Below are 71,832 nucleotides of genomic sequence, written 5' to 3' on the forward strand. Positions count from 1 at the left end.
GGTTAATTGGTAGTTCTAAGACAAAACTACTAAGTTTTGGTAGTTTTGTAATTTTAATCATTCTCCCATATCTTCACAAACAGGGCCCAAAAATATGAATTAAATTCAATAATTCCTGACACATATTAAAAACTATAATCGTATTCTTTTTTCAATAAAGTAAATGTTAGGGTAAAGATTCAAAACAAGGGTTAGAATAGTCATCAATGATGACTCAGACCTCACAGGGTTAACCTTTGATAATAAAACACGTATCTGGTTTTTGGAAGTGTATTATGTCACAAACAAAGCAGATTTCCAGGGATCTCAGCTAAAGAGTTGCTCATGCTTAAGCTGGATTTTTTTTTTTAAAAAACATCTCTAACAAGTTGTGACATAATAAATCTATATTCAGACAGCCTGTATACAAACGGAGGAATTTTAATGCTGTTGTTATCCTTTCAAGGAGTGGCTGAAAAAGGTCACTCAGGAAAGAGACTCTTATCACTCACAACTTAAGGCAGGTTACCTGCTAATGCTCTTACAGTGGCTAATGTTAATAGTCATGAGTTAACCATTAAACAAATAAGGGTGTAGTGCCTTTCAGTTTGTTTTTACACCACAACGTTTTTGTTGTGCTTTGGTCGCATATCAGAACTGTAGGTTGATGTTTTTCTGATGTTTCCATACAGCAAAAATTCTCAAGAGCATGTAAATGATCTATATATTTACTTGAATCATATGTAAAAACATTCGTAAATAATGTCGCTTAATTCAGGAAATAGTGGCACAGGTTTGGGATAAAGTTGCGCTGCTACTTTTCCAGGAAAAAGTAAAGTTCTTTTGAAAAGTTGGAAAAGTTATTTTTATCTTGTAATCTAGCCAATCCTTTTATGGCTCTAATAGAGTTTATATTATACAGATAAACTTAGAGTTTTATTATGATGTGAAATATGACATTAAAGTAGAAACTTGAGCCTTGAGCTATCAGTTTTTATTTGCTTTCCAATTTAAACATACATGCTTTCTTTAATCTTGTCGCCATCACCACCAGAGAATTACCACTCAGACAAGACCAGAGAGAATAAAGGCCCAATGAAAACTTTAACCTTATAACTGTGAGCTAACTTCTTTACTGAGGCACAGGCAGATAAGAAATAAAAACCTATCATTATGTAACAATTATTTTTCTTTTAATTTAACTAATCCCACCTTAAAATCTAATGAAATTAATTATCAAGTGTTGGGTCAAAAATGTATCACACATCTATGTCTGAGAGTGGACCCAGTTCTATTTGTTCACCAGGCAGGTTTAAAGCATTCTGTAGATTCACAAACATACACAAATTTATGACGTTAATTAAAATATCTCTTAATTTTATTAAATTAAAATATGTATAAATGTCCAAGGTAAATCCAGAATAATTGAAAACGGGCAAAACGCAGAGAATTCCCTTCACACCACATGATGAGTAGAGATCAAAACGTGCTTTATGAGATGCCATGTGCCAGTAAAAACTAATGAATGCTCCATTAGGGGTAAACCTATTTTCCCTATAGCATCAAACAACCATGAGGTCTGCTTTGGCCTCTTGCAGCTACAGTTTCACTCCAGTGCTCAGTAGCTGATGCTGGAGGCTGATCTGGGCAAACCCGCCAAAGCCTTTGAAGAAGGAAGACTGCTGCTTCTGGTCCCATCTCCAGGAGTATAGTATTTGTGGCTTGGACCAGGATTCCCACCCAATTACTCAAAACACCTAGAGTTTGATATTATTATAACCACCTGTGGGGTGGTTGCATCCTGGTTTTTAGGGCTTTCTATCACATTAAAGCCCTATTCAGATGGGATTAACTTTATAGTGGCAGATGGAGCAACGTGATCATCATGATGATGACTGGATGTGTAAAGCACTTTGGGGTCCTTAGGGACTAGTAAAGTGCTATACAAATACAGGCCATTTAACATTTACCATAACTGATTGTAATTCAAGAGCTGTCTTGAAAAGGCAGCTCCTTTATTTGGTACATAATAATGTGCATGATAGCACTCACATAACGCATTGCATTTCAGAATTCCTGTTTTTCTTATTGTCCTAATTCTGTTTAAATACAGCCTATCACAAATAGCTTTGCGTAGTTTCTTATTGAAAGTGTTTGTACAGTAGGAGAAAAGAAAATTCCCCAAAGGTGTATAAGACTGGCTGTCATTCATCCAATAGGGGGAAGCTTTGACAATAGTGTCAAAAGTGCTTCATTCAAATATTGGTAGATATTTATAACAGGTAGATTTTATCTTTTATCCTGTCTTCCTTCTCTCTCCCCCACTAGTCGCAGCAGATGGCCCCGCCCCTCCCTGAGCCTGGTCCTGCCAGAGGTTTCTTCCTGTTAGAAAGGGAGTTTTTCCTTCCCACTGTCGCCAAAGTGCTTGCTCATAGGGGGTCATATGATTGTTGGGTTTTTCTCTGTATCTATTATTATAGGGTCTACCTTACAATATAAACACCTTGAGGTGACTGTTTGTTGTGATTTGGCGCTGCATAAATAAAACTGAATTGAATTAAATAGATTTAACCCAAAGAGCTTGAAAACAAAAATTACGTGGAGCTTGACAGCAAGCTTTATTAGACAGTTAGCTTGCAAGAGAAGATAATTCAACAAATCACAAAAATACAAGCTTGCCATTCACTGTCTTCTGTGTCAGATTGCTTTTAAAAAGTAAGTAATTTTTTGTTTGTTATGAGTTAGCTGAACCAGTTCATATTTCACATACAAATTTGCTCAGTACATACAGAGAAAATACAACAATCAAATGTGAGCAAGCACGTTGGCGACAGTGGGAAGGAAAAACTCCCTTTTAACAGGAAGAAACCTCCGACAGAACCAGGCTCAGGGAGGGGCGGGGCCGTCTGCTGCGACCGGCTGGGGAGAGAGAAGGAAGACGCAAAAGAAGATGTCACACACAACGCGCTCTGTTTAGACCCAGAGCAAACAATATTGTTTGACTGATGGCCCTTAATATAAAGACTTCGGACTTCACGTTTCCCAATTTTTGCTTTAAGTTATTTTGTTATTTACGTAATAATTTAAATATCCTAATAATTATACTTATTGCTGTTTTAGAGAGGAGCGGTGCTTCAAAGGATAGTTGCAGATTTCTGTCAGAATCTGCAGATTATACAGTACAAATAAAATGTTCACGTTTCCCAGCAGTTTCACCGGATGGCCAGGAAGCGTTCGCGATGTCTTCTCCGGCGCTGATAATTGGCGTCTGTCTTGTGTCAGTGACATAAAAGACGGATTTAATGCGACTTGACCATTCACACAGCAGTCGCTTTCTAAAACATCGGATATGTATCGGATTCAGTACCACATACGAAAGTGACCCAGATCGGATTTGAAAATATCGGATTTGTGCCGTTCACACTGTCATACCATGATCGGATATGGGTCGCATAGGGTCAAAAAAATCAGATTTGATGCGCTTTCGCCTGCAGTGTGAACGTAGCCTAAGAGTACTGGTAATTATGGTGACTGATAAATCAAAACCTAAAACGGGAAGAAGAAGAAACCTTCAAATATGTTTTCAGATGCGTTTTAATGATTTGAGCAGAGTGTAAACAAATAAAGAAATAAATATATGAAGCATAATTGCTGATGTGTCAAATGATGTGATTTTGAAATCATTGAATTTTGGTATCTTTTTTAAGTCAAATATTGGTCAGCCTCTAGATAAAACTATACATACACTTTCACAGTGTATTAGTTAAAAGCAACTCTTTGTAAGAAAACGCCAAGCATCCTTTTAGATGTCCTCTTGCTTTATTTTTAATATATGCACTTTTCTAAATGAATATGAAGGTCTTGCTATGTTAAGTCCCTTCTGTCCGCAATTGAAAAAAGACAGCCTTTCAATGTTTCTCGGAGCCATAGGCCATAAGTGGTTCTTTTTATAAGGACACAGTGCCAATTCAGAGTCCTGGCTGTTGGTCAGCATATAGAACCGCTGACCGACAGCCACCCAAGTGCCGATTTCCCTTTAGTGAAAAGGTGATCCAGAGCATCTCAGTTTTATTTATGCAGCTGCAATTGAAGACTGCACTTGCATATGAAATTATATGTGGTCTGGACAAAATAGCAGAGGTACCACATGAAAAGGATTCTAAAACTACTAAAGTCACAATAAAAGGAGCAATCTGACAAATTAAGATCCAGTGGATGTTAGTGGTAAAAAATGAGGGTACACCTCAGTGAATCAGTGAATCTTAACACACTTTGACAAATTCTCATTTTTGCTGGTATTTTCAGCAGCCAGTAACAAAATCCCCAAACCATCCCCCTAAAACTCAATAATTTCCACATTTAGTGCGTTTCATATATCCCCGAAAAAGTTGTTGTATCTGTCAAAAGGTTTCTCCCACTAGATTTCACATGCACGAGTTTTACTCTTTTTGGAATTGATTTTGATTTGCACATGAAAGTCGCTCTCTCAGCTTTCATGTGCAAGCTTTCTGTAACTGAGGCTTAGAGGCAGCACAGTGGTGCAGAGGTTAGTATTGTCAGCTCACAGCAAGATGCTTTTTGAATTGAACATGCTGAGTGGCATCGATTTTATATAGTCCCACCGTGCGTTTTGATTTCCTAGCACAGTTCAAACTGACAGAATCACACGTGCATTAGATGTAAATGTGAGTGTGGATGGTTTCTTTCCTGTCTTTGATAGACTGGCACCTCAATGCCAGCTGGGATCAGTGGCTTGCAAACAAAAGTTCTCATCAGCAGGTGGGAGAAATCTGAAACAGCGTATTGGTATTTGGGTATCTGTTGTATTTCAGACATTCTGATTCATAGCTATTTATTTTAAAAAATAATAATATTTTCCATTTTTAAAGGGTGACAAACCTGAATTTAGAGATTGGAGAAGTTAATGATGGAGCAAATTACTTCACAGCTCATATTTATCTTTTTTTAAAAAAAAAAAAAAAAAACACTGAAAATGTTACTTAAGCATTAAAACTACTGCATTAAGTTTAGAAAAAGATAAAAGTTTGAGTTATAATATAATGCTTACATTTTTTAAGAGCTGTTTTCTTAGTTACCATGGTAACTATTGGCATCCCCACTTTGTTTCGAGAAAATCTGTAGATGTAAAATATACTATCTCCGGTCCATAAAAACATACAGAGCGTTTTCTGTGACCATTTCATATTTGGCTTTTAGACCGGGCTCATGTATGTGAGAGAAAATTGGACAGAGCATAAAGGAAGGCTTTTTATAAAAGTTTTATGAGGAAAAATAAACACTCTTGACATTTCGTTAGCTCCTACTTTGGCTCAGTCCTGTTCACAAGGTGTAATAATTGAGTTTGACCTACTGACCTTAAACTTGTAGCACATTACAGTTTTAGCTGCTAGCAGGTCAAACTTTCAATATATCTGTGAAAGTCACATCTTGTTTTTATATGTGGTTTGTGCCCAAACCTTCCTTCAGAACCAAGTCCTGATGATTTAGCCACATGGCTTTAAAGGCCTCTGGTAAGGTCCCCGGTTCAGGCGCAAAGCCTCGATTCTCCACACCCCTTAACTAATGTTTTCCATTAGCTTTGAGGCACATATGCAGGCTTACCTGAGCTTCAGCCCCCCAACCTGGCTCCCTTTCTCCTCTAGAAGAGAACAAAGGCACCGTGATCCTCATTACATGCCACAGTGAAGATTGAACACAGATGTCAGGCCGTTTACATTCAACCCAAAAACCTCTTTTACAGGCACATAAATTCATTGGAGTCCGTTCGTTTGATGTTGGACTTGGCTTGCAGGCGAGCCATATACGTCACAGGATTGACAAACTGTGGATCTTTGAAGTCTTGCACTGGTAATCCAGATATTTCGAAGGGTTACTGGATGAAATCAGAGCTACAAAGCTTAGATAGTGACGGTCAGTTAAAATCAGAAGTTTCTCATTCTTAACAAACTTTTTTGAATTATCTTTCCAAATAGGAAATGATGAAACTTTACAATTGCATACTACAGTTATTTCCTTCAACAACACTAAAATGTACCCCTGTGTGCACTTTAACGAGCAATTAATGTAACCAACCTTGGAGATTTTATAAGCCAAGGAAACACTGTAAATGTAATAAGAGTGTTTAATTTGAAAGAGAATTTATTAAATGTTCCTTACAACAATATACCTTTATGCTGTTTTGCATATGGAACATGACTTAATGGCACAGCAGCATCTTTCAGGGGTGGTCCTCTATCATTAGGGCTCCATAGTTATGCTCCATAGGTACACTCTTGTGGGCAGAACACATGGCACCCAACTGTGTGAACAGTAACGTGGAGAATAATGTATGAGAATAAAGGCCTCCCCAAGTAGCAGTAACTCAGAGGACCATCATATGGAGCTTAGAAAAGTTCTGTGTGTGCAAATTCTTTCTTTTATATTATGTCATATGTGAAGGGTAAATTAATGTTCTTGAATAAAGTGAATATTGCATAAACTTTGTGTGTAAAAGAAAGACTAGCCTGAAAAGTGAAGCCTATGTGTGTATTGTCTTAAACCTCTATTCTTTGTTTGTTTGCTTAACGAAGCGTGATTCCTTTGGTTGCAAAAGGACTTCCGGGTGTACACAAACTTGATCCTTAGGTCCTGGTGTGGCTTAATGGTAAGAATATTGCAATAGCTAAAATTCCCATAAGAGTAAGGTGAGATCACAGTGGCAGAGAGTTCAGTACATGTCTTTGTTACAGTTGAGAACAATGCACTGCTCCACTGTAGATCGAAATTTAATTTAAAAGTGGAGTGATTGCCAACACTATTGCATTTAGTTGTGACATTTTACTGGTTAGATAGTGCTTGCCAATGTGTACCTTGAGAGTAGTCAGTAATCTGCCTCAAAGCTTAGGTCTAATTCATGTGAACAGATTTATCTCCATGACATTTGCTGTTTGATGACTGCAAGCAAGTACAATGCTAGTTTGAGTAAAACACATCAGTCTTGGAGTTAAGTTGAGCAACTAAAGCAACAAAATTTGCAGCTTGGGCGAGGTTAGGGTTATGCTTAGACAACTAAAACAATGTTGGGTAGGGTTAGGGAGAGGCTTTGGTTATGGTGAAACAACAAAACCTTTTACTCAAATTAAAATGTGACTCACAGCATGTAATGAATCATTTAAAGCCCATTGCCTTTGCCCATTTGCCACCTTCACCACAACACATGGTGTACTTTCCAACCTGCTATTTCCATGGCAGATGGCCAACAGTGACTCATAGACGTTGTCCTTAATTTAGATTTTTCTCACTTTATTAAACGTAAGGTAACATTTTTAGACTGGAGTCAGTCTAACAGAAAGATTAGATTTCTATTAGATTGTACGTTTGTTAGCAACTTTGGCCATTTTAATAAAGTTAAATAAAGAGTAAGTGTTAATTTGGTCACTTCAATAACTGGTCATTATTATGTCCCTCTACCTTTTCTAAGTTTCCAGCTTGGCTTCAACAAGCTCTTCTTTCAGCAAGTCAGCTGTGTGTTTAGAGACTCAGTCTCCTAATAGCACTGTGAACACTGTGAGAAATCCAACAATTCACTCTCAATGTTGCTTTATTTTGACTTGCATGGAGTCAAAAATGAATAAAGAGTGGTGAGCCCTTTGATCATATTTTCCCACTGATTTATTTTTACTTACACAACACGGCCCATTGACAGAATTGCAGTGCTTTCTCTATTTTAAGGCTCTTATTTTCTGCTTCTTGGCTGAGCTTGCACGAAAGGCCTGACCCAAGCTCAGGTCCATTTAGAGCTTCCATTGCAGAAACCATCCCAACAACCTTCCGAGTTCAGAAACAAGCTCAGCAGAATGATTTCTTTCATTATTGTGCACGCAAAAAACATACCTTTAATTTTTTTCACAGTTGATATGACATGATGATGATTATATAGAGGGGTACTGCACTGTCATAATTGCTGCATTACTAGTTAGATTAATGATTTTATTTTTTATATAAAATGTTAATTTAACTTTAAATATTTCTCTCTACAGATTTAATTTGTGTATATACATATATTTGTTTGCATCTATGTATGTATAAGCTGAAACCTTACAGCAGAGAAGAAGGAACCTTTCCCTGAAAAAATACACACACACACACAGTCCAACCCTTTCACCAGGATTTCACGCTGGTGGACCCCACACAGTGTTAGAGGCTGAAAGGTTGGTGGTGAGGTGGGTGAGGCAATGCCAGCCCATGCTGTAAAAATGCCCACACTTTATACTAATTGCATCACGAAAAAACCTGACACAGTAATTCTGTTTCAGTGAGGGGGAAACTTGAGAGAGAGAGAAATGTTTGGGGGTGGGGGTTATTCAGAGGGAAGTAAACCATGAGTTTGAATTGAGAAATAAAACACATGGCTCCTGTTCTCTTCTACATGGTCACAAATGCTTCAAGTTTTTTTTAGTTTTTATTTATCAGAATCAGAATACTTTATTGATCCCTGGGGGAAATTATTTATTTAACACGTATTCTCAAGGTTCACAGTTTCCATTTGCCTGCTGTCAGTCTGACAATCAATGAAGAAACACTAATTGAGAGATTCAGTCAGTCTGTCTACAATGGGATTAAATGAACAGTGGATTTCTCAGATGAAGTTCCAAACTTAATGTTTTCTAAAGTTATCTTTCTGTGCTGTATTTATTATAGGAAAGTCAATATTTATCACCTCCTAATCCAAAATGATGAGCCTACCCATATGGAAAAGATATATATAAATCTCATAAAGTTGGTATCTGTCTTGTGTGAAACTTGTATGAAAAGAGTGAAAACAGATATAAGATCCCTTACTTATTTTATTTAAAATTTATATAAATGAAACTTGTATGTTTTGGATGCTTACTAAAACAATATATGAAAGTAATGAGAAAGTGGCCACTTTCATGAGTAAATCATATAAGCCTTATATGATTCACTATATCAGCGGTCCCCAACCCCCGGGCCTCGGACCGGTACCGGTCCGTGAGTCGTTTGGTACCGGGCCGCGAGAGTTTAGGCTCAGGTGTGAAATGTATAGTTTTCAGGGTTTTTATCGGTTTTCAGCGTTATTTTGTTATCATTTTTATTGTTTACTCGGTTTTCCTTGGTCTTTTCACGTGTGTTATGAATAAATCTTCTTTTTTCGGTACAGGTACTAGTTTTATTTTGTTGTATTTATCCGCAACACCTTAAAGGCCGGTCCGTGAAAATAATGTCGGGCATAAACCGTGGCGCAAAAAAGGTTGGGGACCGCTGACCTATATGAAGTAGGCCACATCTTATGCAAGTCTTTTATAAGTTTGTTCTATTTCTTTTCCATATGGGTAACTTTACTCGTAATGGCACTGCAGCGTAGGCACATCAGTGCAACAGTATGAATGCAAACAAGACTTCCCTGACACAGGTTATAGCTATATGGGACTCAATACAGGCCTACAGATGAACCTTAACCTGAAATCTCAAACTCGTGTTTCTGAGAACTTGGTGAATATGCATTACCAGTTATTTTACTCTTTTGAGGCTACGGATGGGAATCAAGAACTGGTTCTTGCAGATAACCAGTTCCCAGTAGCTCAGTTCCTTGGAATTGTTTGTCGATTCGGTTCATCTGTTCCACTTGAACTTCCATTACAGACAGCTGTTTTCAGTTCATGTACCAGATAGTGGTGCAGTCTACAGTGTGTATTAAACATTACTTTATTTTTATTGCACAAAAGGACAAGAGTGCAATGGTAAAGTGCAAGCTTCATTATGCTGCTAACGCAGCATCACATGCTAACGTTAAGCTAGCCAAGAACCCTGAGTGATGTTAAAAGCGAGCGAATGCTGACGCCAGCCCAGCAGTCAGACCCTGAACTGCTTACAAACGGATGAGCAGTCAGGCTGCACCCTCGATTTCTCCTGTTCTCCTGTTAATGTTTCTTAAGTAGAATCACCGTGCCGATCGCTGTGATGTCTCTTTGTTCTGGTTTTCTTCTTTACTTTTTGCTGTCACATTTATACTCATACCTAAATATTAATAGAGAAATATCCAGTGTACATACATATACCGCCGTTACGTATTTAAAATACAAAATATGAGTAACTGTATTCCGTTACGGTTACCGTTTAAAAAGGTGGTATTTAGAATACAGTTACTTTGTTGAAATAAATGGATTACACGGCAGTACTTCCCTGTTTCATATTGTGGCGGGTCAGGCCTGTTTGGGTTTTGTTTGACAGCTACGTTCTGTTGTTCCAGGCAGCAGCGTTACGGTTGCCATGGTTACGGGGTGCTGCTCTCTCTCTGCGTGTTTCCTGGGTGAGAGAGCGCTTTTTTGTTGTTGTTATGCTAAGCTAATAGGCAGAATGCTACCGGTATAGCTCTAAAGAATGTAGCATCATAGGCAGTGTAGTCCGTGCTGCAGGGAGAATGGACTGCCATACCCGTTATGTGTCTGTGAGCGAGGGAGGGAGAAAAAGGAAAAGTACGAGCTGTCATCGAGCAAAAACTGGAGCTGGAAGCATGTAAATATAATAATAACCACTGCAGCCAAGAAGAGTGCCTGACGAGCCCAGTTGTAAGTAAGCTATTAAGACTCGACTGTACGCTGTGTTCGTGTTTTCCTCCGAAAACAATAAGTTTTGTTGGAGCAGCCTTTCAATGCCTCTCTCTGTCTCTCGCTAGCAAAGTTGACCCAGACAACAAAGTAAAGCTATTTTTCGGCTACGAGCCGACACAGAACCCGACGTATTAGCCAGAGGTCCCTTTACTACGGTTCGGAGCCGCGGACCTTCAGTAACAGTAATAAATCACAGCAATAGTACATGCATGTAGTTGTAAACAGCATGATAATATATTAAGTAATCCAAAGTATTCAGAATACGTTACTCTCATTGAGTAACGTAACGGAATACGTTACAGAATACATTTTGGGGCATGTAATCTGTATTCTGTAATGGAATACATTTTAAAAGTAACCTTCCCAACACTGGAAATATCATATGTGTTTCCTCATTAGGATTTGTGTTGTTGTGTGTAACTACAACATATGTTTATATTGTTGTTGTGTGTTTCAGATCATTTTACGGAGAAATGAGAAGGTAATGTATGTATAACTTTTTTCTGGAAATAATTAAGTAATGTCGTGCAATACTTTTAAGAAAAGTAGGTGGGTGTTGTTTCGTTTTTTTATAACAATCCCAACACTGATCACAACATAGAAAGGACATACCTCAAACAAGCATAAATATTTGACCACACAGCATACAATTAATTAAGTCAGCCAAAGAGGGTGATTAGATGTTATCAGAGCCAAGAAGTGAATTCATAGAAAAGGGTGATGAAAAGTTTTAACCTGCAACACACAAAGGCCACACTCATTAGGAAAAGTGATGGGATCTCCTTGGCAACAGTTCAGTGTTTTCATGATGTTAACCATACACGACACAGATTCTCCATAAACATTTATTTGTTCTTCCGAGAAACTCATTAAACAAGGCAGCTTCTTTTATCCGAGGGTAACCTAATTTGTCTTGACATTCTTCAGAGGACAGCATGAGAGGGGAGCCCTGCTTCCCTCATAAGTTGAACACATGTAGGACGAACAGGTTACCTATGAGTTGGAGTGCAGAGACATTATCATGTAGATATTGAACAGCTGATGTCCACTATTTTCATCTTTTACATCAGTATTTATGTTTTCACCAACATTTTACTTTTACTCCTTACATTTGTACACAGATATCTTCTTTTTAAGAACAGCCTCATTACTTTGGTTTCAAGACATTTAAGTGGAGTTATTATTTACTGCCTTGCATGCATTGAGAACAGTGAACACTTACCTGTCATACCACCCTGGTGTAGCTGGACTTGAACCTGTGAAAGGTTGGTTGGCCCCCAGTAGCTTTAATGTCATGTGAAAGTTCTGAATATCAATCAGCCAGAATTGGGATTGCCAGAAGTAGGATTTAAAAATAGGCCCGCACAGGGCTCTACTATAGATTTCACCACTGTCCCTGAAGATCATGACTTAACAGAAGTTTTCCTTAAATACCATGCTTTCCCTCCTGGCAGGCATGCGACTGTGCCATAGACCTCCTATCTCGTGTCATTCTCCGCTAGTTGCCTTTACAGGCTGTGACATCCTGAAAGAGAGGCTATGGAGAAATGCATCCCTGAATCGTTAGCTCAGCCTCTAGTTCATTCACACTTGTTCCTGTGCTCACACTGCCTTGATCACTGTTAGGATTGGATTTTGACTAGCCTTCTAAAGTGCAGCTAACTTATTGTCACTCCCCAAACTTCCAACAGCACTCCAGACTGCAGCAATCCTAGTTAAACATGTATTCTAACTTCATGGTATACCCTGTGACATAGTCTCTGTTCGGGGCCATCAATTCACTTGCAAGGTGCTCTGTACAGCTTTGGGGGCACAAATAAGTGTATCTTCTGGTTTCCAACTTCAGACCAATGGCCAGACAGAACACCTGAATCAGGACGTGGAAGCTGCCCTTCAGCGCGTTGTCTCATCCAACCCTTCCTCCTGGAGCACCCAGTTGTTTTGGCTGGAGTATGGGCATAACATGGATATTCTCTACAACAAGTTTTTCTCCTTTGGAAGTATCTCAAGGCTACCAACCTCCACTGTTTCGTGCCTTGGAGAGTGAAATAACAGTCCACTCTGTTCAACATAACGTTAACAAAAGCCAATCAGAATAAATGGCTAACAGACCCAAGACGCACTCCAACTTAAGTTTTCCACCCAGGCCAATCTGTTTTGCTCTCTTCTAAAGACATTCCTTTGACAAAACTTACTCAAAGAAACTGTCACCTAGAAATACTCGAAATCAAACCTCTTGTTAACCCAGTGTCTGTTCACCTAAGACCATACGGGTCTATAATGTATTCCATGTCTTTCAGTTGAAGTCTGTTTCCACCAGCCTGTGGTACCAGTACCAGCCTATTTACCATTAACATTCGAGTCTGGAACTTTTGGATTTTTTGCCTTTCCTAAATTTAGGAGTTACCGTTTCCATTAAATCAACGTACATCAAATTCTTGAATTTCCGATTTATAGTTTTCATCAACAATATCCTTAGATGAACTCTGGCCTGGCACGATTGCTCATTGTGGCCCTCACAGTTTTGCATCTGTTACTGAATGAATTTAGGGATTTTTTTTTTCAGGTTAAAGTCTATTTTTAAAACTGGCCTAGGGCTTAAAGAGATGATAGTGTTTGTCTGGTCATGTCTGCAAAATTCAGAAACAATAATCAGTCTTTTGTTAGCATTTTCGTTCAAGCTGAAATCACAGTGATTGGGAGCTCTTACAAAGATCAGGGACAATGATTTCACAGTTCAGCACTGTTCATCTCATAAAGCACCAATGACCTTTTTCAGTGTGGCTGTTATTCATTCATTTATTTTTAGATCGTTCTGAAAGTCCTGTCATGTCCATTTGTACTTTTCTGTCAGCTGACTGCTTATGTTTGAAAGAGATGCTGCTTTCAAACATAAGAGCTATAGTCCTGTCTCACCTGACCCAAAGGTGTGCTTCCAGTTTGCATAATCTTTCTCCAGGTTGTCTTTAGCATTTTTCAGGTGGGCTTAAAGGTGGTTCATCTGCAGAAGTTTTTCTTGTTCTGCAACCTTATAGTCCAATTTTGTGCAGGGTTCTTTTGATTGTCATCTTTGAGATGAACTTGGCTCAGTCGTTATCTTGTGTCTCAGCAGTTGTTCACATCTATAACTAAGTTTCTTTCCAGATTTTTTCTAGTAGTTTGCTTCCTACCTCTGCCAGGCTTGTTGTGTATTGTTTGGCTCTCTTTGAATTTCTTGATGATACTTCTCACTCCAGTTCTTGACATTTTGAAATATTTGTGAGAACTTTGTATATCCATCTTTCCTTTGTTTTTGTTTTTGTTTTAAAAAGCCCTTTGGAAATTTTTGACAAAAACATGTCAAGTTTCCAAAAAGTCTGCAAAAACAGCTTTTAATTTTGACCTCTATAAACACTTGCCTGCTAAGGTTATGGGCTCAGTCACTGGTTTTGGAGGTATGTAATTGCACACTCTTTGACTTGTCAGTCAAACGTCGTTAGCTGATAACCTGCAGTTACATAGTCAGAATCACTCCTTCTCATCAAATGTGGCTTTTAGCAACCAAGGTGGTGATGGCCGCGATGCTTATCTTAAGGCTTCAAAACAGGACTTGACAGCTCCATTAGGTGACATCACATCTTTTATACTCTCTGTGTTTTAAAGTAATTGGTGAAAAATAACTTGGAATACAAATGGGCTATAAATGGTAAATAGAAATAATCTGTTTCCAAAACTCTCCATGCTTACAGATTTTGTATGTTCATTCAGACATAATATATAAATTAATTTGACCATAAATCAGCACAACAGTGTGAGCGATTTCTAGCAATAGTAAATGGCCAGATGCAAAGGGAGAAAGACCTGAAGGTGACTGGAATATAATATAAACTTAATGCTTCTTTACAATAAATCTTATTCTGTTAGAAAGGCTGTTTATTTCACCATAAATGGTGCCACATTTGAAAGGAAAATAGATTTTTGGGTTGAACAGCAAAGTTGAGTTTGTGGGTTTTGCCCATGAACAGCTCATCCTCCTATTGACCTTCTGGTACTCCAGGTGCTGACAGTCAGGTATCTGCAAGCATGGCCCTGTCTAAAGTGGTCAGTTGTTATCTGCTCCAAGCATGTCACATTTGACTAATCTGGATTGGGTTCCTTTCAAAGCACAGCTTCAACCTGCTGTTCTTCTATTAAATATTTTCTGTCATTTATAATTAGTGTGGCATTCCTTTATAATTAATCATTGTCTTAGTGATCAGTGATTAAAATCTCCTATATAACCTTACATTACAATGTGCTTATTCAATTAACTGCTGAAGATAATAGAAAAATATAACTACAGGTTAGCCAGGGCTGATCAGAGGAAGCTGGTGACAAAGAGGAAGACACAGCAACAATCGCATTCATCTCTCTCCCTGTCTCTGTCTCTAGACTCAACTCCAGTCCTCTTCTGACACAACTGGATAATCTGGCTTTTAAGCATTGTTTCACTGTATTTTGCTCAGAGGTGTGTCCAGCCTTCCCTGGTGTCCCAACACTAATGTCTCACAGTGTTAATCTTACAATGCTTAACACCATAACATGAGAGCAAATTAGAGAACTGCAATATAAATTTAACCTCTTAAGCCCCAAGCCTACCTGATCTCCTGCTTTTTGCCCCCGTATCAGGGGGCGTTGGGGCTTAAGAGGTTAATATGCCTTTACTTCTTCACTTGATTTCTTAATTAGTTAGTTAATCTCAGGTTTGTTTCCTTAGTCAGTTACCGCTTACAATAAGCATGGACTCACAAACTGAACAATTAATTTTAATAGAGACTAATTCATTTAAACAGAATAATGGCCATTAGACACAAAACCCTAGCCTTCTAGAGACTATCTGCTCCCAGACCACCTAAAAAATTAACTAATATAAAAAAAATTATTTGTTATAGATATTCACAAAGAATATCTATAACAACAGTGATCAACAACAACATTACATTTTACAATAATGGATTACACTGTTGTTGTGTACAACAACAACAGTGTAACCTATCCCCACAGCTTGTGGGCATAGGTTAATTGGAAAATCCAAATTGTCACTAGGTGTGAATGTGCGATTGAATGTGAGCGCAAATGGTTGTCTGTCCCTGTGTGTTGGCCCTGCGACAGACTGGCGACCTGTCCAGGGTGTACCCCGCCTTTCGCCCTATGACAGCTGGGATAGGCTCCAGCGCCCCCCGCGACCCTGAAAAGGAGAAGCGGAAGCGAATGGATGGATGGATGGATGGATGGATGGATTACACTGTACTGGAAAACCAAAATCAGTCTTAATGTTTAAAGTGGTATTACTGTTATTTTCAGCAATACCATTTGCCAACATGATGCAGATTCAATTCATTTCTATTCAATTAAATTAAATTATGTTTTATTTATACAGCACCAAATCACAACAACAGTCACCTCGAGGCACTTTATATTGTAAGGTAGACCCTACAGTAAAACATACAGAGAAGAACCCAACAATCATATGATCCCCTATGAGCAAGCACTTTGGCGACAGTGGGAAGGAAAAACTCCCTTTTAACAGGAAGGTACAGGCTCAGGATTATATATATATATATATATATATATATATATATATATATATATATATATATAGATAGATAGATAGATAGATAGATAGATAGATAGATAGATAGATAGATAGATATATCATTACAATCCTTTCCAACTGACACATTAAAGTAATACTTGGATGAATCAGTTATGATCCAATAAAATAAATAAACTGAAAATGAGTATTTTACTTTTGGCCCTTTAAGCATATTTTAAAATATTCGTAGTGTTCCTTCTGTAGAATTGTGACTTAAATAAAAGAAGCTTGTTTGCTTCTGATGCTTGTTTCACGATTCTGCAAAACAGAACTTAATCATTCAATACAAAAAAGTTTCATACTTTGTATTGAATAAACTTTTATGTAGCACATGAACCTGAAAATCAGACTTAATGTTTTCTACACCAAATTCTCTACAGTAGCTATATTTATTTTTTACTAATTGCACAGATGTGGTACTGTGATCTTTTTTTTTCCATTGCAAAGAGGACAAAAGAAAAATCTTTTGATTATTTTCCGTTTTAAACATCTGAGAAGAGGAAACAAAACACCAAATTGTCCAAACAGTGGCTCACTGACTGATTTACTGACTCTAGTCCACGCTCACGGACCACCAGTGCCACCTTGTGGTCAGCTTAAAAAATACACAGATTGTTCAGTGAGTTGTATTTTTCTTTCCTTTATTTTGACAGGAGCATTGGCTTAATTTACCTTACAGTTGGTACAAATACAGTACAGTATGTTTCTCCTAATAAATGCATCACTCGCATTCACTTAGTGATGTCACTGAGGGTGTTAGGGTGACTTTTGACACAGCAGATGCTGCACAGACACTCTTTAGGTGAACTATAGACGGACAGTGTGTACATGATAGTTGGGGTCTTTGCACTCTTGTGCAGCTATTGCCATCGGGTCACAATGTGTGTGAACACATGTCACATTGAACTTGCATATTGAATACCTAACCTAAAGCTTTCACCTGAGAACAAACCAGTACATCCTCCATTCACACAAGTCTCAGATTTGTCAAAGTGCACAAAGAAAAACAATTTTAGGGAAAGGAGAAGACAGAAGGTATTGCTATTACTGACACAAGGTGTGTGTGCAGGAGGTGGACATGTGAAAAGGAGCTTTAAATCATTGTGTGATGGTGACAAGAATACAAGCGGGAATCAGTAATGCTGTTTCAGTTTTGAAACACAACACTGGTTTCCTACAAAAAGGTGTGTTGAGATGGTGTAATGTTTGAATGTATTTAAAGAAACATATCATAAAATACACCTTTTAGTCATGACCATGCAGTTGCACTCAATTCCATTTTACAGCACGAAGATCTGAACAACAGTACACACCACTAAACCGATTTACATCTTATCCACTGTGCTGTTTGTGCAAGGTCATCGGAAAAATCCACACAACAACATTCACATTTTGCTTATTTTAGAACACAAAGTCATCACCTTCAGTGAAAAATTAGGTGTTTTACATATAGATTTGAATCATTAATCCAATATTTAACGTCACTAAGGTCAGTGGACCAAATCTTTGCCTTCGATATTATAGATGTGGGGGAGGAAACAAGTGCATAGTTCAGTTATATCCCTATCTCTGCATTTGGTACCCTCAGGTTTTGTTAGACTGAAACCCAGTGGAAGCAGCCACAGAGCCAGATAGTTTTTAAAGAGGTGGGCAGGTTGAGCTCAGAACTTATTTCTAGTTCTTGTTTCCCCATTTTACAGATTGTTGTAGTACCAAATGATTGCTTACCAGATGTACCAAATCATTCCCAATCATTTAGGCATGACTGTCATAGAAAGGTATGCCATGAGGACTCATGCATAACAAGCATTTTTATGTAAAACTTTAAAAAAAATAGTTTTTAAAAGTGTCAAGTAACAGAAGAATAAATTCCCTATAGTAAAACTGAAACAAAAGCTTATTAAGAGTATCAATAATTAATTAAAAGTGTTCCAAAAAGAATCACCTCCTCAAACACAGCCCAGAGATCCAGTTCAGAGATTTAAATTAGCAGAACAGACAATGACAGGTGGTGGTACCAATCAGAGCAGACATACCCCTAAAGCCCTAGAACAATCCAAATGAATAAATTACAAGATATTTCAACCACTGTACAGTAAAGGCTCTTTTGCAGACATTGCCGTTTCACACTTACTGGGCAGAAGGGGTGGCCAAACCTTACCTACCTGTGGTGGCTGTGGTGACTAAATATTTACTCCATATAAATTCTGTACCATTTTATATGGACTATATTGCAATAGGAGAGCAAAGAGAAGACAGGAAGCCTGGGAGAAAACCAGGGGGAAGACATGTCTTGAGGCAAATGGGTTGCCTGATTAACCCAGTGAGCTAAACAGGTGATTCCACAAGAAAGTGTTTTGAGGACAGTGCTTTTGTCTACGAGTCCTGCGACTTGTTCCATTAATCACTGCCTGTACAGCTTGAGATGTGAACATTTTTGGGTGGATTTTCCCTTCAAGGATCCTCTCATTATAGATATACACAATTCAGAGCTTCCATCCACCTGATACATTAAAGCCGCTGTTTCACAAATTTGGTGAAATCTGACATGCTGGTAAATTTGTTTTTTTACACAAGAATCTACGGCTCACAGCCCTTCTTAGAACTTTTCTCTACACCAACGCTATGTTGCCTCTAGAATCCTCTTCATCCAATCTGTCCTATTTCCACTGTGATTGTCTTACTCAGTGACCAAACATCTTCAACGCTCCTGGAGTTTCAGAGAACCAACAGGAATAACCAAACTAAAAAAATCATATAACTTGGATCTGACTGTGTTACAGCATGCAAGCCTCAAACAGTGTTTGACTTGTGAAAAACATCATTCAAGACAGTCAGTGCAACGGGGTGAGGCTGCCTCCTTTGTGGCTCCTTGCTTTAGAGTCAGGGGCAGCGTCCGGAGAGGTAGGGGAAACTGGGACATCAAATGCAGGGTTGGGAATATGCAGAGCCTCTCGTCTGCATTTCTTTGAGCGAGCTTTGGTGTGACGTGGACGAGAAGTATCGCCGTGGGAGCTGGACGTATGGTTACCCCTGCAGCCTTTAGAGAACTCCGATGTGGGGTCAGAGTTCAACGCTGGGCTGGTTTCTGGGCAGGAATGAGCATTCTGAGGTTTCCCCTGAGGACACGAGGTGGACAGGAGCGGAGAAAGCGCAGCCGATTCTAGCAGACCTTTAGTTCCCTGTGTGCACTGCAAGGGCAGTGCAAGAAAGAGGAAGTAAAAAAAGTAATAAAACAAGTGACAAAACAAGCTAGTGATATTAGCAGGGAAAACATCAGTCTCTGAAATTACTTCAGTAAATATAACATGAGTCAAAGGCCAACTAGGAGTGCAAGCAGGATCCACACGTGATCTCAAGCAGGATATCCAAAATATTTCATGCCACAGACATGCATAGGCATGCACATTGAACCTGGCCAGTCACATTTCAAATTTGATTTAGCCCAAGAAGCCGGTTTATTTATTACACCAAACTTTTAGAATGGCACTAAAACAAAGCGTGAGAGCTTGCAAGAGCTGGTTTTAAAAAAGGATTGATGAAGTTTGAGTAGCAGCTGCCAGAATATTCAGACTTTAACAGGGCGTCCACACAAGAAGCAGTTTGCTTGGTGCCTGTGGCTTCATCACTGACGACTGGTCACTAGTGAACATTAAAAGCATTCCATCATATGTCAGTCAACCGTATCCTTCACTCTCGTTGGTAGTCGTTTCCGCCATTCAAGTAGAATGTGAGAAGTCTAACTCAGAACCTGCCCACTTTATGTCATCAGCAGTTATTTTGCCTGTCGCTGTTAAAGTTGCTGAATGTCATTGATATTCTGTTACCTCTGGTTCCCACATTACTGTCATAAATATCATAAAAGATGAACATAGTGACTATGACATCACTGACTGTTTTGTGAGATTCTTTTATGAAGCCTTGAGGAGAACATGTTCAAACAGCACGTCCTTAGCCAATGAGCGCACTCTGGATAATCCTGCTTTTTGACCCTTATTATGACCAAAATTTACAAGTTCCCAAACTGAGTGACTGAGCCCATAGAATCGATAACTCAGAGAAAAATAACAACATCATCCATCCATTTGCTTCCGCTTATCCTTTTCAGGGTCACGGGGGCGCTGGAGCCTATCCCAGCCTGTCACAGGGCTAACACACAAAGACAGACAACCATTTGCGCTCACATTCACACCTATGGGCAATTTGGATTAATCAATTAACCTATCCCCACAAACTGTATGTTTTTAGGCGGTGGGAGGAAGCGGGAGTATCCTGAGGAAACCCATGCAAACACAGGGAGAACATGCAAACTCCACACACAAAGACCCCGACCTGATGGTGGAATTGAACTCAGGACCTTCTTGCTGTGCGGCAACAGTGCTAACCACCGTGCTGCCAAAAAATAACAACACCAAAACTAAAAATGAGTTTAAGGCTATGTCCACACGTACACGGGTATTTTTGAAAACGGAGATTTTCCGTTTTCGTTTTAAAAAATAATCCCGTCCACACGTAAAGGCAGAAATGAAGGAAAACGCTGCTAGGAACATGCCAAAGCAGCAGGTGGCGATATATTCCTAACCGTGTAGAAATGTTGGCCAATCAGAAGTCTAGAAGCCTCGGTGGGAAAAAGTAAACAAAGCTGGGGCATAGAAGCAGAACTGAGTCGTATGTGTGGAGGGACAGTAACTGTGTGTGTATATGTAAGCATTTAAACACTGCAGAGAGTACAGTTAACAGTAACACTATTGTAGAAATTCATTTCACTGAAACAATAACGTGGCGCACAGTGTGACGTCAAAAAATGCGCACACCTTTGACGCTGCGTTTTCTCCGTTTTTCTCATCCACACCTAAATGCAAAAACGGAGTTTTCAAAAATACCCACCCTGGCCGGAGTTTTTAAAAATCTCCATTTTCAGTGACCAAAAACGCCGTTTACGTGTAGACAAAAGGTGCAAACACAGAAAAATCTGCGTTTTCAAAAATAGTAGCCTAAGGCAGGTGTCAAACTCCAGTACTCGAGGGCTGGTGTCCCGAAACTTTTAAATATGTCCCTGCTGCAACACAACTGAATAACATTAGGTCATTAGCAAGACTCTATAGAACTTGAGTGCATGCTGAGGTGGCAAACCCTAACCCTACTCAAGCAATTTTAAATAAGTGTATGTGTTTGAAAGATGCTGCTGTAACATGAATCTAAAGGCTGAATTGCCACCTCAGCGTGCAGTCAAGTTCTATAGTCTTGCTAATGACCTAATGTTATTCAGGTGTGTTGCAGCAGGTACACAGAAAGGTTTCAGGACAGCTGTGGTTTAAGGGGATCACTTTTGTGCTGTCCCTGGCTGCAACAATGAGTTTTACGTTAAGAAACCGAGGATATACTGCCCACTTTCACTGTCTGTCTCTTTCGCAGTAATTGGCCCTTCATTATTTGGCTACCTGCACTGAAATGGGAAAATTCGGCTGTTAGCTGTAAAGAATTTAACAAACATGACTAGACTCGCAGACCGTGTTAAATCTATATCAGTTTTTGAGAGCAGGGCTCCGTGATGTAAATTAGCCTTTTTACGTGTAGTTTTTCACGTCCTCTTAAAGGCTTCATTTCTCAGATCAGGAAGATAAGTCCATCTTTTACGGTATCATCACTGCTAGTTCTTCCAGTGTGGATGCTTCTTACGTGTCATGCTGGATCCATTAAAGAGAACTCCATATCACTATCCCTGCAGGCTTGCCCAAAGGATCAGACTCAGGTCAGGCTTTACACTGAGATCACAAACTGTAAGATTCTTCTGGGAGATGTTGAAGTTTAACAAACATCTTCTATGCTTTTTAAACCATCTGCAGACGAAGAAGTGCCGACCAAAACGATAAAACCTAGCATTGTTAAGAGTCAGTGGTCTTCAGTAAATGCTTTATAAACTTTTCTAATTGTGGTTTATGTGAAAAACTCTTGTCTGTAATACAATGAGTGACCACTGGGACAAGCTGGCTAAAAGGAAGTGATTGGATGCATTGGCTCTGTTAATGCATCCATTATCAAGCGTGCATTTGTGTGGTGGGTTCTTTGCAATTTAACAGTTTACATTTTCAAGCTGACACATCCAAGTTGATCTGAACTGAGATTAAAGGTTCAGTAGCTCAAAACAGTAAATGTTTACAAGTACAGCAGCAGACCCTGAACCTGACTTCTTTCTGCTTGTTGGCAGATGTTTTTATCCCACTCTGTAACGTTACACAGCCTTTACCTTATAAACATACCTGCCTTGAGATGCTTTGCTTTAAACTGACGCCAAATAAAAAACACAGAATTAAACAGAGATTGGCTGGGATCTTTATAAGCATACAAATGTACTTTTAAAAAGTACATTTTATTACTAAAGCAATTTAACACACAATGAAAATAGAAAGTAGCAGTTAGCTCGGCCAAACGAAGACCAGTAAAACCAAAAGAGTGAGCTGAAAGGAGCCGTTAAACTGCACAGAACTGACTGGAAGTTCAGTTTGGTGATAATATTTGATACTATGAGCAACCTGTTTTACATGAACTGATCATTTCTTAGTATAAAATGTTGCTTTGGGCACTTTTTAAATGCAACTATTCACCCGAATTCGCTTCAAAATGTCTTTAGCCTTGAATCTAAATTAGTCTGACAAATGAATGAATTTTAACAGCATAAGCTCTGGAAAATTTTTAATTTAAATGCTAAACCATTTTCTTTCTCCATATGCTAGTTTGTATTCAAAGTTTATACGCTACGTATAATTTAGGGTCGAGAAAATGTGCTGTCACCATGTGGGTATATTTCAACAGTGTTTCCACCCCTAAACCTAAAAATTATACATACGTGGGAAGTCTCTAAGCACTGTTAAAGCCCTGCAGTTCATTCCTTAAGAAGCTGGTTTAATGGCTATCATTATGTTTCACTGACCTCTGAATGATCTTCCTACAGTTGTTTTTATCAGTCTTTGAACGGTCTGATGGCTAGCACAAGAGAGTTGTTTGATCCGTAACTATGCACCCTTTACTGTGATCAATTATACACTTCAATGCATTTAACATTGGCCATGGTTAAAGCCATGCGGGAGTAAAGCAGCCAAGCAAAGGGGCATGCAAAGACAACGGCGGCCACAGGCTGTCTGCACTCACTCTCCCTTTCTCTATACAGGCTTACCAAGCTCAAGGCTCGCTTTTCTTTGCTCTAACAGCGGCTAATCAGCCAGTGCAGGACAGAGCAAAGTCCAGACACTTCTCCTCCTAGTGTTGGTGGAGGGACGCAGGCACAGAGACACACCACACAGAGAACAGTGAGTCAGCACTGGGTGAGCAGACACACAGGGAGGGACTGATTCTGGGTTTGTCTCGTAGGAAAAATATAGAAACGTATGTCTCCTTGTACTGTGATATGAAAACGGTGATGATGGATGGAAACAAAATGAAAAATTACAACACACATGATGAACTGCACGGACAAAAATTTAATGTTATACATTACAGATACTAAAAACAGAAACGTCGTAAAAAAAAAACAACAACAAACAAACACGTAAAAATTAAACAAAGGCATGACGGGAAGCAAGAGATGGAGGATATGAGGAGCTTCCCTCGTCACAAATCTTTTGGCATTTTAACTTTTTATATGCAGACAGACATGACAGGACAAAACAAACAGCACACACTCAAATTTACAAACCGCTGTTACAGAAAAAGCTTTCTTTACAGCGTCACCAGCTTATCAACTGACTTCAAAAGGCTAATTTATACACACTCAAAAACACAAGACTCCAGCTTCAACTGACTCTCACTGTACTACGCGATATGTGAATATATTGAGGCTCAGATTGCAACTCTATCTGAACTCTGGGCAAGTCTTGTAAACAAAACTGGCTTTAAAAACACTTTGAGTATCTTTTTATATCCCTTACTGTCAGAGAGAACAGCAAGAGAGATGCTCTGTGAGGAGGAGCTGGAAACACTTCTTACATCTCCTGCTCTCTAAACACCCGGAGCTGGCACACGATACTGCATAGAATTAAACACTGAGGAAAAATGTGCATACAGAGAGTAGTACTCTCTATTAATAATAGCACAAGAAGAATTTTATGTGTGCATTTCCATGAGGTAGACATGGCTGAACAACAGCTAAAGACACCATATTAAATTACACTTTAACAAAGTAGTTCAAGTTAAAAAAAATTTTTAAAAAACAGCAGTTCAATTTAGCACTCAGAGTCAGATGAGAAGATTAATGTCAGTTTCTCACCTTAGCTTAATGCAGTAAGAAGTCGTGAAACAGGACCTCAGTTGACTATTTCCTGAATTAAAATACGCACCTGCCAAAGCATCATTAGTTCTCTTATTTAAACCTGGACATTAGAGCTACTTTTTCATGTTTGTCATCTATATTTCTAAGATATGCCTTCAACAAAAATTATAAATCAATACGTTAACATTTTGGTTTTTTAAGAAACAGAAACAAGATTAAGAGGTGTTACTGGGTGACTGGCTACTGTTGGTCTTTATGAGTTTTTTTCTTTTTTCTAATTTAATTGTCTGCGTCTTTGACAATTCAACTTAATAATTATTCAGTAATGCGCGATTCAAAGAGTGCTGCTAGCAGCAGACCTCAATACCCTCAGGGCAGGGACTTCGTGACAATTAACATACCTCTATTGGTCACTCTACAAAGTCATAAATCATGTATGAGCAGCACGGTGGCACAGCGGTTAGCACTGTTGCCTCACAGCAAGAAGATTGTGGCCAGGGTCTTTCTGAGTGGAGTTTGCATGTTCTCCCTGTGTTTCCGTGGGTTTTCTCCGGGTACTCCGGCTTCCTCCCACAGTCCAAAGACATGCACTTAGTAGGGATAGGTTAACTGGAAACTCTAAATTTCCCATAGGTGTGAATGGTTGTCCATGTGTTAGAATGGCGACCTGTCCAGGGTGTACCCTGCCTCTCGCCCTAACACAGCTGGGATAGGCTCCACCCACCCCCCACCCCTGCGACCCTGAAAAAGGATAAGTGGATGGACTATGTGTGTGGTTGTGCCCCTCGATCATTTATAAAAATATTATATCCCTCCCCCAACTCTTCCTTTAACTCTTGCATCTGATGACATCCCCCTCTAGCCTTAATGATGAGTTTTGACACCTCAGTATATATCAATAAAAACATGGTTTGGCAACCATTAGAATTAGTAGAATATAACAAATAGAATAGTTTGTCCTTTGTAGAGTCTAACCAGTATAGGAACACCAATACTGACAGTTAGCAATTTAAAAATCCAAAATACTTGTCTACCACTCCTGCTCTCATCTTTCAAACACACAGACCATAAACAGACTTCTCTGAATTTTTTTTATATTTAGTTAATGAGGAGTTCTTAAAGATAGGACAACTCAGTTTCAAAATAATGTTGTCATAAAATATTAAAAATGTAAAAAGTAACCCAGTTTAAGCAGTCTTCAAACTGTGATTGTACTGCTTCAAAAGCCCCCAAATACATTCTCTTCATTTGATGTTCTTCTAGGTCCTTCAGCTTTCGGTTTAAAACCAAAACAGGTGTTGAGTGGCAAGTACTATCTGGCTTTCATAATCATAATAAATTAATAAGTAAAGCGAGCTAAAACATTGCGGCTCTTTACTAAAATAAGAAATAGAATAATAGAAATAAGCTTCTTTTTTTTTAAACTCCACCAACAAAACCAAACAAATGCGCCATAACGTTCAACTATCCCTTTAACTTCCAATAAGAGGCATAATACTGTGCGATAAACCTCTGACTAGAGTGTTAATACACCAAACCTTTACATGACAGTCAACAACAGGCAGCAGACAGATGCTGGGTTGGGGCTACAGCAGGCAACGAGGTTTCTCTCAGGCACAGAAAGAGTTTTAGTGGCAGTCAGAGGGTGCAGGCACGGGAGAGGGGGATTTCTGCAAAGCAAAAGCGGCTCCTACCACATTTATCTCGCTTTTAGCGGCCAGGGTGGGCAGCTCGATGTCAGCACTGCCAGTCTGGGCAGACTCATCTGCCGGCAGGAAACCCCGTCTGTCAATCATGCTGAAATGGCACAGAAAGATACGAATGTTCAGGTTATGAGGCGAGGATGTTCCTCCATTAATACCAATATCTTGTCATCTTTGTCATGAATGCAGAACGCACATCACAGATTAAGAATTAGGAATTCTTCCTCCCCGCCATCTCCAACTACTTACTCTCTTGGCTGTCTGGTTTTCCATCTGAGAGTCTTTATCTTGTAATAGTAAGTGGTTGAGACAACTAAACTGGTGCTACTTACACACATAAAACTAAATTGCAATTAAACAATGAACTGAAGCTCTGTAATTCAAAAATAGCCACAATCCAGCTGATGTATTGCTACAGGTTTATTAGTACTGCGCTCTCTTTATCAACTCATACAAGCTTATTTAAAATCATCAGTGATTGCTTCTTTTATAAAGTATGCATGCTTGCAAATGAAATATGCACCATCTTAAACAGCCCATTAGTAATAAAATAGCTAAAACTAATATACAAGGATCCTCACAGGCATCTCTCTTTGTTACTTGGACTCGATATTAAAGATTTAATGATGGAAGGAGTCATTCATAAAGAGGACCAACCTTGGCGGCATGGGCGCACAAAGCACCGAACAACAGTTGATAAAGATGTTTTTATGACTGTATGGGTTTGTAACATCTTCTCCACTCTTCCCTGACCAGGAGCCTTTAATCTAAAAAAATATAAATATAAAAAATAAAAACAAATCACATATAATTGCCCCTTGGGGATAAATAAAGTCTTTCTGATTCTGATCTGATTCTGATATAAAACATATGACGTGTTTTTCCCCAAACATTATTTTGGAAGTAGAGTTTGTTCACTTTGTGAATACAAAAGTATCTGCAAGATTTCCCTTACTATTAACAAAATATTAGTATTAATATTTGTGTTGTTGTTACTATTGTTATTGTTAATTAAAAGTATTCTAATGTTAAATATAGTTCCACACTAACAGAAAATTAATATTAATTACATTTACACACATTTCTTTGAACTCTCAAATTACATACAGAGTATATTTTCTTTGATTTAACAAGCATCACAAAATGAACAAAATAACAAACTGAGTCATAAAAGCAGCTTTGGGTACTCACATCTTCGTTAGTGGTAAGATTGGAAGCAACCAGGTATGTATGGAAGCCTGAGAGGCCCAAAATGGACCAAACTGAAAAGAAACATATCACCAGCTCCACTGCAGTGAAAGACTGAGTCAAGGAAAGCAAAGTTATCAAAACACTGGCTGCATAGGAAAAAACAAAAGGCTTGAAAATTGTGCCAAATTTGTTTCACTGGCACAATGCAAGAAATATATAAGACATAACAACAGCTAATCAACTAAAACATCCCCATTTGGGCACTGGATATTTGCCAAATTGTTATTTAGAACCTGAAATCAGCCCAGAAAGCCTCAGTCTAACTTCCCTACGGATTACAGTAATTTTTGTTTCCTAATATAAAGTGAAGAAAAACACGGTTAAAAACAGTACAAATAAGAAAAATTATCACAGATGGCAATGGTGTCTATGTATATGTTATATATACATATGCAAGCTGACTGATTTTCATCCGACTTCTGTCACTGACTGTGTTTTTTGAGTAAACAAATCTTATTCGGTACAGGATATCTCCCCGGACTCTCCTGAAGCGCAAACACTAGGCCCTTCCCGCCCTGAGCTCCTGAAAAAGAGGAAAGTGGACAGGATTTCAGGATGACATAAAATGTAATTTGTGTGGGAAATGACCGAGCTGATCCACGTATATGGCTTTTGTCAGACATTAAACTGCTCTGCTGTTGTGAACCACGCCTGGCAGTCCGAATGAAACAAAACAAACAAGCAGGCGCTATTTGAAGCCGGCTACTTCCCAAGCATGAAACACCTGCAGATCAGAGCAAAACCACATACTCAGTGCTAGGTGTGTGGTCACACAGCCGAAGATGAACGCCGTCAGGAAGGAGAGCGACACGATGAAGGTGTAGAAAAACCGGTAGTTACGTTTCCCTACACAGTTCCCAACCCAGGGGCAGTGATGGTCGAATCTCTCTGAAAGACAGTGATCAACTCACATTTTAGGAATGTTAAAAAAAACAAAAACTCTAGAGCACTGAGCTATATAAAAGTGCGCTCTCTGCAGCTCTGTGAAGCCTCTTTTTATTATTTATGGGTTGTAAATGTCAGTGTCGCTGTGTGTTCACAGCTCACCCACACAGTTGTCACACAGGCTGCAGTGGGAGGTGCGCGGAGGGCGGAACATCTTGCAGGTGAAGCAGTACTTGAGCTTCACCACCTGCTGATTGATTAGCACCTCCTTGGTGCGAGGCGGAGGTCGATAGCTGGTGTTTCCAGTGTTGTCTACAGAGAAGAACAGTGAAAATAGGGACACAGCGTTGTGCTTTAAATCTAAGGTAGGTGTGCAGTTATTGCTGCAGTAAGCATCCGGTTCCCACTTCCATCAAAGTCATGGCAGCAAACTTACAAGTGTCACATTCACACGATAAAAGTGTGAATGGATACCATCACATTATCAGCAATGCGTGCACATCATTAGGGCTGCACGCATCTCTGGTCAGTGCTTTGAGCTCCTCATTAAAAACCTTTTGAAGATTGCTCTAAAAGATCATTTCAAAAACTTTTCCCTCGATCAGTGCTACAGACTTGAACCGACAGGGGAAGGGTGGAGTGCACCCTGGACAGGTGGCCAGTGTGTCGCAGGGCTAGAACATGGAGCCAAACATTCATACTCATATTCAAACCTACAGCCAATTTTGAAACACAAATGAACCTGAACACTGCTTGTGTCTATGGGCCGTTTGAAGAACCTGGAGTGCCTGGACAGTCTCCATGCACACAAAACAGGGATTTACACATTTGCATTTCAAACTTCAATCCCCACACCTCTCATTGACTTTAAACGCAGTGCACAACTAAACTGTGAATCTGGACCTTTGTTTTGCTTTCAGTGCTTGCACTTAAAAGTTGAGAAAGTTCTCCAATGCCAGCACCATGGCAGCCAATCGAATCCATCCATCACATCATGTTATTTAAATATGAAGGAAGTTGATGCTTGTGTAATTCAGCATCAAAATGGAGAACATTAGCAACAGGCAGTTAGTGTGACTCATGCTAAGTAATCATCAAAGCTCAGTTAGCTTGCCTTGTTAATGGCTGGCTGTTACTGCTCTGACTATCCCACCAGCAAAGACACCCCAAATGTCAGGTACTCCCACTGTCAATCAATGAAGCATAGTGTACACATGAATCCTGTTTTAATGTACACAATCTCAACCTATAATCATTTTCTGTCACACTTCACATCCTTGTAAAATCAGGTCTGACCACTTCACGGGGTTGTAACAACTTTATCCACTCTTACTCAGGGCGAGGGGTGGATTATAGCCCAATAATAGCCTGAGCAGAAAGACATCTGGTGTCAGGTGTGCAGCTCGTAACATCAGATGGAAAATGATGTGTCGTCTTTCACAAAATGACTAACCTGCAAAAACTGTTTTTTAAAGTTCTCTTTCCCAGTAACTTGGACAATGTGCCTGAGAGTTTGACCAACATGAGAAAAATAATAGAAAAAAAAGAAAAGAAATACCCACTACTCTTTTTGCGCAACTTACAGATGGTTCCTTATGGGGTTTTTTTATTTATTTATTTTTTACAATAGTCGGTGTCATCCATTCCATACTAAACCGTGCGCTAATTCAAACTAAGAAGCTACACAAGAGAGCTTTCCAGAATCTTTCCTGAAACATTGGGGCCCAAATAAATGTTCAACAGTTACGCCAGAATCTTCATTTCAAAAATAGCTGTTTTCAGTTCAGTTGGATAACATGTGGATCTTACATCACCACTGCCTAAACTCTGGTCATGAGTAGGAGTTTCCAAAGTGCACAGAAATCCAGCTTTAGACATGCAGGTCATTATAACGATGCAAGTCATATGGAAAGTAAAAATAATATTGGCATGGCATAAAACTGACAGTGAACATAACTGATGAGCTTTGAACAGGTCTGAGGTGTGAAAGATTGGGGAAAATAAATCTGTATAAAATCGAGTGAAAACTTCAGTCCAAAACTAGAAGGCAGCAGACACTTTTCAACGTGCCAACATGACGTTTATTACACTGAGTCACAGCAAATTCCACTTATGTTCTTTTATGTCTTGATGACTTCCGCATCATTAAAATGACCTGAAGAATTTTAAATTGTGACTGAGCCATTAAAATGTACGCACATGTGTGATTCCAGAATAAATAATTAGCGACACCAGAACAGCACTTTCATTCTCTTGAAACTATGAATGGTGTTTTAATCAAAACAAAGTCAAGGCCACTGACTCTTCAGTAACTTGGAATAAAATAACCTGTGTTTAAGCAGTACTGGTTTATGGGTAAGATTCCCTGTCCTACACGAAACTTTAGAGCCAAAACACAGTGCAGAAATATCCCAAAAGAGAAAAAATGTGACAACACTGGACAGCATTTCCTGCACACAGATTTTAGGCCAACCAAGTATATTTGGTGACTAATTTTTCCTTTTCCATATGTGTCTCAGTGAGCACCATCATTACCAACATGGCTGATTTATTAAGAACAATTCTTATCATTCTTGTTTGACAAAATCTGTATAACAGGGTGCTAGGTTACCAACTAATGCTAGCATGCTTCATTAGCGGGCTACTTACATAAACTGCACGCGTACAACAAACACACTTATATCTGCTAGCACAGCACAGACTAAAATATTACTCACCAAATCCGAAGCACAAACTTCTTAGACAGGCTGTACTTTACAAGAAGGCACATTATTTATCAAACAATCATATGAAACAACCAGAAAACACACCAAAGGTAGTGAAGGCGAGATGTATCGACTACAGTTCTCTGTATCAGAAGACATATCAATCAAGAGGGTCATGCCCCTACCACCAGTATGCTGATAATTAGAAAGCCTTACACCACCCAGTGTAAGGTTTATGCTACAGATGCCTCACAGCTGCTTACCAAAATCACTTTTTGTATTTCTGCAATGTTAATCCACCTTTATTCTTTTTTATTAAGATGCCAAATTAGTTTAGTTGAATTCCTGAACAGAAAAAAAAACTGTTTTAATGGTTGAATCTAATGTTTGATTCACTTCTGACTTCTTCTCTGATTTGGATATAAAAATATGGATAATAAATAATATTATGTTTTTACTTTTTTTAACAAGTTTTTGACAAATATTAATGTTTGCTGTTTTTATGGTCTAATACATTTGTTAAGCACTGTATACAAAAATCCATCCACCATGGAGTTATTATGAGGGGGAACTATAGAGGCAATTTTAAATGTATCTTGCTATCTAATCACATGATTCACGCATGTTTTGGTTTTCGTTACAGCCACAGCTAGTCTGTCACGTTATCACCTTCTCAGAAACACTTGTGTTTTGTTTTGAGTGCTTTTACAGCATTTTTCTATATGCAGGCTTTTTCTTGAATTGCAGTGCATTTGACCTCTCAGTGCTACCATTGGGTTGGCTTGTTTTTGGAGTCTGCCTCCAGTGGCTATTTGAGGAACTGCAGATATTGGGCATTTAAGCCTTTTCAGCCCCAGAGACGGATGTTTAGCACACAGTACACTCAAGTGCATATAGCCCCACTCCTCCTATTATCCAGCAGTGTTTCCAACAGAATGTCAGTCTGTAGGAAACAATTCGGGACGTCAAATTCAAAGGCCTTGCAGACAACCTCATAGTTACTAGTGCAGCTATTAGACATTACCAATCTGTTTCTCAATGTCTGCAGCCTCATCCGGTGTTGCTCTGGGCAGGATGCCGGGGTCGGTGAAGCTGGTCTGGAGCAGGGTGATGAGCACAAACACAAAGAGGACTCCTCCAATAACAGGTATGAAGCTGGTCAGGTGTTTGACCAGGAATGGACAACTGAGAAACAAACACAGGCAGGGGTAATTACCAAGGCACACTGGGAAAAGACGCAGACAATGTTCTGTCACATATAACTGAGCCTACCTTCTTCTTTTCTTTAACTCACTGATGGATCTAATTTTAATTAACATTCAACTCTTTTAATTGCCATAAAACTCCCAGAAGACTGAACACATTTTCACTCTACTGTGGCAGAAAGAATCATGTTTCTATTATTAAGCACTACTTCTTAAAAATGTGAACTTAGCTTCAAATATTAAGAAAAAAAACATTAAGAATAAACATAATTGCAACACACAGGTTAAAACAAATATCGATACAGTGCAGGGTCAAAAATGCGCTTTGGTCAGTATTTTTTTGTTTTGCTTTGTTTTTTTGAGCAATCTGCATCATCAAATATCATCCTGTTAAGTCCAGCTGTATGTTAGCGAATCTCTTGCTTTTGGAAAAAACAAACAAACAAACAGACAAACAATATAAATAAATCAGATTTGATGCGCCAGACAGGGCTCAGTTCATTAAAATATCAGCTTAAAAGCAGCTTTGTATCATCTGTGGACAACTTTTGGACGGAACTAACAATCAGTATTACAGAACCATATAATATAAGACGAACTCACTCAAATATAAAAAATAAACCACTTGTGACGAGGATGAGACCCAGGGTAAGGGGAAGGACCCCACTCTGTCGGGCCACTATGATCCGTCCATCGCAGTAGAAGCGATTCTTTCCGGGGAAAACTTCCCACTTTCTCCTGGGTCTTCTCGGCTCCTTCTTCTTCTCCGTGTCATTCCAATGATGAGGCGGAGGGGTCGGAGTGGGCGTCGGAAGTGCTTGCGGGTCTATTTGTTGATACTCGCAGTTTTTCATTGTTTATAACGGAGTCTGGCCGCTCTGTCCTAGTTCGGACACCCGGTGCATTTGTCCATCGACCGACAGCATCACCGACTCCCGTGTACTTTGAGGTAGCTGAAAGGAGCGAATGTCGTCTTTCCAAGGAGAAAATAAGCTAATCCCACACCGAGGATATCCAGCTGTAAATAACCACGAGACCCCGTGCTCGAAATTACATATCTGTTTATCCTCATAACTCCTAATTTATTATTTATAAAAGTTTATCTCCAAAAAGACAGCACAAATTCAACCTATAACACAATGACCATCGTTAGCTTCTTAGCTTTCCCATTCATCCTAGCAAGCTCATCCAGCTGCGGAGTTATTTAACAACAGTAAATCCAAAGTGCTGTTACCACTGCTAGCTTGTTAGCTTCCTCGACTTATAGATTATTGCCGGCTTTTATGCTAAGCTCCGGCGGTCCTTTATGAGTAAATGACGTGTAACACAAAAACTTTGTTATTTTTAATGCATATCGCTCTACTAGGAGGAGTCCTGACACATTCGTGACTACCTGCTGTTTAGCTACGTTGCCATAAAACGAGCCGTGTTGTCAAAGTAAACGCAAAGAAATGTTGTATTTCCGGTTGGTTTTCTTTCTAAATAAACCACAACATTCAATATTATATTTTATATACCATAATAATAAAAGTTATACAAAAATATTGGTTAAAGATGTACTTTATTTACTCGCACTGTTGTTACTAAATTGTTCTCTCAAATATATGTAAAAAAAAAAAAAAATCAGTATATTTTCATGTGGAATATCCGGTAATTCAATGACCAGTGTAGGTGACTTGACGCTGGTTCACAGAAAAGGACAATAACCACCGGAAATGTGTTAAAAAAATAAAAGTGTAAGAATTACCTTTTATAATGGTAGCCTGGGTATAACTGTGTTTTAACTGTTGTTGGTTTTTTTTATCATTGCCTTCCTGAGAAAAGTTAAGACGCCCGTGATGCGCTATTATCGTGCAAGATACAAAATTACATTGGCAATTTGATGTACATTTTATTTTGTGAGTCACTTACAACCGGAAGGCCAACCTCTGGCTGTAGCTACCTGGTACGCCTCTTCTACCTTGACGCTCAGGTACACAGATTTGGTCGAAAACTTTGTTGAAACTGGCGTTTTGGGGCGAAATTCATACACAAAACGTTCGAAATGGATTACAATAAATAAATGCGAACCATAAAGTGGAGAATCAGGCATTAATTCGGGAGACGGCCGGTGGACGCACCGTGTAAACTGTGAGTAATGTTAGGTGAGAAAGTCCTCAAATGGAGGAAACTGCCGCAATGACAAGTCGCCATGAAAGTGAAAATAATATTTGTATTTGAGACGAAATTCGAGCTCATATGTTCCTAAAGTTACCGTCAAATCGAGTTTGTGATTAGATAAAGACAAAACCGCAACACTATAGTCCCGTTTGACTTGTTTTTTTAAAAGCTAAGTCATACTGTTGATAAATGTCCAGACGTATATCGTCACAACACAGGTTGCCAAACACTGCTGAAGAATTGCTTCATTGGGAGTTCATTGTCGTTTTCTAATAAGATTCATGTAATAAATAAATACAAATGTAAAATAATTATAATTTATAATTACACTTTTTTTTTAAAATTCGGCATTCATTCGTCTTTACTCAGGTTGTTTTAATGACTGGCGAAATAGCCACACTTGTCGTTAAATTAATTTTAATGATCCATATCCATATCCACAAAGTAGCCTTCATCATTGTTATGTGTTCTTAATGAGTAAAAGGAAATAAAACTATATAATTCTGAAATGAATATATGTGTGAATCACCAGGAAAGTGTACTCATTGGAGTTCCAATGAGTATTTTGTGATCTCCATGACATCATGCAGTATATTTGATATAAGAACGGGTAATTGTGTTTGACTGTGTGTACACATACTCCGTAAAACCTGTTGGGCTGCATTACCTGCCACCTGCGGATATTAGTTTCACGATTGTTTTGAAGAGAAATGCCCTCAGGTGCTTAGGAGCACACTTATTTCCTGCTTGACAATGTGGATTTATGAGAAGCGTTTTGTTTAGCTGTACTATTTCAACCCTGTCTCATCATTTAATTGAACCTCAGATGACCTCAATGTTTTTCTCATTTTTGTTCTTGGATTTTCTGATGCAGTCAATCATGTCTGCTGGCACCTCCAGCAGCCTTACGCATGGTCCAGGACGTGGCGCAGGCCACAGGCTTCGGTCCAGCCGGAGCAACAGCCAGGGGTCGTCCTATGAAGAACGTTGTGTGGACCCAGTTGAAGACAGAGCACAAAACCCAGAGCCGAAAGGAGTCCACAAAGCTGACCTGAAGGATGCTAATGGCAGACAGTATGAGACCATTGGCTTCATTCCTGGCTCAGCTGAGCCATCCACTGCAACCCAAACCTGCAATCCATGCGCTTCTCCAAGAAGCTGTAGGACTTTTATATGTAGCATACTCACTTGCGGCCTGTACAGGGTCTGCCAGAACTCCATCCTCGCTCCATGCCTGGCACCAAAGGAGAGTTCACCAGATGAACCAGAGAGGTTGAGTCTCCAAGCTATGAACTCAAGAGACAACAAAGAAGAGTACACTGCAGAAGAACCCTGGTTGGAGGATCTCCACATTGCTGGAGTCAAAGTGGACAGCACAATAGAGTATTTAGGTGCTAAAACCAATCCTCCCACTTTGCCATACGTGCCACCTCCTGGTGTTCAGACACTGCCGAGCCACCAGTCGCTGCATGAGTCTATAAGGATTGATGACTGGGAGGATGGGGAGGAGAATGTGGACTCCCTGATTACTAAGAAGCTGCTGGAGCTTTACTCTGAATATCAGATTGAAGAACTGGCCCGGTGCACCTCAGACTCGGTGTTCCTGAAAAAGAGCAAGGCCATCAACCAGCTCATCAACTCACTGGCTGAGGAGCATAAAATGGATGAGCAGGAGGCCGAGTGTCGCCTAGTGCGTGGAATCATCCGCATTAGCACTCGCAAGAGTACGAAGAAGAGGCCGCACATCTCCAGGAATGAGAGGACACTGTCGGACAGCGGAAACGAGACGATGAGGGAGAGCGAGTCCTTTTCAGTGAGCAACAACAGTAAGTCCTGACCGACTCCTTTACTACAGAAATATCAGAGTTCCTGCCGGCATCTAGGAAATGCTTCAGTGCCATCAAGTAACAATCTCATTTTTCTCTGTTTACCTAAGATGACTACAAGTCAAATCCCAATATCCAAATATCAGATTTGACCTCCTCTGATCAGTGTGCCAGGGAGATTTGGAGGAACAATGGAGGTAAGAAATCTGCACTATTCTGCTTTGTTGAAAGTCTGTCCTAAACGAGCTATTCTGATAAAGTCAATTTATTAGACTAGCTCCACTGTACAATAGACGATATAAGCCATTCAGTGCCAGTAAATAGAAACTGCAAGTAAAATCCGCCACTCTGCTGAGAGACATTGCAGTCATGGTGTTACATAACATTCTGAGTGGTTTATTCATTATCAAGACTGATTATAGATGCTTCAGTCACCATGAGGTTACATATATGAGGCCTGCTAAGGCTCTTCTATGTACTACTTACTATATACTAGAAGTAGGATGTGGGAGGGGCACAGGATTCAATTCAATCATTCAAGTTTTCTTTACATTTATACTTTCTATAACTTTTCTGTTTTAGAGCCTTTATGGATTAAAAAATAATGTGCATCAGTGAATGTTACAGTCACACTTTGTCACATATGTGTGAGCAGCTGTGCAGTTTCATCTCTCAGTAAGTCAGGAACAGACATCTGCTGTTTTGCACCAGTCAAAAAGTAGCTTTTGGAGCAGTTGCGTCATTTCTATTGAGTTGCTTCACTCAGTTTCAGTGAGCGTGGAGCCCCTGCAGGTGGGGCACTGACAACTAGGTAAACAGTATGAAGTGAAATTACGTCAGTATTTAAGTGATTTTCCAAATTATTTTGAACCGTTTTAATTGTTAATGATTCATAAAAAATATTTTTGGGGCATGAGCGTTTTGAAGCAGGACATGCCAGAACAGGTTTGAGAACCACTGCTTTACACTAACAGTTCATCTGTGCACTTTATGACTGAAGAAAATTTAAAAAGAAATCATATCAAACTTCAAGCTACCAAACATAAATTACACTGGCAGTGTGGTTGGATTATTTAGATAACCAAAAAAAAAAGAAAGCTAACATTTGTGATTTTTGACTAATCAATGTTTTTCATGATCTGGCTTTCACAATTATGTGTTTTTGTCATTAACTGAGTTGAGGCAATAGAAAAGATTTGTTTAGAAATAGGTTAGCACTAAGTTAAATGTTTACAAAGACTAAGGAATACGTTGTTTTTTGGGGGGGGTTTCTGAAAGCATTTAGCAATGGGCAAAACTAAGATTGACATTTTCTCATACCTTTGTTTCCTTTCATTCTCTTTTTTTCATGGTCTAATTCATATGTAATTAAGTTTGTTATCACAAATCAAATAAAAGGGAATCAGTGGGAATTACAATTGACCCTGTGCACGAGAAAATGCTAACTTCCTGGTTTGAGACCGGATGTAGGGTTGTACATTTCCGGTAGCTTTACTTTGCGGTCAATCGCTACTGCGAAGATATTCTCCAAAATCATGTCCAAAACTCGAATACGGAAAGATCGCGTTAAGTTACAAAGAGGAGAAGGTGGGAACACTCACCACTGTTGTGTCATAAAAAATCTAATGATCAATTTTGACGTTTAAAGAGTTTAGATCGATCAGTTGTTTACATCACTCAATACAAGCAGAACTGCATGCAGAAGACACATCATCCACATTCAGAAGCACATCTCTGTATAGTGACTGGTCTTATGATTTAAACAGGCAAATGTTCAGCATTCAAACTACAGGTGAAGAATAGTCAAACCAGATGTTTCCCCCGTTATGTCGAGATCAGCTAGTCAAGTACACACCTACACAGCATGTTAACAAACCGTGAAAAAAGCCACACAAAAAATTAATGATTGCTGGTAAGGGTTTCTATACATTAGTATTTATGAAGGGTATGTTGTGACTTACCTTCAAAATTACAGTGGTGCCTCGCTATAACGCGGTTCACCTTTCACCTCGCTGTTTCGCAGATTTTTTAGTGCAAGTTTACATGCTTATTTTTTTTACGTCACATTGTGTCCTGCATCCTGATCGCTGCAGACGATCTCCTCCGTGACGTCTCTCCTGTACAGTACAAAATCGCTGCATCGATCCTAGCAGTGTGACTCTGAAGTGCAGTACTGTATGTCCACGATGTCCACAAAATGTTTTGCACCGTCAAAAAATAAAATTGGCTACTTGATTTCACCTATCGCTGGTTATTTTTAGAACATAACACCCGCGATAAACGAGGGACAGCTGAGAAATATAACATTTGAATCCATTTTCTCTTTTGCTCTGAGGCGCGGGGAAAAATATCGACAAGTCGATGAATATCATTTACAGATATATTGGATAAATGCCCAAGACATCTATAGAAATGTAAATCGCCTCATTCATTTGCTTAACTTGTTTTGGACCGTAAACCAGGCGTGAATAGGACACCGGAAACAAAGCTCCCCACAGGAGTTTCTTCACCGGAAGTAGCATATGCTAACGTGCACATAGTCAATAGCTAAATAAAACATCCTAAATTGTATCAAAGTTGTACTAATTGCTTTATTCATGGGTTAATGTGAGATTCTACGTGCGGGGTACAGTGTAAAAATGAAGCATGGGGGGAATTCACTAGAAAGAAGACCTGTAAAAATTTGTTTTGTAAGCTACAGTAGATTTGTTCTTTTTGCATACAGGCTGTGATCACCTGAGCTGTGCTGTAAGCTTTATTGCTCTCTGTAGTGTTAACTGAATTCAGTAACATAATCGCACAGATAAGCTTAAAGAGATAAGCACAGTTTCCCTTTGCTTGGTGTAACATTGACCATCAAAACCATAGCTTGCCCTGTACCAGTACAACATGCATTACTGTAAACTTTACCACAACACTGCAAACTAGCTACTTTAGCCTGCACTGAACTGTACTGAACGGTCTATATTTTCATCCGGCCTTATAATAAAAATGTATGCTACAGCTATACATCATGTATCTAATTTTAAAACTCCAGCATACTTCAGAACCGTACCTAAACATTAAATTTCAGATTTATTAGATGTCACTGAGCACTTTGAAAATGTTCCCTTATATTCCTCTCCTGTCTTCTCTTTCTTACCATTCTTTCCATCTTTGAGAGTGAGCTTATTGCATATTTGTATCCTTGAAAATATAGCCGCTGTACTACATATTGTGGAACTGTTTGTGTTTGGTGCTGGGCTGTTGGAGACTTTTCCAGATGGCTGCCATTGATAAACATTACTCCACCTATGCTTGTTTGTTTTTTGTAGCTCTAGCCAGAGTGGCAAATTTGCTGGCATCAGCAATGAGTGTGATGAGAACATAAAATAATATGGATCCTAAAGAGTTCTAATAATCTTTTGCCCAAAATGACCACAGTTTACCAGCAAGGGGTTCACGCTATTGGCTCAGACTATCCACTATGAACTGATTGGAGTGAATGGAGATAAATGGCAAAAGTGGTTTCCTTTAATTCAAATAACTAGCTAATAACTAATAACAAATAACTAACTGATAATCATGGTAAACTCACAACAAACATTTCAACCAACTTGGTTCGTTGCAGCCAAAAGTTCCTGTTTGATGTATGGGATTTAAAATTACCGTATGAATGCCCCGAAAAGCGGTTTATGATGCGTCATGTCACTTATACTTACAAAAAAATATTTAAAAACAATTAAAACACAGTTAAAAATAATTAAAATCTGAACTGCAGTACTGTGTAGCACTGCTTTAGCTTTTCTCATATTTCTTTATATTTTTGAGGAAAATAGGTGCAGCGATTTATTGAAACATGGGTAAATGCAAATACCATATGGAAAGCAAAAGCAGAGTGTACACTTCTAACAAGTTTGGAATGACTATCTTTATTCTTTAAAACAGCCTAAACTCTGTTCTTGTCATTTTTAATCTACAGGATTCTTGAAAAACATTCCAAAGCTCATATTTGGATGTTTGCTGCCTTTTATTCAATTTTTTCTTATCAACTTGATCTCACGCTGCTTTAATAATGTTGAATTCTGAGGAGGCCAATCCATGACTGACAGTGACTCCATTAATGCTTTTACTGCATTAGCAGTGAATTTGTGATTGTTGGTGTGCTAAAAAATAAATAAAGTCATTGCCTGTTAGATGATTTTCAGATGGTTTTACATGGCGGTATCTTAGATACTTTTAAGTGTTCATAATTCCTACAATTTTGATACAATTCTTAGCACCACAGGCTTAAATGCAGTCCCATACCATGACAGAGCCTCCATTGTGTTTTACAAATTAATTCTTAATAATAGTAATGTTGGAAAAATTGCACAAAAATATATTTTGACTTTAAATAAGGGTATGATCATGATATGTTGCACGGCTCTTCTGTAGTCATGGTCTACTTTTTGTTGAGCGGCGCTGGTTTTAACAGATTTTGGTTTAAATGTAGCACGGTTATTAGCACTGTTGCCTCACAGCAAGAAGGGCCTGAGTTCGATTCCACCACCTAGCCAGGGCCTGGTGGTGGTCTTAGGGATCATCAGGATATTTTTTTAGTAAATGTGAAGCAAGCCTTTGTGTTCTTTTCAGTCTGCAGACCAAAACTTGATGTCCTTTCTCTTTTTTTATTGTGGAATCATGAACACTGACTTTCAGTTTTTTAAACTTTTTTCTTTTGTGAGTCATCAGTGCAATCTTGGAGTAATTTTGATTGGCTGGCCACTCCTGGGAAGGATCACCACTTTTGCAATTTTTCTCCTTTTGTAGAACTTATTGGAGTATCAAAGTCTTAAAAATGTCTTTGTCACCCTTTCCAGACTGATAGATGATAAATGTCCATGACTGTGCTTCTTATCTGTTCTTAAAGTAACTTCAGATTGTGGCATGATGTCTTGTTTTTGGTTTTTTTCGATCTTTTAGCTGGCTTCATCTGAAACATTTAAATAAAGTTTATTAAGCAACACAGAGTGTGTGTATGTTTTGCAGAATTTGAATCTGAGCTAAGAGTATAGCCCTGTACAATTAAGAATCCGTCCTGCTACTTCTATCAGTACTCGCATCATCAATAAACTCTGGTTCCACTGGCAGCCATTCATGCCAATGGCAAAATGTTGCCTCCACAATGTTAGATAATGTGGTATGCCTTGGATCACTAGATCATGAGTCATTTCTCTCCTTTTTAATACTTTCCTCATCATTCTGGTGCAAGTTAATCTTGGTTTCGTCTGTCCTTTTTTTATTTTTATTAGGTTTTTAATGTCTAATTAGCACTTCTGTTCTTGAATGTAACCAGTGGTTTGCACCTTATTGTAAATTATCTGCATTTCCATTCATGAAGACATCTTTCGTTTGTAAGACCTTGAGTGTTTTTGACTTGGTTACTTGTTCTGAAATCACATATATTCTGTGGTCTTCCGAAGCTCTTTGGATGTCATATTGACAGATCCAGTGAAAAGGTCCAGTCTTTTATCTGTGTGATTGGTCATGAAACAACAAGAAAACGGGCTTCACATGACAATGAAACTGACTATTAGTCAATTGTCTAGTTATTTTCATGCTTCTAAAAATGAGGTCCTATAAAAATGGCTGTAATTTCTGAACTGTTAATTCAGCACTTCTGTTAAACCTTTTGAATTAAAACTGAAAGTTTGCACTTCAATCATATCTTGGTTGTTTGAGCCGGAAGCAAAACTACAAAACATATCATGAAGTTATGCTTATCTGTATAACAATAGCAAGAAATTTTCATCTTTTATATAAAGAAATATACATACAAGTATTAAGTAGGTAAGAAACACAATTCAAGAACATTTGAAAAAGGTTCACATTTAATAATAATAATGGATTGCATTTATATAGCGCTTTTCATTCACTCTCACATTCACACACTGGTGGTTGTAGCCACAGCTGCCCTGGGGCAGACTGACCGAAGCGCGGCTGCCATATCGCGCCATCGGCCCCTCTGGCCATCACCAGTAGGCGGTAGGTGAAGTGCCCAAGAACACAACAACCAGGACAGACATAGCTGGGGATCGAACCGGCAACCTTCCGGTTACAAGATGAGCTTCCCAAACCCCTGAACCATGGTCGAATTTTTTAATGGACCATCCATCTAAAAATTTCAACAAAATTTTAACAAAAGTGCGTTACAATGTACAGGTGACAGAACCATGGAAGGGTCCAACACCGTCACATGTGGAACTAAGCAGTAGTAGCACTTGCTGAGATCTTGAAACATTCACATACATATATTTCCACTCCTGTGTAGAAAGCTTACACCACGACACCAAGAGTAGCAGAGTAGTTTATTGAAAATATGACTTCTGTGAAATTTTAGAGATTTCTATAGCCATAAAATGAACACGGGCCTTTTGACACCAAGAACTCATGTTTCTAAGTAGATGGTGATTCACACCTGATCTGAGAAATGAGAAAAGGAACTAACAACAATCAACAAAACTAAGCAGTTATTAAGACCTTTAACAGCAAGTGGTCTTTAACCTGTGAAAGGCACCGCTCTGGGTGAGCAGGTGGCGTGGACACCTACGTTTGTGAATGCAATAACCTGAAAACAAGCAATGTAGGACCTTCAAATTGATACAATAGGTGCATCTACTAAAAATCTTGGATGAGTTTGAATCTCACTGACCTCAACCTCAAGGACAAAGATAAAATATTCTGAAAATCTTGTGAATGCAATACGTCACAAAGCAAGTTACCTAGGCTTTTAAAATTGATACCATCTACTAAAAATCCAGGACGAGTTTGAATCTCAGCAACCTTGAGTTCAAGGTCGGAGGTCCAATTTTCTGAAAACCTTGCGAATGCAATAACTCACAAACAAAGTGACGTAGTATTTTGAAATTGGTATGTCTACTAGGAGGCTGAAGGGTAGCACTGGTGGTTTCCAGTGTTGTTATTTGATTGTGTCCTTCCCTGCAGTGTGAGTGCTGCCTGTAGATGAGTGGAACAGTACGAAGCCATAGTCAGGTTTGTGTTTTGCATAACCCGTACACTGGTTTAAGTGCATCCTCTTCCATTTGTATGTGAAGCAAAACAAACACAACAGGAAACCACACAGCGAACTTTACTCTTGTGTGTCAAAAAACAAGTACTGTTGTGTCGTTGCCATTTTTGCTTGGATCGGTATTGAAAGTATCAGTTTTGGTGACTTTACTCTTACTGCCACACAAACATGTGTATTGTCTGTATGATATGCAAGGAAGTAAAATGAGTCTGCCACGTTTGCATGTTCATGCTCATGATAGCTTTTCTTTCTGTTCTGTGTTCTTGCAGGTCACACTTCTAGTTCCCCGACATCATACTCCACTTCACACACAGAGACAAATTCTTCAGGTGTCCCGCTGATCCGCACCTATGTGAGAACATGATTCACTCACCACATTTTTCTTTATTTGTCAAACTGTGTCCGAAAGGTGACATATGGGACGTCGAAAGGAGACCCTACTTGCACACGAGTGCCCGGCTGAGCCAAGCTGTTTGCAGAGACCGTGGCTTTGCTGTGGCAAAAGGAAAATGTGAAATTTCACATTGTCTGAAGGACTTCAGTGAACTCAGGGCTCTGTGTGTAGATATTTCTGGTTCATAAATGTTATGTTTGTGTTTGAAGGATTGCTTAATGGGGAGCTTGCCCTGCAGGCAGACGTCATCAGCAGCTCTTAGGTGTTGTATCATACATGTTGTATAACCGTCCCCTCGTCCTTGAAGGAGTTAGGATCCTAGGAGCTTGCTCTGATTTTACTCTTAGATTTAAAGTTTGTCGTTGGTGTTGTTTCTGTTGTTTTGCACATTTCAGATGCCTTCATTATTGTTGATTTGATGAGTATGTGTTTGCTTTAATGTCGCAAATATATAGTTAATGAGTCTACATAAAGTTCTGATAGTTTCCAGAATTTGAATAATTTTCTAAGTGAAGCACCTGGTTGGTGTCACTGCATACTTTCTATGTAGAGGAAAAGTAGAGTTTTCATTGTAATTGTATTGTTTCGTTACGTCCAATTGGAAATACAAGTTGAGGCTGCAAAAAAAAAAAAAAAAGCCTTCAGGTGTTGTTTTTTTAAATATTTCATATCATTAGTTAATATTCAGACAACATGGAATGTGTTTGTTTTTTCAAATCAGTTTATTATTTGTTTCAAAACATGAAGTTCATACAAAGCTGATAACTCTTAAGCTCGTATCTTAACTGTGTGCTGGATACATTTTGATTGTGACTGTTTTACCGTTTGCTTTCAATTCTCAAATATTATGTGAGCCAGCGTGATCTGCAGCTACACTGTAGGTTGTATCGTGTGCCGTAACTTATTAGCGACGTTTATCTCAAGCTGACTCATGAAGTGAAGGTGTGTTTTCATGACAACAAATGTACTTGCTGTATTTACCCTCGTGTCCTGACGGGGATTTTCCCAGCTGAGTCACTGAGTCCTTTTTTTTTTTTTTGCCCTTTAGCATTATCAGTTTATGGTTACAGTTGTTAAGGAACATAACTGTAGTAACTTAATACAAATGGTAAACTAGTTCACGTATTCTGCAATGTGTCACCCACAATCTGTTTTACTTACATGTGTAAAGAATAAAGTTTTTTTTGTAGTCATTCTGTTAAATCTTCCAGAATACTTGAGGTTTTTGTAGTGCCCAACCCCAGCATGGTTAGAATGGAATGATGGGAAACTTGTTCTGGTTTGAACCAACAAGACCAACATCTAGGTGAAGTAATGAATTGCTGACTACATCTATCAAACTATACTTCTTACTTTACTGAAAGGGTTGAATTGTCTGGTGAAGCCTTTTGCATTTTGTTGCTAATGACACGTTATAGCTGTAGCAGATCGAATGTTTGGGTGTTTCTCTTTGTTTTTCCTTTTTTTTTTCAGCAGAAATATGTTGTATCAGGAACTAATCTCTGATATCAGATGTGTCTTTTTTTAAACCAATAAAGATTATGAAGTGGAACAAAAACAGGATGTTTTGTTTGTCACTGAGAGTATGGCCACATGAGGGAGTCAGAGCGTGCATTATTTTTGACAGTCTTTCCTCTCTTTCTTTTTCCGCTGGAGTTCCTGCATAATCCTAGCTAAGAATAAGATCATGTGTTTTCACATTTGTTGTTTATTTGTTTAAGTATAATATTGACATAAGCAGCCATTGACAGTAATAAGGGTTTATTTTTTGTGATTTCCATCACATTCAGGAACAGTCTTTGTGGACAAAAAGCATCTCTCTTAATAAATGTAACATTTTTGCATTGCTTACAAGATTTGCTTATTTCGTAGAAAAAAAAATGTTGTACTCAGAAATATACAATGATTAGTGTATAATTATGTCTTCCAACAAATTGTTCACCACCCTCATAAAAACAGTGGATGAGACTTAGCATTTCCATCTAATCACGTTTTATGTAACTAGACACCAGCCACACAAGTACTATGCAATAAGTTACTTTTAATTTAAAGATCACAAATAACGCTTTAAAACTCTGTATGACCCTTTAACATTTGTGCGTGTATATTTTCATCATCTCTTTCTCTTTAGGTCTTTTTCCTTCTCCACCACTTCTCTCTTTCCTTCCTCATTTCAACCTCATCCTCTTAATCCTTACCTCAAGCCTCATCTCCAGAACTAAAGTCAGGGCACCGGCACATGAAAACATGCATTATCCTGATATTGGCGCAGGTAATAAAACTTCTTGCCAACCGATTAGGCATGTGACACTCCCATCTCCAGACAGCTAATAAAAAGGTCGTCTAAACAATAACCACAGCTGGTTATAAGCTAACACTATGCCACCTAATGTTAGGCTCGAGTGTCCTAAAAAAAAAAAAAATCACACTTTCCCTCAAGTTAACAGTTTGATAACATTTACACATATTATGAGAGTTTATTCATTAAGTGTACATCAATGTTATATCCACTTCAGAGAAAGTCTCAGTAATGCCAGTGAATAGCAGCAAAAATAACATTGCTTAATGAGAGAAAGTTTAGGAAATCTTTAGCAGCTCACCTCAGTATCGCTGTCATCAGACAGAAGTGAGCTTCACTGACTCATCAACTCCTTTTAGATTCCTTTCAGAAAGTTTTACAGCCTCCACCACAATAAATAGGTGTGGACAGTCAGCATACTGACAGGTAAACAGCAGTGTGACAAAGTGGAGGAGCAGTTGCAATGCTCTCCATTTGTCCCATATGTGTTTACCTTTTCTTTGCACATTGTACACATTATTCTGTTTCTATGCATTTGCTATGATTTGCTATTTGTCAAGTAACATTGCTTCACTCACTATCCCGGGTTTGTTTGTGTAAGCGTTTTGTTGCCGGCAAATCAAACATTCTGCAAATTAAGCTAAATACTCAGTTACATGTTTCTTTATATTTTATTATGTTACAGATTAAGTCATTTGTTCATACTTACTTTGTTTGTCTTTTCAGTCGTTATAAGGGTCAGGTGTGGGGAAATGCCCGCCCAGCATTTCCTAATTTTAAAGTCCTGATGATGTCACATATGACATCAGCAGGTCAAACCAAGTGGAGGGGTTTCTTTTTCCATAGAGATGCTTCCTTTTGTTTGTGTTAAGGTTTAAAGGGATTTTTTGAATGTTTTTCCTTTCGTTAATACTGCCATTTAGTTGTGTAAATGTGCATGTTAGAAGTGTGTAGAGGTTTTGTGTTTTTGGATAATCTGTGTAGAGTTTTAGATCCCTCAATTGAGTGAGTGGTACTGGCTGGGCAATTGGAGGGAAATTGATGGCCCTATTTAAAGCCAGTCTCTACCAGATGCAGGAGAGAGGAGAGGTGAGCTGTGTTACCAGAGCCATGTTATGGTGAGTTTTGTTAATAGAGTTTATTTGAGGAGGAAGTTTTGTTAAGTTACATTAAATTAAGTTCACTGTAAATAAATTGCTCACCTTGGAAACCTGAAATGTCTGCATAGTCTGCTTCCCTACCACCTTCCTTGACGTTCGAGTCTGACTACTTCACAAGCAGACAGACAGCCTACGCTGACCACAGATGAACAGCAGTTGTTTCCCCTACACTGTAGCAAGGATTATGCACTTACATTGCGAAGGGTAAGAAGTTATAATTCACTTGACTGCAATCTGCAACCTACTGACATCTAGCAGTGGTATTTTACACACTGTATCTTTAAGCCCTAAGATCATGCACAGATGTTCACTAATCATATCAAATAAATCCAAAAGGGAGCAACATAAAACAGATCTAACAGATATCAGACAGAAGAAAATCAAAGTAGAGAGAAACTAGAAATAATAAAATTTCATACAAGAAATTGACAGGAAAACACAGCTAACTTACGAAAGGAATGAGTGATGTAAGCACAGCTAGGGGAAGGTGAGTACACATGGTTGCCAAGAGCCCCCTTCTTGGCAACCAGGTAATTGCTTAGGTAGTGAAAAGACAGAAAACAAAACAAATAGTGTCTAATAGGATGTGTATGTGCATTTAACATTAAATGTGACATCTGACTATGCTAAAAGCTATGATTAACGGGAATGGACACACTCTATGTTTTGAATCTAATGTGCTCCCCCATCTGTAACATTTCCTCCTCTGTTGTCTTCAAATAATGGATTGCTCTTGAGACCACAGTCACCTAGCAATATGAAGCAAACAACCGGGGATCAACCTCATTAGCTGTCAAGTATGTCTGGATTTATGTCTCCATTAAGGCGAAATAGTCGCTGCCAAGACACCGTTATGTTGTCTATGCACCACTTTTTAGCTACCTACTATACTTTGAAGATGAGGTGTGCTGTAGGGTGCTTACCTACAGAAAAAAGAAAACCTATGGAAAACACTGAAACAAGACAAAATGACAGTATGCACTGTCGGCTATGTACTTCTGTATTGAAAAGCTACTGAATATACAAGAAGGGAATTCATAAAATTATTCAACCAATAATCACATGAGCCTATAAATATATTATATTATATTATATTATATTATATTATATTATATTGACCTATCTTAGCACTGCTGATGCTGTTTTTGCTATGCCAGCCTTTGCTGCAAACTTTTAAAGTGGTCCTGAGCAATAGTTCTAGTTTTTCATTGTTTCATTCAGTGGGGGGGGGGGGGTTTTGTTTGTTTGTTTGTTTGTTTTGTTTTTGTTAAGTTACTTAAGGCTAACCTATGAATCATTCAAGCATAGAAAAAGGCATTTAAGAGATGAACCACTACTGGAAACCACTGCTGTGTCTACACTAGTGCTGTCGGCGTTAATCTCGTTAAAATGACGTTAACATCATAACCGCATTAACGTGGCAAATCTCCGTTAGCGATTAACGCGGATCGGCCCATGCGTGGGGCTGCACGGCGTCAAGGCGTTGGCGCCATGTGGAAGGAGTTCAGTGAGGCCATGGAAAAAGACTTTCAGTCTGCGGTGAAGTGATTCTGACAAACATTCAGGAGGGGAGATTATTACTCTGCTCACATGTGAATAATACAAGTGGAGTGGTGCTGACTTTAACTGATATAGGCAAGCAGTGGAAGAAGTACTTTAAGGACCTCCTTAATACCATTTACACATTTTCTGTAGAGGAAGTAAAGTCGAGCGGGATGATTGATCCATCTCTGGGGGCAAGTTCGCTGAGGTAGTTCAACAGCTCCTTGGTAGCGGGGCCTGTGGGGTGGATGAGTTCATTAAAGCCTTGGCTGTTGTAGGGCTGTCTTGGTTGACACACCTCTGGAATGTTGTGTGGAGATCTGGGGTGGTGCCTCTGAACTGGCAGGCTAGGGTGGTGATTTCCATCTTTAGGAAGAAGGACCAGAGGGTGTGCTCCAACTACATGGGGATAATACTCCTCAGCCTCAGTGAGAAGAACTATGCCAGGCTACTGAAAAGAGAGTTCATCTACTAGTCGAACCTCGGATTCAAGACGGACAACAGTTTGAGGCCATTCTCCTCAGCTGGAAAAGGGTGGGGTGCCCACTCCAGGTGTGGGACAAGATTCTGCCCCAAGTGGAGGGGTTTAAGTATATCAGGATCTTTTTCATGAGTAAGATGAGTAGTGCAGGTGCAGTGATGTAAACTGGTCTGTTGTGATAAAGCGAGAGCTAAGTGTACAGGCAAAGCTGTTGATTAACAGGGGATCTACATCCCTACTCTTACCTAAGATTACAAGCTTTGGGTAGTGACAGAAAGAATGAGATCGCAGATACAAGTGACACAAGTAAGCTTTCTTAAAAAGTTGTCTGACTTCTTCCTTAGAGATAGGATAAGGAGTTTGGTTATTCATGCAGGTTTCACAGTAGAGCTGATACTCCAGTGTGCCTAGGGTACCTCCGAGGTGTTACAGGCAAGCATATCCTACCAGGAGCAGGCCCCAGGTAGACCCAAGACACCCTAGAGAGATTATTTTTTTTCAGCTCGCCTGGGAATGCCCCTGGATAAGGTGGAGGGGGTGGCCCCGGAGAGGAAAATCTGGGCTTCTCTGCTCAGGCTTTTGCCCTCATGACCCAGCCAAGAATAAGTGGAAGAAAGTAAATAGGTGTATGGATGGCTGGATTATTAACTACACTGTCCAGAAAAATAATAGCGTTTATGGAATGTTAGTGATGGGGGTGGTTCTTTATCATAGAAAAGGTTGCATAACCAAAATCACAGTGTAACTTCGTCTTAACAACTAAGGTTGGAAATTTGACTTTTTATATTTTCATCTTGCTTTTTATGGGATATTTCATACTTGTTTATGTCTGTGATTGTGTTTTTTAAAAAAAGAAGTAGCTGCTTAAACCTCCATTTTCCAGCAAATTGCACCTATTATTTCTACCTATCCGCTATAACACGGCAGCAGGCTAGATTTTATTATTATTTTAATCCAATATGTTGAATGAACATGACGATTAGCATTCAACTGAATAAATTTAAAGTTTCAATCATGGCTCCGTTCTCTTCTCTAGAAGCCCGAGTCCCGCCCTAAAACAGCGCCTTCCATTTATTGGTTGCCTTAGCTATCAGTAACAGTGTATTGCTCCAATTGGTCGAAACAAGAGCAAGAAGGGGGTTGTCTCCAGGAAGTGTTCAGCGTGACTCTCACAGAACAGCTTTGCTTTCTTTCTAACGGAACTTGCTTTGCTTGATTTTCGCGCCGGTCCTGATTCCGTTTCTCAGTCAGTCAGCATGGGTGAAGATGAAGAAAAATATGACGGCATGTTGCTTGTTATGGCGCAGCAACACGAAGGAGGGGTGCAAGAGGTAAAGCAGTGCATCGCCGTGCTAACATGCTAAAGCTACTGTACTAACGCTAACGTGGTTAGCCTGTAAGCTAGTATGTACACCGTGCCTATAACTAGCCACAAACACGAACAAAAAATAATGTTTTAAACTGTTTTGCAAAGTTTAGAAAATGATTTTGTTATTAATAACCATGGCTTTCGTGGACTAGCTTAGCTACTGTCTGCGGAGTGTTCTGGTGAATTTGGCATACATGTGACTAAGGAGACAGCACAACTTAGCAAAAAATGAACTTAGTTCTGTTTGAGCATGTCTATTAGATGGTCCATGGTCCTGATAGAAGATACTGTAGTAATGTGACGTTGTGTCCCGGATGAGTGAAGGTTCTGGAAGAAAATGTATTTGTTAAAAGAGATCTGCTGTTATGAGGAAAAGGTGAAGGATGTGATCTGGAAACAGATGCATAAGCTAAAGCGCAACGAATGTTTGGTAACAATGGTGTATTTTAAGAGTCGTGAACACGCAGACACCCAGCACAGAAAAGGAAGGCTCTCCCATCCAAGCAGTAATTTATTTCAGACACAAAGTCCATAATAAAGCTGTGATCTGTTATATGGATTTTGTAACTTATTCTTGACCTATTTTCTGTCAACAGTTAGTAAACACATTTTTCAGCTTCCTCCGCCGTAAAACTGATTTCTTCACTGGTGGAGATTCAGGTGCAGCAGAGAAGGTGAGCATTGCTGGTCCAGCTATACCTCGTGTCCCATTCAAGAGTTCAGTGATAAACACACAACTCCCCCGTCCCTCAGTTTTAAATGAAATCCTTTGTGTTCTTCAGCTCGTCAAGGATGCCTTTGCTCACCACAGCAAGCTAGCGCTGAAGGCCCAGAAAGAGAAGCAGATGAAACAAGAGAAAGAAAAGAGAGAGAAAGCAGAAAGAGCGGCCAAGCTTGCAGAGGAGGAGAGGAAAAAGAAGAATGATGACGGTCCAAGAATCCAGGAGCTGACAGACGAGGAAGCAGAGAAGCTTCAGACTGAGCTTGATAAGGTGAAAGGCGGATTTCAAAATTTTCTGTCATCAGTGTGTCTCTGAAACGGTTAATTACACTCTGAACTGTTATGTCTGTTAATTTATGTCCGCCTTTTTTATGCTAGAAAAAGAAGGAAGAAGAGAATACAGCAGCAGCAGCAGAGATGTCATCTGACAAAGCCGAGAAAGAGAAAGGCGTGAGTGAGGAGTTTGACATGTACCTTATTACTTAGTGTTGACTGAGGAGTAAAATGGGGTGCGCTTAATGTTTTGTTTAATTAACTCTTATTCATGTTCATTTTCTTTTCCTTCAGTCTGACTCTGAAGGAGAGGAGGATGAGAAGGACAAGGATAAACTGAAGCCTAATTCGGGAAATGGAGCTGACCTGCCCAACTACAAGTGGACGCAGTCCCTGTCTGAAGTTGATGTGAGTTCTTTCTGGTTTCAGCATCATGCTGGACTTTACCTTTTCTCAGCTTGTGTTTACTGAACATCTGAATGGTTCTTTGAGCATCTCTCACCTCTCAGCTTTCAGTTGTATTCTCACCAAACGTGCAGCTCCATCATAATGTTGTTATTACAGCTCAGTAATGTCACCTTTGCCTGGGTTTGCCAGTTGGATAGCACAATACGATGCATATTAAAACCCTCTTAATGTTTCCTGTGCATTGCCCTGTGCCTCTTTCTTTCAGGCGATGCGTTTCCTTAAACAGCATGCGCCAGAACACATTTGTATTTGTTTTCCATTGGCCTTTGCAGAAGGGGAAGATCATGACACTTGTGTGAATTCTACATTATTATTCCTTCCAGCTTTATTCAGATATGCCAAGAGTGTTGTGGAAAGAGTCAGAATGCACACAGAATACTGGATAAATAAAAGGTGCTGGAGGTGTCTTAAATATCTTTTAACATCGCCATTACATTTGAGTACCACCTAATGTGTTTGGGGTTGTTATAGCGACATGCGAGAAAGTTCTGTGACATTATTTGTACGCGACACAAGCGCGAAAATGGAGGGCGTCGACGTAATCTTATACCTCCTGCTCGGTGCGTGACTCAGACACCACGGTGTTGTTTCTTGTGTGGCCATATTCCTCGTTGCCGGGTTTCAAGGGCAGTTTTAAATCCATAAGGCGACACTGTCATAAGTGATCGTGCGGTACCACTGACTCAGTGGCATGCAATCTGTTGAAATCACATTATCAGATCTACCGAGATCACTCCAGCTCATTAGGTACTAAAAAAGTGCCTGTTACCAGGTACTACCACTTATTGGAAAACCCTAAAATTCAAGTTGAGCCTGACAGTTTTGAGTGGAAAAAGATTTTATTGGAGAGCAGTGGAATTTCTTTTCTTTTTTTCTTTGCAGACGAGAGTTTTATAAGCTTATAAGAACACATTTGCGCGTGTATAATTAAAATATTAATAATTAAACTCCTCCCACAGGTGGCAGTGCCCTTTAGTGTGAACTTCCGCATTAAGGGCAAAGATGTGGTGGTGGACATCCAGCGGCGCTCCATCAAAGTGGGCCTGAAAGGACATCCTCCAGTTATTGATGGCCAGCTCTACAACGAGGTGAAGGTAGAGGAGAGCTCCTGGCTCATCGATGATGGCAAGGTGGTTACTGTCCACTTGGAAAAGGTAAGAAGACATGTAGATGTGTGGCACACCGTGGCATTACTCAAGCAACTGGAGAGAGAGAGAGAGAGAGAGAGAGTGTGTCAAATCGTATTTTGATTTCAGATTAACAAAATGGAGTGGTGGAGCAAGATCGTCACTACAGATCCTGAAATTAACACCAAGAAAGTCTGTCCCGAGAACTCAAAGGTAAATGCAACATTTACACTAACTGTTTATTGTAGAAAGAACTAAAAGATTACTGACACGTGTGGATCTTTCTGCTCCTTCCTCACTGTGTGCGCTTCCTGTTGAACAGCTGTCAGATCTGGATGGAGAGACGCGTGGTATGGTGGAGAAGATGATGTACGACCAAAGGCAAAAATCAATGGGCCTACCTACATCTGAAGAGCAGAAGAAACAAGATATTCTTAAAAAGTAGGTTTCAGTGTTGGTGCAGATTTTGTGTCTGAAGGCTACAGTAGGCGCTAATAAACACCTGAATAATGGAGCCGTCTGCTTTTGAGCCACACTGTGGGTAAAATGGGCACCGGTTTTTCAAATTAAAGAAGAATCCAAAGAAAGCTGCAGGAGAGATGATAAAAAATGAAATGTCATGAAACTAAGTTAATCACATTTTAAAGATGGCAAAAAAATTGGAAAAAAGATGGGAAAAGAATCGGTTGCCTTCATGTGAAATTGCAAAAATGTTTCTCCTGCAGGCATGTTTTGATTGTGTAGTGAAATGAACTGATACCACTGAGTAAAAAAGTTTGTAGTATACTTTGGAAATTAGCAATAAAATATAAGTAAGTATATCCCAGTCAGTGAAATTGCCTAGAAACAATGTTACAAATGGAGAGCTGAAGTAACACGGTGTCTTTCTTGAGGCAGTAATATTTAAACAGTATGTATCCCAGTAGGCTGCAGGTCCATGTATGGTATGGTAAAGATAAAGAGTATCACGTTTGAATCCGTACATTAGGGAAGTTAACATGCACTTGGAGCTTTATCCACCTCCACTCTCCAACACAAAAAACTGGCACAGCCTTACTTCTGCTGCTGAGAGAGACAATCCGTGAAGTTGCACTTGCTGTGTTTAGAGGAAAAACAAAACTTAAGCCGCAGACACTATAAAAGATAGACTTAGCTTCTGGATCTTAAAAATTAAGCCTTAAACCTGCAATCTTTTTAATGGCCACCAGAGGGCGATACTTGTCTATGGAAATATGACATTTCGGCTCATTTTGAATATAAAATGAATTCAGTTGTGTTGATTTTTGTCATTGTGTCATGATGATTAACCACAAAGAGCTCATTGATTTATGAGTGCATGAACCCAGTTTTGTTTTTGTACACAAATAATAATGATATATAAAGCTTTAAATTTCACAGCAATCGGTTTAATAAATGGAAACTTTGTTTTAGGCAAACAGTGGATGGTAACAATTAACATGACACAATTTCCTGTTACTCTGTTTAAAATTAACTTAAAAGAAATAGATTGTCTACTGCTAATTTTCCTCTTATAAAAATTCTTCTATGTAGGAATTTTCCTGAGTGGGGGGGAAACAAACAAACTTCAGACTGATGTTTCAATGACTGTGTGAGTCAATGGTTCATGTGCAGCTTATTACTGTTTGTTGGGAATGACCCCTTTCCCTCCTCTGCTTCCTCTTCTAGCTTGTTAAAGCTGCCTCTGAGGATCTTGTTTAATTTTATAAAGGTTAAACAATACTACCATAGGAAGCGCCGTGGAGGTAATTGGTCTGAGAGTTTCTTTAGTGACACAAAGGTCAAATTGTGTCTGTCCAAACAAACATGTTGTGTGAAGGTGTCATCTCAGACGAAGCGTACAGCTTTTCATTCTTAGTAGAATTAAAATAAACATTCACTTTGCAGCAGAAAACAAAGGCTTTTCCTCTGACCAGCCTGGAATACAGAAAGTTTTTAGAATAATTTCACTTCATAGAAATTTGAGAAAATGTAACGTGCTCTGTTCTTTCCCAACTGTCATGCTCCATAAATGAACGAATCTCCCATTCACTGACTTCACAGGCTGACTGCACCTCGCCTTCTCACCTTCCCTTTGTTTCTGACTCTGACACCTTCTGTCTCTGCAGGTTCATGGCTCAGCACCCAGAGATGGATTTCTCTAAAGCCAAATTCAGCTGAGGCTTTCTGTTGTCAGAGGTTTTAGATTCTCGGTTCATGTAAATGACACCAGAGCTGACATCAGGCACCAACCAACTCCCCCTTCATCTCTCTGCTGGACATGCTTGTGCTGACGTGCATGTCTGAAGTGCATAGATTCATGTTTAAATCTAAGAGTTTGATAAATGTAACAGCAGTGTTCTTCCTTTGCATGTTGTTTCCATATTTAAAGATGTGTCTGGATTTTTTTTTTTTTTTAATAAATTGATTTAAAATGTAACTGAGTTCTGTTTCTGAACCATCAGTCTGAAGAAGTGCAATCATAAAACCAGGAAGCCTTTTCCTCCTCCTGCTGTGTAGATTTTGGACGCTCACGAGCTTCTGCAAGCTCGTGAGCTTGCAGAAGCTCGTGAGCTTGGAAAAGCCAAACGTAACGCTGCAGTTCCAGTGCATGAATAATTGGAGCTAATTTATCTGAATTTCAGGGGCGGGACCGCATCTCGGACCCCAAGCGCTACAAGCCGTTCGTTTTGCTTCGTGCCCCACCGGCACCCCCTCTTTCAATTCATTCACTTTTCTAAAATGAACCTAAAATGAGGATGTGGTCCCAGCTAATGAAATGCAACGACATCATACAAAGGTTGAATAAGATGTTTCATTTTCAGCCACAAGAGGGCAGTGTCTTCCTGAAACATCAGGAGAGCGTATCAAAGGCGTTGGAGTGTTAGGTAGTTTTTGAATAGAGGACAAATCCTATCAATCTGATAGGAAACAGAAGATGGCATGTTAGACTTTAGCTTTAACTGTTACAACAGAGTCACTAAATAGTTAAAATTGTAATTCTGAAGTAACGGTGAATAAGGGCAGGTGTAGCCAATTACATGCAAGGTTTTTTAATAATAAAAAATGTTTTAAAGTTCGCTTTATTTCACCCCATTATACTTGTAGTAAATGACATGACGACTATATCTGTGACCACATACTGATTAATGAACTGGGAATTCACACTGTGATGAAAAGGTAGAAAATTCTTTAAATAAATGATTCAGTCAATGCTCATATTTGTTTGTTGTTTGCAGCCGGAGCAAAAATAAGCGTCTGTGTGTGCTTGAGCTAAAAAATGTTTAAAAATCAACTCTTTCATCTTGTAAGATAAAATAATTGGACTGGCTCTTATATTGCATTTTATTCACGATGCCTCACTCACAAGCAACTTTTTTCCTGTGCTGACGTGCTGTCTAACATTCTCACGTTCACACTCTGATGGATGCATCAGAGAGCAACTTGGGGTCATTATCTTACCCACGGGTATTCAGCATGCACTGGAGCAGCCATATATACATATAATTATTCTAACTAAACTCCCTGAGTATTAGATGACCTGCTCTCTGCTGAGCTACAGCCACCCTAATTATATTCTGAGTGATTGTGTTTGCAAGTTCTGATCAGTTACAGATGTTCCAGAGCAGCTAAAAGTGTTTCCACTCTTGTGTCTCTGAACTGCAGCAATCCATCATCTAACCAATCTGCCAAGTTGCACTTCTGAAGTTGTTGGGATGCAAACGGTGCTGCTGATAGCAGTGAGCAATAATTAAACATATTAAATGCATTCATTAAACCACATTGCTCTCTGAGGACTATTAGCCAGGCTATAACCAACAAGTCAAAGGCAGGCTGTCTTACTGAGACCACGCTGGATATCATGCGCCTCTGCTAAATGTTCCTTCCCTCAGGACCAGTTTGCTTACAAGACTCTTCAGCTTGTGTGACTGTCCACAGCTAACTGGACTGGGCTGTCAGGATGGTGAGAGGCTGTCAATATCACTACAGCTACCAGAGGGAACATACATTAGCTTATGCTGGTTAGCAGCTCCTCCTAATGTGTGAAATAGCTCATGTAGTTCAAAAACACTGTGCAGTCAGCAGCCTCATCAGGCTATCAGGCCCGCTGTCTGCGGACCACAGGTAACTATGTCAGTATTTGTCAGTATTTTTCCTGCAAGCTCGGTGCGCTGTAGGAAAATTACAGGGCGCTGGGCTTTCATTTATTCTGTCACGGCTGTCCAATGGTTGACTGGGTGTTAAAGTAGCAATCACAAAATCACAAAGTGGCCAGCTTGAATTAAAAAGCACCACGCTTGTTTAACACTTACACCAACTGTGATAACCTTTTCAGCTTTGAGGCTGATTGAAGAGAACTTTAGACAAGTTAAATAGTTTTTGGTAACTAGACCCTCCTCATTATTAACAGTCAAATATTCATTTGTGCTTTAAATGCCATTTTTATTCTGTTCCCAGCTTTATGTCTCCACTCTCTCCGCTGTTAGATTACACCCTGACATAGTAGCAGGTTGAATTCGATTGGTGCCATATATTTTAGTGAGAAATGTCTCTCTTCTTCTTTCTATCTAAGCCAAGTGACGTCTGAGCTCAGTCAAACTATAGACGAAGAAGAAGAAACATAATTAATCCGGAAAGCTCGCTGTCGGTGACCAGTGAAGTGTGGGATTCACAAAGCTTTGGTCGCTGGCCAGGTCCCAGTTTTTATTATTGAAAATTTGTATTACACATATTTGCACTGCATTCACCAATCAAATTTTTAAAAATGGAGCCTATATAATACAGTGTGGTCTATTAATCAGCTGCCAGAGCTCATAATTGTATGAAAATTATTATTATCCTGATTCATTTACATATTTTTGCCTCTGCTTGTCTTTGTATATTCAATATTTATATAAATATATATTAAATATTAGCATTTTAGTTTTTGAAGTAGCTCCATCCTGGTCAAAGAAAGTCACCCTGAAGCCTGATGGGATTGTGGTTGGGTGGGGCGGCGGTATGACTGTGCAGGGGCTGAGGGCACGGAGGAGCCAGAATCTGCTCAGCTGACAGCAATGTCTCACCAAGGTACCAGAATTTCTTCATTAACAAAGACACACAGACATCAGAGGGACGGGGTTGGGGTTCTGGGGTGGGCGAGGCGGACGTTCTGCAAACACTCCTCACCGCTGCACTGACTCGCTGTTCCAGACTTGGCGACTTGTTTTTGTTGGCAGCAGCCTCTCGTAAATCACCCACAAGGCCCGTAGCACAATGTGACTCACCGTTGTAGTCATGGTGTTTGTGAGCACTGTTTCACCTTCTTCCGTAAGGCTAATTGGTGGAATTATTCCTGGAAGTGGAGGATGGATACGTGAGGGTACACCAGGACAAAGATGGGATGGGATTAAGAGAGGCTGTCAGATTTTGATGCTCATGGTGCATTCATAGATGATAAAAACAAGTTTGACTTTGCCTCTCGTCTGCATCCAGCTTCTTTCTGACAAATCTTAGTTGGATCAGACTCTACACAGATAAAACTTTATAATTAGACCTCTCCGAGCCAATCCAGCATGTGGATGTGTTACTTAGAGTTCTCCATCCTCCACACCTGGGTGCTGAGCACACTCTGTAAAGCGTATTTGGAGCACACACTTCCAGGGGCGGCGAGGAGGCTGATGTGCAAAGTCAAACTCCAATTGTCAATTAGCAAAGGCCAACACAGGCTGCAGGCTCGGGCGTACAGAACAGATCAGCCATCGTGGAGGACAAAGGCTTCAGTCAGCAGAGGGTCCTCTGGCCAACACACACACACAAACACACACACCTTAACTGAGAAGGCCGAGAGGGCCACTGAGCCCAGCAGGACCTGTTTACCACTCCAGACTGAGCAAAGACCAACAGCAAACATCCTCCAACTGCTCATAAACACACAGACACACACACTGAAGATGAAAATAAGGGTCCAGTGAATTTTCGCTGTTTTTTTTATTTGTTTGTTTAATTTGTTTTGTTTGAAAATATATAAATACTGTACACAGATAAGAGTCAGAGTGTGTTTCATGCTAGTGTTGCCAAATATGACCGTAAATCCTCACAAAATGTCTGTTTTTTACTGGTCCAGTGAGAAAAATGTCTAAAAACATGTCAAAGTGTCAAATGATATTTTGACAAAGCTAATTTACAGCTTTATAAATCAATATGATCTGTTGCATATACTAAAGTCAGCTTAAACATGTGTGCATTCTGTCCAGGAAGTGGCTCATTGTGTCTCACCTGAAGAGAATTATCACCTGATCCTGTAGCGCTACAGTCTTTTAATGTCTTTTACCTTCTTTCTTTGGTTTTCCGACCCTGCCAGCTCAGCTTCTCCAGATGTCTGATCACCTGCTGCTGGAATATAACATATTTATAAGAACAGTAAAGTCCTTGTCTCCTCTAGGAGCTTACTTTACACTTTTAGCCCATTCCAATGTGGTTGATAGGCAACTTGATGATGTCATAATATATTACATCTCATTTCAGCATGTTGCTCGGTAATTGCTAGGCAACATAATGAGATTTGATACAGGTGAGAACCTTCAGAGACCTGAGATGTGCTAAATTTGGTTGCTCAGTTCCTGATCGTGTACAAAAGTTCACGGTCAAAGAAACAAACAAACAAACAAACACACAGAAACACAGATTGTGTATTCATGGACACAGCATAGGAGGATGTGCAAAGGCTTTGAGCACTGTTATTATTATTATTATTATTAATAATTTTATTAGTAATAGTTGTAGTAGTAGTAAAATTAGTATTAGTCGTAGTATTAAATCCTTCATTTAAAAATCAGTCAATGAAATGAAATCTGGATTTTCTTCCAAGAGAGCTCTGTGTACAACAAATACAACTTTAAAATAGATAATACAATAAATACACAATAGATTTTCAGTATTAAGGAAATGTTGAAGAAGTATTTGTGATCATAAACATAACCCTTTAAATGCTATAATGAAATAAGAGAAAGCAGCTTTATATGTTTGTAGCTTGTTAAATTTGTAGGCAGCAGAATCACTGAACTCAGTTCCTCTAAGTTCAGTGTAAATGAGAAGTGCAGCTAATGTGAGAGTGTGTTTAAATGAAATAAGAGAGCAGGATTAAGTGGGCATTTATGAAATATAGCCAAGAGATGAAGATGCATGAATGTAAATAATCTACTGCAGACAGTAAACTTTGTAACACTTTTACACGTACGTATACAGAAGTCAAATTTGATCTGGATTTATTTCCACACTTCATATTATATGAGAGCTGCTGCCATGACAACTCAATTTCCCTCTGGGATGAATAAAGTCTCTCTGATTCTGAGTCTGGCATCAGGTATTTCAGATACACAACTTAAGTTCTGTGACCTTGAAGCATTTGAATATGGACGGAAAGCTGGATCATTTCTAAATAGCATTCATGCCGTTACATCTAAATGATATTGAGTCCTACAGACAAAAAAATTATCTATCTTGTCTTTAAAAAAACAAAGGTGACATTTATGGTATGTACCAAAAACCGTCTATACATTATTGGGTATTATTTATGTATACGTGAATAAGAAGTCCAAGAAAAAACCCTGAGGAACACCTGTGCTGCTGTGTGCTTAGTTCTTCATAAAACCATTTACCTGACAGCTCATCTAAACCAGTGATACACTGTAAGGGCCAGGGTGCACAATGAAATCAACAAAATGGAAATATCATTGACCTGATTAGTCTCAATACTAGAGGATTTAGAGGATCATCATTTAGCCTGGAGAAATAGTTTGCTGATTTATAAGAAAGCCCTCCGCAAATCCAGAACATCTTACTATTCATCACTGATTGAAGAAAATAAGAACAACCCCAGGTTTCTCTTCAGCACTGTAGCCAGGCTGACAAACAGTCAGAGCTCTGTTGAGCCAACCAACACAATTTTAATCATTAGAGAAAAAAATACCAATAATCATCCCACAGATGTAATATTATCTACAGCTACTCTTAGTACCATTGATGTTAAGTTAGACTCTTTTTCTCCAATCGATCTTTCTGAGTTAACTTCAATAATCACTTCCTCCAAACCATCAACGTGTCTTTTAGACCCCATTCCTACAAAACTGCTCAAAGAAGTCCTGCCATTAATTAATGCTTCAATCTTAAATCTGATCAACCTATCTCTAATAATCAGCTATGTACCACAGGCCTTCAAGCTGGCTGTAGTTAAACCTTTACACAAAAAGCATCTCTAGACCCAGCAGTCTTAGCTAATTATAGGCCAATCTCCAACCTTCCTTTCATTTCAAAAATCCTTGAAAGAGTAGTTGTCAAACAGCTAACAGATCATCTGCAGAGGAATGGCTTTTTTGAAGAGTTTCAGTCAGGTTTCAGAGTTCATCACAGCACAGAAACAGCTTTAGTGAAGGTTACAAATGATCTTCTTATGGCCTCTGACAGTGGACTCATCTCTGTGCTTGTCCTGCTAGACCTCAGTGCAGCGTTCGATACTGTCGACCATAATATCCTATTAGAGCGATTAGAACATGCTGTAGGTATTACAGGTACTGCACTGCAGTGGTTTGTATCATATCTGTCTAATAGACTCCAATTTGTGCATGTAAATGGAGAGTCCTCTTCGCACACTGAGGTTAATTATGGAGTTCCACAGGGTTCAGTGCTAGGACCAATTCTGTTTACATTATACATGCTTCCCTTAGGCAGCATCATTAGAAGACATAGCATACATTTTCACTGCTATGCAGATGACACCCAGCTCTATCTGTCCATGAAGCCAGATAACACACACCAATTAGTTAAACTGCAGGAATGTCTTAAAGACATAAAGACCTGGATGGCCACTAACTTTCTGCTTCTTAATTCAGATAAAACTGAGGTTATTGTTCTCGGCGCTGAAAAGCTTAGAAATGTGGTATCTAACCAGATTCTTACTCTGGATGGCATTACCTTGGCCTCCAGCAACTCTTTAAGGAACCTTGGAGTGATTTTTGACCAGGATATTTCCTTCAACGCACATATTAAACAAATATGTAAGACTGCTTTCTTCCATTTGCGCAACATCTCTAAAGTTAAAAATATCCTGAGTGATGCTGAAAAACTAGTTCATGCATGTATTACTTCCAGGCTGGACGACTGCAATTCATTATTATCAGGATGTCCAAAAAACTCACTGAAAAGCCTTCGGCTAATCCAAAATGCTGCAGCAAGAGTACTGACAGGGACTAGAAAGAGAGCATATTTCTCCTATTTTGGCTTCCCTTCATTGGCTTCCTGTTAAATCCAGAATTGAATTCAAAAGGTCTTAAATAATCAGGCCCCATCTTATCTTAATGACCTTGTAGTACCATATCACCCTATTAGAGCACTTCGCTCTCGCTCTGCAGGCCTACTTGTTGTTCCTAGAGTATTTAAAAGTAGAATGGGAGGGAGAGCCTTCAGTTTTCAGGCCCCTCTTCTGTGGAACCAGCTTCCAGTTTGGATTCGGGAGACAGACACTATCTCTACTTTTAAGATTAGGCTTAAAACTTTACTTTTTGCTAAAGCATATAGTTAGGGCTGGACCAGGTGACCCTGAATCCTCCCTTAGTTATGCTGCAATAGACGTAGGCTGCCGGGGATTCCCATGATGCATTGAGTTTTTCCTTTTCAGTCACCTTTCTCACTCACTATGTATTAATAGACCTCTCTGTATTGAATCATATCTGTTATTAATCTCTGTCTCTCTTCCACAGCATGTCTTTTATCCTGTCTTCCTTCTCTCACCCCAACCGGTCGCAGCAGATGGCCGCCCCTCCCTGAGCCTGGTTCTGCCGGAGGTTTCTTCCTGTTAAAAGGGAGTTTTTCCTTCCCACTGTCGCCAAAGTGCTTGCTCATAGGGGGTCATATGATTGTTGGGTTTTTCTCTGTATCTATGAAGCGCCTTGAGGCGACTTTTGTTGTGATTTGGCGCTATATAAATAAAATTGAACTGAATTGAATTCAAGTATTAATAATAAAATTGGAAAAGGTCCATATGTGTCCATTTGTTGCATGCAGTAAGCCCGTATGGCCCTGGATTTGGAACAGCAGTAAAGTGGAGGGTTGGGAGACATCAACATTTTATGACAGGACCTTTGCTGCTGCGATCTGCCCCACCAGCTGTGGGTCACATTGCTGCTTCATTGCTGTTTGCCTGTGGCCCCGTGACCCGCCAGCCTTCATTTGCACCTCGGTGAGGACCACTCCATCACTGTACTGTGGCCAAAACCTCCATGGGCCTGACACACACACACACGCACGCACACACACACACACACGACACCACTGACATCATGAGTGTGCAAGCCCCTCAAACCTGGAATTGGGTTGATTCAACCAGAAACCTGAATCATAAAGCTCATTTGGCTTTCTTGTGTGAGTTCACTGAAGCTGTAATTGTTTCTTCTTCTTCTTTTTTTTAAAATTTACACTCTGATGTAAGCTGTGGTCCCAGCTGTTCAGATCCAGTTTTCCAGTTATTGTTAATCTTGAGACTCTCTGTATATAATTTTATACATAAAATACTTTTGAGTATTTACTCAATTATGGAAATTTAACAAACTGCTTATTGTTTATAAACACAAATACATTCACTGTGTGAATAATTTATAAACTATGAATGTTTTTTTTTTTTTCATTTACAGTTACCCACCTTTGTGGGATCAACTGACGATAGTGCACAATACACATTATTATAACACGATGGTTCAGATTATGCTGCCAAATGAAAAGCTTGGTACAGTGAATAGATTCTGGTTTTGTTCCACTGTGTCCCTGCTAGTATTACATAGCTAACTTTGAATGAATGGTTCCATTAATTAGCATTTCCCAGTGTATTTCATTCAGGTGTTAGCATATTGGGTCCATGTTCTTTGACTTTCCTCGCATGCAGTTCTGAACGTGCTAACTGTACGTCGCACATTGATGCAGATTATGACAAAAGGGTGCCAGTGATGGTAAATACCCCTTATAAATTTCTGAAATTGGACCATCAAATCATCATCTCAGTCACACCAGAGAAGCCGCATTCACTTTTAGTACAAGCATGTGGTCGGTGGTATTTAAAGAAAGGTTGTGTTGCAGGGCCAAAGGTTTAAAGTTGAGGGCAAAGCGACACAAAGTTACACCTCGAGAACAAAACCTGTAGGGTCTAAAATAAGAACAGGTGTTTGGTACATTAGGAAAGTGTTTGTTAATTAAACCAGTGTTTTAATCAATCACTGTAATGAACAATAAAAAACAATTCAGCCAATGGCACTTGTTTGGTTTATGTAGTTTCCAAATTAAAGATTGTGTCCATCTTTAACCTCCTAGGACCCAGCGTCCACATATGTGGACATCACATTTTGGGTTGTCTAGACCAAAATACTAAATTTTGCTGTACAAGGGCCTGATATCCACTTACAAGGACATTATATTGCCACTGGTCTATTGAAATTTAAAGCGAATGTCCTCATATGTGGATCTCATTTTTCTCAGAAACAAAAATCAGGTAAAAAATAATTAATTAATGAAAAAATTTATGTAATTCTTTGTTTTTACATTCATTAGATCCCAATCAGCCCAAATAGCCAAGAGAAATTAAAAATGCAGCCATTGAAAGAGTTCGCATCTTAGGATTTTTTCATAGTCTTCTCTCTGTGCTGAAATGTGAATCTGAATAGATATTGTTTTACATTAACATGAGGTGCCAAGAATAAAAAAGGAAGAAATATTTGAGAAAACAAACATTTATAATTTATTATTAAATGACATAAATAAAACTCAAGAGAGTTCACCAGATACAAATAAGATAGGTTTATATATACAGACTCTTGTGTAGGGGGCATCTTTTTATTCCCTTACAAGATGTAGAAGGCACATGTCGCTCAGTCTGAACACAGAACATTCATATTGGACTCACAAAAGGCACATTTATATGAAAAAACACCGGACATTAATTTATTCTATATACACTCATATACACATTAATATTAGCAGAACCTTTCCTCTTATACAGTTAACAATAAAAGTGAAACGACTGAAGAAGTCACTGGGATGAGTGACGAAACCTTTGCAACGCTCCATCCAGCTGAAGGGATACAAGTTTGGGGGATTTCCTTACCTGGATGATTAGCGTGCATCAAGATACTCTTCAGTTCACTTTAGCTGTGTGATGTCAGCAAGGTGGTGATGCCACACAACCATGTAACAAATATAAAATAAGCATAGAGGATTTACTAAGAGCAATAATTTCTGACTGTGCAGCTATTCTAAAGCTTATCTCTTAGAGGGAAACTGACTGATTGTCTTCAATTTCAAAGTTCTCTCAGCTTTATTCAAGTCATCTTGTTCAAATATCTCTAGGGGTGGGCAATTATTATTTCCCAATGAGCTGGATTAGAAACTGGGACTGTTGTGGAGAGCCACACCAATTTGCGTATAGAGTGCGGCTCTCCACAACAGTCCCAGTTTCTCATGTGGCTCCTTGGGAAAATTATATGCCCTCCTCTGCTCTAAGCTGTTTCACAAAATCCTTTTAGACGTGGTGAAATTTCCACATATTCTCCAGGAGCTGCGTTCATGTCTGTGGTCCTACTCCAAATCCCTCCGACCCCTGTAGACGATGGCCAGGTAGCTTCAGCTGCTCAGTAGGTCTGAGCTACAGGCGTCCAGCTAGCAGTCAGCCTGGCAATGGAACTCTCAAACTGGGCTTCCCCGACCCCAACCTCACCCAGGCTGGGGTCGTACATTGGGGAAGGTGAGGAGACAGGCAGCGAGGAGGTCAGGCCTGTGTATGAAGAGCCCCTAAGGAACTGGGAGGTCAGACCTCCAGGTATGGAGCCCGAAGCCGAGCCTGAAGGGGTGAGCGTGGTGCCAGCTACTGACCAGAGGCTAGGGTACTGACTGTGAACCAGAGAAAGAAGAGGGTTGGAGTGACTTATTGCTTCAGTGCTAATTTCCCAGCCTAAAGTGCAGCATAAAACCAAAAAAGCTCACCTAGAATTGGATGTGGAGTTGGTGGTGTGGGACAGAGTGCCCATGCCTGTGGAGTTGGGGATCTGAAGAGCAGACCAGCTGTCATGAGTTGGCAGAGTCCCTGAAGTGTTGTCCATGTAGTTATCTGAAATTAAAATTAATGCACCACAAATCAAATTCCAGTTCTTCCATTTATTTATTTCATCAATATAGTACGTTGACTGGGAGTCTTACTTGTACTGGTGGTGCGGTGGGGGTAGTGGCTGGGGTACGGGGCCGCTCTGTGGCTCCTCAGGCTGGAGTAGCGCTCGCAGTAGGATCCAGAAGAGTGGCCTGTTGTGCTGCTGAACTGAGGGGGGCTGCTGCTGGGGCAGATGGGACTCTGGCCTGGAATGAACCAACCTCCAACTGTGGAGGAAAAACGTGTACAACTGAGTGACGCATGGAAGCTGTCAGAATTAAAATATATACATATAACAACCAGCATCAGCCTTGATGCAAAGATGCCATCCAGTACTCACGTTGAGAATATCCAGACTGTTGGCTGTCTGTGCTGTGATCGGACACTTCTTTATGGTCACTCCTGCAATCAAAAAGACAGGATTAGATGCTACATAAGAGCATGCTAACTTGACTCATTGAGGAGTAAGCGGAGTTCTCGGCCTTAACCTCTCCTTGGCATCCAGGAAGGCTTTAGCAAAGGGATTGTGCTTTATCTTCAGAGCTGTGATCTGAAAGAAGCAAACGGCTGTTAGCATTTCAGTCAATATGTAAAACACGTAAGCACTGATAACAGTTTCAGATGCAGATTTATCCTCAGGCTACTCTAACACCACTGACCTCCTCATTCTGATAAGCAGTGACTGCAATGAACTGTGTTTCTGGGAAGGACTGGCTGCTGATCATCTTCTGGATGCCTCCCACCTTCACGATGTGTATCCTCGGCTCATATTTGTGCAGAGAATTCAACATGATCTGTAAAGGAACTGATGTCACTATTTCATCTTTTTTTGCACTCAAGAGAAGACAACAAATGATGTCAAGTGAAAGTAATAACATTCACTGAATTATGTATATTAAAACAAATCATCTACATTATGATGCCATGAAATAACTCCAGAGTAATCCAACATTCTGAGAAAAGCACTAAACTCCATTTTGGTGTGTCTAAACCAGAACGTCATTAAATCTATAAACATATCCTATGATTGTTTCTTAAAAGAAAAGTTTTGTTGTGTTTTAAGTTACTGTTATTGTAACTAATAATTTTAACTGCGTTTCTCTCTCACCTGACCGCCTCCGTTAAGTTTATTGGAGAGTTTGACTTTGCTGAAGGACACCGGCGCTTTCATCCAGTGCGCTCCGAAGTTTGGGGAATCCGGGTGGATGTAGACGCAGCTCGGGCTCTGGGGTTCCGGTTTGCCTCCGGGAACCCACTCCCCGTTCACGTACTTCCAGCGGTTATTGTCTGCAGCGACGAAATCCAGCAGTACCGAGTACATGGCGTTTGGGTCCAGACCTGTTACGCTGGCCCTCAGAACCGGAAACATTCTCCTGAAAAAAGAAAAATAAGAATTTATGTGGTCTGTGAATTTACACTTTACAGAAACACAAGTTTAATTAACATATTTTAAACCTGCAAAGGCCTCAGAAACAACACAAACAGCGCTCCCGTGCTCACGTGTGTCAGATTTAAAATCGTGTTTTTATACATTTTCAATTTAATTTCAAATTTGCAAACACATTTAAAACGCCGCGCGTAAAATGCGCCCGTCCCCGTTCCCACAGAACACCACCAGGTCTCCCCACACGCTGGGCCTACCTTCCCGTCTTGGTGACAATCATCTCGTTGGTCAATTCTTTAAACTTGTTCCATAAGTCTGCGTCCTCCAGCGTCAGTTTAATATCCCTCTCGGACGCGTCTCCCTTCTCGCTGCCCTTCTGGAACTCGCTCTCCACGGCGCTGAGGAGATGCTCCAGACGCTGGTCAGGGTTGGAAGAAGTCATATTTCCAAGGTGTGTCAACAGACCTAAATCCGAAGGGAAGGGGCTCAAAGACAGCGAGACAGGCCCGAGTAGATACTGGTTTCTATACCTCCAGGCCTCCTCATTTAAGGGCCCTCAGGGACCTCATGGGGATGTGGGGCGTGGTTTATTAGCGGATTTCTCCGTCTCTAAACGCCGCCCCACTTCACACCGAACTTCTTTATAATTTATCAGTTTCTTTTCTTTCTTGTGAAAGAGAAACACGTGAAACACACATTTCTTCCAACAAAAACGTGGACTTTTTCCAACAAAAGTCCACGTAAAAAATCTATTTATTAAATTTATTGGATCATCGAATTCAACGAAACAACTCCGCTGTCAGAAAAGAAAAACTTAATGGGTAAAGTTTGGGATTTTTACTTTAACCCCCAAAAATATCTTGCAGCTTGTTGCAGCTGAAGCCTTACACATTCAAAGCTGTGCATGCAAAACAAAAGAAGGGAAGCCAGGAGAGGGAGCCGTGCCTTTGAACTCAGTTGCATATTTGCAAATAGTGCTAATCTTTTGTTGTCTCAAATCCACATGGGTAGAGGACCGGTGTTTACTGAGTGAGGACCATTAGGGGAGACTCTGCGCTGCTGTCGTGCAAAAGTGTGGATGGCCCAACAAGTGATGCCTGAATTTGCATAATGGGCCCTGGAAACTCTTTTCATGGCAGTGATATTAAATATTTCAGAAGCCCTAGATGTTAAATACTTATTTAATAAACACTGTGTAATGTATTTTAAACCACAAGATTTACACCCAACGCAAAATTTGAGCACAAAAATGGGGAAAATGTAATTAAGTTAGTGCAGTTTTAGAATTGCTCCTTTACTTTTCTTTTTCTGTTCTGACATACATGGAGTCAAACTGTGCATGGAAGAGAGAGAGAGAGTGAGCGCGAGATAACAACAAACAAACAAAAAAACAGGAAATAATTATAGATGATCCCCACTATTTTCATTCTAATTGTATTTCTGTTAATTAGAAAGTTTTTTTAAACTCAGTATTAATATTATAGCATTATAGCAAAATTATACGTGTGCTGCTATGATGCAATGGGTGCCATAAAATTGTTAAACAACAAGACATCGTTCTGATTTTTTTTTACACTAAATACAGTTAAATCAGAAAAAAATTAACAATCGTTTTAATGAGAATCAAAATAATATTTTAGTTATACGACATAAAAAGATGCACCACGCAGTTGTACTACATGCACATTGTTAACCCTCTAATGCCTGAACCATGAAATAATAAACATTACAGCTAGAAAATGATTTATTAAACTTCTGACACATGTTTTTAAAAATTAATATTAATTTGCATTTATGCATGTTTTGATTTGTATCATATTTGATTTATTTTATTATTTATTTATTCATGCAGTTTGTTTAGTATTTGGGGGAAAAAATTACAGAGAATAGAGAAATCTAAAAAAAAACTCACAAAAACTGTACAAACCAAATATGATGCACTGGGCATTAAGAGGTTAAGTATTGTAATCTCTGGTGTGTAATAATATAACACGAAAAAGCCGCATTTTACTTGTACTTATACTTATACTGGTTTATTTTTGCCACTTTTTTGTGTCTGTGTCTGTGGTTTTCAATGGTGGGAAAGTGACACAGATTACTCAATGCATGATGTGAGGTACTTTAGTACTAAATGAGGTATTTTCTCTGTAAAAATGCAACAATTCACGTTTACAGAACAGAAGCTTGAAATTAAACAGTGAACAATGTCATTAAGGTCAGGTTCAAAATGTTTGTTTCATTTTGTTGACACACTAGTCTCAAAGGGTTTTACAGGTGTGTTTAGGACAGCTTTACATTTAGACAGATAAACAGACAGATAAAGCTGCCTGTCTCAGTGCTGTAAGGATCACAGGTGAATTAAATAAATGACCTCAGTGTAGAGGCAAGAACAAAACTGGAACGTTTGATGTTTTGTTTTTAAAAACACGTTTTAAGAAAATGTTTTTACTGTACTGTCAGCTTGGATCGATATTCCCATAAACTTACACTGAAATTATTTTTTCAATTGCATTTGCAGCTAAGCATACCTATGATATATTAGCTAATTAAAAAAAAAATCAGTAATTTGCATAAAGATCCAAAAGCAACTGAAGCGAAACAAAAAAAGTGTTTTATCTTTAGTATTTGAGGTGTGAGGAAAAAACCTATGGTAACAGTTTCTAACATATAAAATAATAAAACACAGTTGATTGCTGTAGATCTCAGCCTTTTGGGGGTTTTCTTTTCGTTTGTTTCTTCATTGCCTCTGAGTCCTCAGTCTGTGATGTACTTGGAATTGAGTGAGGGCTTTGGAGTGTGACTCCACTTTACTACACCACTTCCTCCAGTTCTACAGAGGCCATAAATGTAAAGGGGTTCTCTCGCACCTTTCCATCCCGTATCATTCAACAGTCGCTTTCTTTTTATTTCAGAAGGCTGATAGAAAGACACAGAGAGCGTTAAAAAGAGGCTGCATACAGAACAGATCCCCCACCGACCGGGCCTTCGGGCTCCGCTAACCCCCTTCAGACACACACGCGTCACAGGGAGCCGCCTAATTAAGATTTCATTTGACAAGCGTCGTGCGTGAGCGTTCTGTAGCAGCACCAGAACACGCAGTTGTCATGTGTTGCCCAGTGAGAAGGTGGACACATGAAACAAGACGAAAACATCCTCCCCGGGTGACGGGAAGAGTGTGGATGAGGAGCAGCTGCGTCCCACACGGTGAGCGAACGTCTGCTCCAAGATATGAAGTTTGCTTGAAAAGTTACCTGAGGTTTCTCACCGCTTTTCTCTCTCTACACACACACACACACACACACACTGTGCAGCGCAGACAGCTGAGGGTTAACTGATTCAGGCCGTGCTCTGGCATCAGCACACACTCACCTAGGTGAGAAATATTACAGAGGTCTGGTGCTTCACAAAGAGACAGTTATATGGATGCATATTTTCCAGAGGACTGCACTGGCCTAAAGAAGTAAACACAGGCAGGCATATGAGTCAGCTCTGGGAAGAGAAAACATACAGTGTCCCTCTTTATCTCTCTTTGTCTCTCTCATATACACATACATAAAATGTTTTTTGTTTGTTTGTTTGTTTGTTATGGGGGTGGGGTGTTCTGTGACTGGTCAGAGCGCAGAAGAGTGCAGTTGTGATAGATGTTGTAATCCCAACAAACAGCAACATTAGAAAGAATGAGCACAAGATAATTAAGCTGTACCAAAGGCTGAAGGCACAACTGAGCCAGATGTGGAAGGTAAGAACCAACATGGTCTGTAAGAGATGTTCCAGCAGAACTCAGGCACAACCTCAGAGGTCTCTGTCCAGAAGAGCGCAGTCCCAGGAACAGCTAAGATACTGCACAGAACCCTCAAACTCTCAGGCCTCTGGCAGACGACCTGAACTTGAAATAAACACATATACCACTCCCAGGGGGCAGTGAGCGGTATACATGTATATCTACCATTGATAGATTGCTTAAAACAAGCAGAATTGTTCTTAATTGTGAACACTGTTAAATTGTCCTTCTGCTTCTGGATTAGTGTGAGTATTTGACATGATGCTAGGTTATGTGCCAATGTTCTGGGAAAAATCTTACAAGATTTTACCTGTTTCTATTGTGACTGCCACTATGGCAACAGCATCAGCTACTTATGCAGTTATTAGAGGTGGGAATCACCATACATCCCACGATAC

At 39.5% G+C, this 71,832-nt stretch overlaps 4 protein-coding genes across 5 annotated transcripts; 2 read left to right on the forward strand and 2 right to left on the reverse strand.

The window, feature by feature from the left end:
• Positions 1-16,853: 16,853 nt before the first annotated feature.
• On the reverse strand, positions 16,854-33,671 carry zdhhc18b (zDHHC palmitoyltransferase 18b). The gene is made up of 9 exons (XM_087834754.1): positions 32,843-33,671; positions 32,059-32,219; positions 28,492-28,641; positions 28,195-28,332; positions 27,916-27,967; positions 27,385-27,487; positions 26,851-26,960; positions 26,185-26,287; positions 16,854-19,415 (listed from the first exon to the last, which is right to left on the reverse strand). The coding sequence occupies exons 1-9, from the start codon at positions 33,091-33,093 to the stop codon at positions 19,059-19,061; spliced, it is 1,425 nt and encodes a 474-aa protein (XP_087690880.1). The 5' UTR covers positions 33,094-33,671; the 3' UTR covers positions 16,854-19,058.
• A 502-nt stretch (positions 33,672-34,173) lies between these two features.
• kdf1b (keratinocyte differentiation factor 1b) lies at positions 34,174-45,217 on the forward strand. Of its 2 annotated transcripts, none has more exons than XM_035909682.2 (4): positions 34,174-34,211; positions 35,274-36,225; positions 36,336-36,422; positions 43,546-45,217. In XM_035909682.2, the coding sequence occupies exons 2-4, from the start codon at positions 35,280-35,282 to the stop codon at positions 43,638-43,640; spliced, it is 1,128 nt and encodes a 375-aa protein (XP_035765575.2). In that variant the 5' UTR covers positions 34,174-34,211; positions 35,274-35,279; the 3' UTR covers positions 43,641-45,217. The 2 variants fall into 2 exon arrangements, with proteins under 2 accessions (XP_035765575.2, XP_006795316.2); XM_006795253.3 differs by having other exon boundaries at positions 34,194-34,369.
• Positions 45,218-50,269: 5,052 nt separating this feature from the next.
• Positions 50,270-55,530, forward strand: nudc (nudC nuclear distribution protein). Its single transcript, XM_006795255.3, has 9 exons — positions 50,270-50,483; positions 51,118-51,195; positions 51,304-51,513; positions 51,621-51,692; positions 51,810-51,923; positions 52,943-53,137; positions 53,240-53,323; positions 53,433-53,551; positions 55,237-55,530. The coding sequence occupies exons 1-9, from the start codon at positions 50,409-50,411 to the stop codon at positions 55,286-55,288; spliced, it is 999 nt and encodes a 332-aa protein (XP_006795318.1). The 5' UTR covers positions 50,270-50,408; the 3' UTR covers positions 55,289-55,530.
• A 10,062-nt stretch (positions 55,531-65,592) lies between these two features.
• On the reverse strand, positions 65,593-68,152 carry tbxta (T-box transcription factor Ta). The gene is made up of 8 exons (XM_006795256.3): positions 67,911-68,152; positions 67,378-67,642; positions 66,929-67,063; positions 66,758-66,819; positions 66,610-66,671; positions 66,323-66,496; positions 66,110-66,233; positions 65,593-66,016 (listed from the first exon to the last, which is right to left on the reverse strand). The coding sequence occupies exons 1-8, from the start codon at positions 68,093-68,095 to the stop codon at positions 65,758-65,760; spliced, it is 1,266 nt and encodes a 421-aa protein (XP_006795319.2). The 5' UTR covers positions 68,096-68,152; the 3' UTR covers positions 65,593-65,757.
• Positions 68,153-71,832: the final 3,680 nt, after the last annotated feature.

This window comes from Neolamprologus brichardi, chromosome 22, assembly GCF_056152115.1.
Source record: "Neolamprologus brichardi isolate AB-2024 chromosome 22, ASM5615211v1, whole genome shotgun sequence".
NCBI lineage: Eukaryota > Metazoa > Chordata > Actinopteri > Cichliformes > Cichlidae > Neolamprologus > Neolamprologus brichardi.

Bases quoted from the DNA above. Each gene is read 5' to 3' on its own strand.
- zdhhc18b (XM_087834754.1), bottom strand. From the start codon at position 33,093: ATGAAAAACTGCGAGTATCAACAAATAGACCCGCAAGCACTTCCGACG. The intron at 27,968-28,194 runs GTATGTGGTTTT...CCTCTTTTTCAG, and splicing joins GACCACACACCTAGCACTGA to GAGCTCAGGGCGGGAAGGGC. The intron at 27,488-27,915 runs ATATCCTGTACC...TCAGTCTTTCAC, and splicing joins CTTCAGGAGAGTCCGGGGAG to TGCAGTGGAGCTGGTGATAT.
- kdf1b (XM_035909682.2), top strand. From the start codon at position 35,280: ATGTCTGCTGGCACCTCCAGCAGCCTTACGCATGGTCCAGGACGTGGC. The intron at 36,226-36,335 runs GTAAGTCCTGAC...TGTTTACCTAAG, and splicing joins CTTTTCAGTGAGCAACAACA to ATGACTACAAGTCAAATCCC. The intron at 36,423-43,545 runs GTAAGAAATCTG...GTGTTCTTGCAG, and splicing joins GATTTGGAGGAACAATGGAG to GTCACACTTCTAGTTCCCCG.
- nudc (XM_006795255.3), top strand. From the start codon at position 50,409: ATGGGTGAAGATGAAGAAAAATATGACGGCATGTTGCTTGTTATGGCG. The intron at 51,514-51,620 runs GTGAAAGGCGGA...TTTTTATGCTAG, and splicing joins TTCAGACTGAGCTTGATAAG to AAAAAGAAGGAAGAAGAGAA. The intron at 53,138-53,239 runs GTAAGAAGACAT...TTTTGATTTCAG, and splicing joins TTACTGTCCACTTGGAAAAG to ATTAACAAAATGGAGTGGTG.
- tbxta (XM_006795256.3), bottom strand. From the start codon at position 68,095: ATGACTTCTTCCAACCCTGACCAGCGTCTGGAGCATCTCCTCAGCGCC. The intron at 67,643-67,910 runs GTAGGCCCAGCG...TTCTTTTTTCAG, and splicing joins ATTGTCACCAAGACGGGAAG to GAGAATGTTTCCGGTTCTGA. The intron at 66,497-66,609 runs GTGAGTACTGGA...TTTCCTCCACAG, and splicing joins ACAGTCTGGATATTCTCAAC to TTGGAGGTTGGTTCATTCCA.